General features: G+C 39.5%; 2 protein-coding genes across 2 annotated transcripts; both read left to right on the forward strand.

The window, feature by feature from the left end:
* The first annotated feature begins 1671 nt into the window (after positions 1–1671).
* On the forward strand, positions 1672–2733 carry TAAR1 (trace amine associated receptor 1). The gene has a single exon (XM_058802694.1). The coding sequence runs from the start codon at positions 1732–1734 to the stop codon at positions 2731–2733; it is 1002 nt and encodes a 333-aa protein (XP_058658677.1). The 5' UTR covers positions 1672–1731.
* A 15584-nt stretch (positions 2734–18317) lies between these two features.
* Positions 18318–49382, forward strand: STX7 (syntaxin 7). Its single transcript, XM_058801394.1, has 10 exons — positions 18318–18418; positions 24786–24926; positions 39017–39086; positions 40609–40699; positions 42327–42464; positions 43112–43164; positions 43832–43922; positions 44528–44600; positions 45352–45434; positions 47982–49382. Exons 2-10 carry the CDS (start codon positions 24845–24847, stop codon positions 48072–48074), a joined length of 774 nt encoding a protein of 257 aa, XP_058657377.1. The 5' UTR covers positions 18318–18418; positions 24786–24844; the 3' UTR covers positions 48075–49382.
* The last annotated feature ends 15198 nt before the right edge of the window (positions 49383–64580 follow it).

The raw sequence follows: 64580 nt of genomic DNA on the forward strand, positions 1-64580 counted from the left end.
TTACAATGATGCCCCGGAGATACAGTTAAATTGGTGTTTAATTCTTTCTACTGTGAAAATTGAAAATTTGAGTTCATAAATATTCATCTGGCCTTGGGTGTAAACATGCTGAAAGAAGGAATGACAGGCAGGAAAAGAAACATGAAGAGACTGACAAAAATGGAAGGAAAAGGTATATGAAGTGATAATTAAATTGAGGTGAAAAAGAGCAGAGATGATGTTGAATATTAGTAGGCAGAACAAAAGGGGAAATGAAAAGCACCCCAAACAGTACATAAATATACTCACACTCCATATGTTCCTCACTCCTGAGAGTGACTTTGAGTGAACCTTATCCCTGGCACTTGGGTGCCACTGCCTGGCTCTACTTGCAAAATCCCTCTGTATAACACAGGCTGTTTGCTAGCTGTAGGTGTCAAGTTCTTGCTAGCTATTGTTTTTTGCCTATGTTCATTCCATTTCCAGTGCCATGGTGTGCTTTTAATAACATTTAGTTTAATATGAGAAAGAATTTTTTTTTTATTATGCTCTATCCAGAATAACCAGCAGCAACTAAATCCCAAAGCAAGTGGTTAAAATCAGTACTGGCTGAATTGCCATGTCAGTATTTTTCTGACAGCCATTTTATACCATAATGATAGTGCTACTGAACAACATATGCTAATGATCTCTATTTTTCACAATAATGCTATCTTTCTATTATTTAAAAGAAATACAGATTTTTCAAAAATAAATATTGCTTGCCAGGTGTTTAAGTACTTTCATTAAAAGTTTTCACTAGAGGAGTGATTTGCAAAAGGGACATGCTACTGCCTACACAAGAGGACAGTGGTATTTGTGTCCTTAAATGCAAACTAAACCTGTGTTCTGAAAATGCTTCTCTCCATGTTTGTGCCTTAGCTAAAAAACAGATTAATATAATCAATAATCATAGTAGTGCTAAACTCCTAGCACTGAAAAAAACTAGAGCTCAACAGAAAAAAAACATTTGCTTATACAGCAGATAATGTTTTAGATTAGTCAGATTCTTCCATTTTATTTTGTCAGCAAAAGGGTATAAAAGTTTTTTTATTTTCTGAGATCTTTTCCTTGCATCTCTACTTACAGCTAGAGCCTGCAAGGATTTTCCAGTAAAACTTGATCTGTCCAGTCACCACTATCAGGGCAGGGCTGGAGGAGAGGTCATGCATGGACTCCTAATCTTCTGTTTTAGACTTGTAGGTTTTAGACTTCTGTATCCAAAAAGAAGTTGAGGGAGCTTCAGAATTTAAAATTACTGATCTTCAAGAGCAAAGGGGAGATACAGTACTCCAGCTAATATTGATGAAGAAGACTAGGACTGAAAACAGAAACAGGAAATATTGAAAAGGGCTTCTCATCTGCCCACTGGACAAGGCACTGCCCAGTGCAGGCCCCTCAGAGTCACTGCTGTCCTGGTGTGAGGACAAGCCATTATGCAGTTTATCTAAGGAGATTCCCATTTCCAGAGAAGCCAGATGATAAAAGTGTCATTGTGCTAAATGTAATTAGAAAATATTTTTATCCTTCATAACTAATGAAATGTGAATTTCCTACACATCCAACCAAATGAAGATGTTTACAATGCCCTTTTTTTTCCTCTCTGCAGTTCTTCCGATCTAGAAAGTAGAAAATCAGTTGTAAACGTACCTTAGAATTGGGAAAAACAGTACCTGTGCTACATAGCTACGTGGATTTGAGACCCCAGTAAGGATGCAATTGTGCTGTGAATCCATAAATGGCTCTTGCATAAGGAGCAGCTGGTCAAACAGCATCCGTATTTCCATGTACATCTTCATGGTTTGCATTATTCTGGCCACAGTGGTTGGGAATCTGACAGTTATCATCTCAATATCACATTTCAAGCAGCTCCACACGCCTACAAATTTCCTGATACTTTCAATGGCTACGGTAGACTTCCTGCTGGGATTCTTCGTCATGCCCTGCAGCATGGTGCGCTCTGTTGAGCACTGCTGGTATTTTGGGGAGTTCTTCTGCAAGATCCACTCGAGCATGGACATTATGCTGAGCACAGCTTCTATCTTCCATCTTTCCTTCATATCCATCGACCGTTACTATGCTGTGTGTGACCCTTTAAGATACAAATCAAAGATAAATACTTTTGTCATTGTGGCCATGGTGTGTATAAGCTGGATGGTCCCTGCTGCTTTTGCTTTTGGAATGATCTTTCTAGACCTAAACTTGAGAGGGGCAGAAAAGATTTATAATCATGTCCACTGTGCAGGAGGATGCTTTCTCCTTTTTAGTGAAACTTCAGGTATTGTGGCCTCCATAGTGTCTTTTTACATCCCTGGATTTGTTATGCTGTGCATCTATAGGAAAATATACTCTGTAGCCAAGAAGCAGGCAAGATCCATCAATGCAATTAACAGAAAAAAAATGCGATTTGAAATGAAGCACCACATTTCATTCTGCAGAGAAAGGAAAGCTGCTAAGACTTTAGGCATCATAATGGGAGTGTTTCTCATCTGCTGGACTCCATTCTTCTTCTTTACAGCTACCAATCCATTTATGAATTATGTGATTCCTCCTGTTCTCATTGATGCTTTGGTTTGGTTTGGCTATTTAAATTCTACACTTAACCCAGTTGTTTATGCATTTTTTTACTTGTGGTTTCGCAGGGCATTGAAGATTATTCTGTTAGGAAAAGTTTTTCAACAGGACTCTTCCAGGACTCATTTGTTCTCAGACTAATGTGTTTTAAATGGTTGGATTCATGGCTTTGAAGTTTTGCCTGGAGGCTGAACTCCCAGATGTAAGAGCTGTGAAGGAAGGAAATTCCTTCCAAAATTTGTTTGCCTATTTACCAAATATAGTTCAAGCAGATAAGCAACCATTGCGCTTTACATATTCTTTCATTACAGATTGGGTTTTTTTGGTGATGTTTTGATTATATCTATTTATTTGCAATGCACAGAAGAGCAAGAGTTCCATTTAAAAAAACTTACAGCAGTTTATATCCCTGACATTCATAATTTAAAAAATTGTCTGACACAACAGATTAATTTCTCGAATAAGGTATGTTTATATTATAATATTTGTGTTCATTTGTGTTCTTCTCTAGAAAGAGCAGAGAAACCTTTTCCTCTGGATTTCTTGGCATCTTTGGCTAATGACCCAAAGCTCCCTAAGTTTTGTCCTTCCCCTTCCATATGTGTGCAGAGCCCAAAACAGGTCAATAACCAGCCATACCCACACACTCCATGGAGGGAAGGTGAGACAGAGAAAGGCGCTGCTCTTTCTGTTTCCATTTCAACAAGTACTTGTCACTTATGAGTTTGCCACTTAAAGGCTTTGCTGCTTAATGAGATCAAAGTATGTTTAACAAGATCAAAGACAAGAAAAAATATGAAGTTTGAAGTGAAAAGCAATTGCAAAAACAGTTGCATTGCACCCAAGAATGCCAGAAAATGATGTCTATCTAGTGATTGTTTAGATGTAAAACATTATTTGCTATGTTGCATCGTAGAGACCTTTTTTTTAGCTTGGACATGTTATTTTGTCTCGTGGCAATGCTCTAAGAGCTTTCGAGGAAAGCATATAGAGAATTGTGAAGATTTCCTGTGGCTGAACTCAGCTGAATCATGAAGGAACAGCACTGGGAGTGGGCAGGAAATGATCAGTAGCTGAGAAGACACCATGGAGAGAAATTGATGACTGTACTAAAGTAAGAGCTATACTCAGCAGTATGTCCTCCATTCGTGTTCCTTGTAAAAGTGCATCATATCTGTATCTTGTCTTTGTTTTGTGGGCTTTATGGAGTACTGAAGCACTCTATGATGAAAAGATTAAAAGTTGATTGATGATACATTTCAGCAGAGCAAAGTATAAGGATCTGAAATTGTGTATATTACTGTTTCATTGCCATCTTGTAAAGTTCGCCCTCCTAAAAATGACATAAAAAAGAACAATGAAATGTACACCACATCAGCACTTCTACTATGGATCCTTACTAATGACAACATGACTACTTTAATACTTAATCTCACAAAAATAAATCAAGATAAAATTTTTAAAAATCTCTTTCTAATAAATAATGGGTAATTATTTTCTTCCTTCGTCTCCAGAGAGTCTGGCCCTGTTGTAGTTAACATTCTCATCCTCACAGCGTTACTTTCTGAAATAAAATGTGTGATCACTTGGACACTTTGATCTCTCTTGAAGTAACAATTTCAGAAGTGCTGCCAGGTGATACCTCCTTTTGTCTGGTCATAATTTAGATTGAAGGAAAGATAGATCCTCTATGACAAATGCAATCTAAGGCATTTTAAAGTATATTTAGTAAGATCAGCACAAGTTAATGCAGTCCCTTCAAGAAGTTAATGAAGCTGTTTCTTTCCCTTTCTTCCTTATAACCCTATCTCCCTGAAAATCTGGAAATATTACTGTGTTTCCAGACAATGCCAGCTGTACTAGAGCTCACAGTTGGTAATTTTCTTTTCATAACTTGTTGTGGTATCTCTCAGATATTATTTTCTGGTTGCAGGAGGAGTTTATGAATGAGTAGGATCCCAACTTGCTTGTAGGACACACTGTAGTTCAAATAGAGCATGTCCCTGCAGACAGTGCCTGGACCCTACTGCAAAGCTATTTCTTAATAAACCCATAGAAACCAGAGCCACATTCCTGAAGTGAGAAAAATTGCTGATAAAGACAGTCTAATAGGCAGAGAAAAAGCCATGCATGCAAGTAAAGCAAATTAAGGAATTTATCACTACTTCCCACCCACAAAGCAGATCTTCAGTCATTTCGAGGAAAGCAGAGCTCCACCTCATGTAATGGTTATTTGTGGAAAAAACTCTGTAACTCCCAACACCCCAGTTCCTCCTTCTTCCCCCAAGGTTTTTGTTGCTGAGCACATCATATGGTGTGGAGTATCTCTGTGGTCAGCTGGGGTTAGATGTCCCCTCCCAATCTGTTTTGCACCCCAAGGCTACTCACAGAGAAGGCTTTAATATTGTGTAAGCACTGCTCAGTCTTAGCTTAAATGAGGATTGTGTATGTATTATCAACACCACTTTCATTACAAATCACAACTGCTGTCATCACAACACCACACAAACTACTAAAAAGAAAATTAACCCTTTCTCAGCCAAAACCAGTAGAGAGGGCATCAAAACATTGTGGCTGCGTAAGACCACCGTAATCTATTTAGTGTAAGGGGAAATAGTAAAAGAAATTTTCAGTGTACAGATAAAAAACTCTCTGAGCAAGGCAGTCTAGCCAAGGTGTCACCATTATTAATTCTCTGCAGAAGAAGGTGTTTCCACATACAGATTGCTGGTATGCTTCACCTACCCCTAGAAGGGTGTCTTCTTTGTTCTTAATACACTAAAATATAAGCCAGCTTTGTGCATGGCCCAACTCACAAAATTTCAGAAATACCATTTTCCTGTGGTGTCCTCTTACCTAAAGGTGGCACTTTCCCAAAGAGCCTCCTTGCATTCTATTTACAGAGAGCCTTGTCTGGCACAGTGACTGTAATGAAGTCCCAAGCTGCTTTCTCTCATTAGCTCTAATCACAGACTGGGTAAGGCTATTTCCCAGCGGGAAGGTGATGTGCAAATTAGATGTGTTAATGAGGCCACAGGGACTCTATTTGAACCGAAAACATGAATAAATTAGGAAAGCATAAGAAAAATATCTGATGCTGTTGTCCAAATCAGATTATGAGTTAGGTCTGGTGAAGCAGAATACACCTTACTGCAATCTCAAAGAATCATAATGCAAATGAAGTGCAAAGGGTATTGTCAAATTCCCTATCAACACATTTAATTAGTGACCTTGTTAAACACTTTCTAGATAGCTACCTTTTGCAAAACAAATTATTCCCCTGTGGGTGATTTCAAATATTTTAACTTCCCCAAAAACTTGTGCAAAGCAATTATTCCAGAAAGGCTCTGTTTCACCAGTAAGCTTTCATCTGTTCCTTTTGTCACCAGTGAGGACCATTTGCAATGTCACCTTTTTTCCATGCTTTGTACAAAACTGACAGCAACTTTCAGAGTCCTGAACTGCTGCCTGAATCCTGCCTTAGTGCCTCAAGTTTTGATGTAGCAGCTCATGGATGGTGGTGCCTCCTGTGTCAAAGTCTTATGGTCCCTCAGATAACAGAGGCAGGAGGATGGGAAAGGAGGAGAAACACCAACTGTCCAAGCAGGATCCTTACAGAAACCTCAGAAAGGAAAGAGTCACTCCAAAATGGAGTATTTTAAACTCCTAGATAAAAAAATATGTTAGTGCAGTCTTCAAACAGAAAAAAATGAGCTGTCAAAATGTGTAAATATTGCTAAGTGTATGGCTTTTCTTAAATCATTAACTCATCTAGGCAGTGCACACTGTGCACTCTCTGTCCTCTACAATGCATTAATATCCATTCAACAAGGGAAAAAATACTGGATGCAGTCAAACATTAAACACAATATTCTATGAAATTCTATTTCTGCAGATTTTCTGATCATCTTCATTATCTGTGATGGTACTTCCACACATTGCACTTGAAGACTTAATTCAGAAAAAAACTATGTCTGCCTGCAAGCACTTTTTGACTAATCTGTTTTCATTAGACAAAGACTAAAGTTTATTAACTTCTATGATGAAATGACTGGTCTGGTAGATAAAGGAAGAGCTCTTGTTATTATCTAAAATTATTATCCCTTCTGTTAGTTGCATGGGCTACATAAATATTAGGTGTCTAAGTCTCTAAAAAAACTTTTAGGTACTTCTGAAAGCTCTTGTAAGTATTAAATGTCTAGCTGGTGACACACACTGCAATTGGAGACATTTAAGTAATGATAAAATTACTTCATTAAAATACAGCATAAATAATTCAGAGTCAACACAGTACATTACATTTCCTACAGTGACAACTTTTGTCCTAGACAGCACATCTTCAGGGAATAATATTGACCTGTCTGTGAGGTTTCAGTGTGTCATGTCCTTCTGTGTGTTCAGTGTATGCCTTTGGATGTTAAATGAGTATTAGCTAGTTTTGCTAAACTACTTGCAACCTGTCAGTAGGTCTTTAGTACTTCTTCTGGCCAAGGTCTCTTACAGATCTATCAGATGGTGTAATTTGGCTCTCGAGTGACTTTGTGGCATGCCATGCTGTTCTCCCTGCTGTTAAGCTTAATGCTGGTGCTAAACTTGCTGCTAAAAAATACCCCACTGCTTGGCACAAAACCTAGTGCATCAGAATAAAAGGGATTTTTTTCCCTGTGGACCACAACTGCTGGTACACAGGGGAACAAAAGTGTCTGTGTAATTTTTTTTGTTTTGTTTTAGTGGGTGTTTTAAGGGGGTGTGGGTTTTTTTTTTTTCCTTAAAAAACATTATCATACAATAATCCATTTTTCCACACTACACAGTGGACTGTTTCAGCATGAATTCTGGTCTACATCAAGTACAGACTGTTCTTACTCAGGGAATCAGCCAGAATGGTTATGATGTCTTGATTCCAGCAGGAGTTGATGTTGCCCTCAGAGGAAGGACAATTCTGGTTTCAGGAGGAAGTTCAAGCTTCCACATCCAGGCAAGGGCCTCAGTCTAGGAGCACTTCCATTGTCCTTTTCCTTGTTGGTACATCCAAGTTTGAACATACAGGACAGTTAGATGTGGTTAAGAGTATCCCACTCAGGAAACCCGCACTCATCCTCCCTGTTGCAATGCCTCAAACAGCTACATTCAGAGTTGTCTTCAAAGACAGTGATTTTTATTCAGAAAAGTGCTATATTTTTACCCTCAAATGATTTGCAGATCAGGAACTTGCAGGTATTTCTGCAGTGCCTGCTTGTGGTCAGAATAGTTAAACTCTATTTTGCTCTTTTAATCTTTTCTGTCACAGCCTAAACATTGAGGAAGGATTTCCTACCCTCTTGTGGAGTCCACAGGCAAAAACAGCTTTAACAAAAAGTGTCAGCAACACATTATATTAAGACATGGGTAAAAAAAAAAAAAAAAAACCAAAACCCAACAAAAAACCAGCAAAATCTTTGAGTTGCAAAAACATCATCTAAGAATTTAGAGAAATAGACTGGTTTCATTTTTGCAAATTCTATATTGATCTTTTAGCATAAAGTTTCAAAATGAATTCTTCAAGATTTAAATTAAAAATTTTGGTTTACAGGCATTAATTTTTCCACTCAAAACTAAAATATGCCAAAGAAGTCAGATAAGTTCAGGTAAATTAGTGCTTAATAGCATCCATTTTTCAGCTACAATGTTTTTTAACAAAAATGCCCTACAACATTTTAATTACCTTTAGTGAAAATTAGGTAAATGAAAGTAACTGTTCCAAGAAATTCCTGACAAAAGGCCATATACAGCTATAACAGTAATATATTACAGCTATAACAGTAATATATTACAGTAATTTATTTGTTGTTCTGTTTACAGAACCTAATCAAATTGTTTTCCTTCCGGATCAGTTATTTGTCAGCCTTAATGGCTGCAGCAGCAACAGAGCTGAAGCATTACAGCAAACACTGACATTAGAAAGGATGTGCAGTTTCCCAAAAGACAGCCTTGAATCTTTTTAGCTGTATATAAACCAAGAACTTCCCAGTTTTTCCTGTAAGAAAGGAGGAATATTTTCACTTTTATTTTAATTATTCATTTCCACCAAAATGCAGAATGGAGAAAAAAAGACTTAAAGAAAGGATTGTGTACTAAAGAACATCTTTTTCCCTAGAACACTTTCCCCAACAGATCTTTTTCTTCAATGTATAAGTATTTTTTTAAGCTGTTTTTTTTCCTCAGGACTGACTGTGTTGCAATACTTTGTTGAATATCTCAACTTGCCAAATCATGACTTCATCCAGGCTCTGGAGCTCACAGCTGGTGTAGTATTGGTCTGACTTTGTTAAGATTTCAGGCCTAGAAATGCAAAGTGTGGGCTTTGCCCTGCGCTACATGCATGTACAGGTGTGGAACCATCCTGTCCAAAACAGTGGGAAATATGTCTGTGAGTGCTTTCATCCATCATCTCTAGAAATTCACTCTCCCAGCAAGAGAGTGAATTCTGGTCTGTTCCATGGCCAAAACTGACATTTCCCCAGTGTCACACTGTGGCCCACAGCACACCAGCTCCATGAAATCATGCCAGTACCTTGGGGCTCCCTCCTACAAACCCTGCACATCTTGTGATGCAGTTATGTGTAGCACCTCACCTTCCTCTTGGATTTCTCACTCTTGACTCTAATTATACCATCTTCCACCCATTTCCATAGATCACCAAAATGACCATCCCTGTGAAAGAAGTAATTTTCTTAGATAGCTTTTCAATTTTATTCTTGTTAGCCTTCAGCTTGGTTTTCTCAGGGTTAAATACTAGCTGGTTTGTACAGTTCTGGATTGGCTTTCTTGCTGTTGTTGTTGGTTCAAAGGTTGTTTTTTGTTGTTGTTCTTGACTACCTTTCTTCAATAGTTGAATTATTTTTTTCAATAGTTGAAACTAGGTTCTCAGCACCTAAGGATTTGTGCAATGACACCTTGTGGATGGATTATTTTAGCTTTGCCTGCTGGTCTATAATTTATGCTTTATCATTTGATTTAAAAACACTTTGTAAATAGTCACTGCAGTTGCAATCCTCACACTACTATTTTCCGTGTGCTCTACTGCCTTCCTGTCCTGTCCTATTCTTTATAAATTAATTAGCAACTCCTGACATTCCTTTCAGAAATTTATCTAGATTCCTTTATCTTTTCAGTATTTGCGTTTACTGTCACATATAGCAACAGGTAACCTATGAGTGGACTTAGATCCAGCAAGACAATACAATAACCTAAGAAATGTTGTGCCAGATTCTGGGAAATGACCCAGCACACTGAAACATGTACAGGATACATTATCCAGCTTCTCTGCTGTGTGTACACTGTCACAAGTTACACAGCCAAGACCTGGAGAACCTTTGTATCCATGAGTCAGTGGAAGCACTCATGTTTAAATCACAGGAGGTAGTTATTTAGATATCATTGTCTGAAAATTACCACCCTAGTTACACCAATCTTTGCAAATGAGCTAGGGGATGAGAACAGAGCTAAAACTTTTTTCCAATTGAAAATACTCTCATAATTTTTACCTACTCATTTTTACCTACCTTACCTACTTCATGGTAAACCAATCTCAGCCTGATTTTATAAAAGTAATTTTTCATTCTGTAGCTGAAACATATTTTAAATGTGGGTTGATTTACGGTATGATGGCTTACTTCTGGAAACAGTGCCTACTTTTCATACTGCATTCTTTATGAAAATAAGTTATCATTTAGGAAGGTGGACACATTCCCTCAGGGAAATTAAAGGTTAGATTTTTCAAAAAGGGAATAAGTGAAATATAAATAAAAACCCTATAATATTTATCAAAGATTGCATGGGCAAAGCTTCAGCTATGTCTCCCCTGTGGTCACTGCACTGCACCCCTTTCCCACAGATAGGACACACAGGGATGGCTGGGTGCTGCTATGCAGCTATTTTAGTGTGTGAGTACAGATGGAAGATGACACTATTTGGTGATGCAAAACATTCTGGTATATCCGCCTTTTCTAATTTTATGGGCCAATAATTTTTTTTATCAGCCCATAATAATAGTGGCAGTGATTTTTATTTCTCACTGTGACAATTTAGCAGAAATCAGTATTTCATTCAAGCAACATGACTAGCTGTGCAAAATGCACACTCAGAAAGGAAGAAAATATGTTTCTACAGAGTTTGAAAATTATGTTTAAAGTCTATGGAGAAGTCCTGGACCAGAACATGACCTCTAATCCCACAGATTCACCACTGGACAAGCAAGGAAGGAATTGAAGGCAATTATATATTGGCCATTTCTGCTTCCTTTGGTGGAAATTGCAGGTAGTGAGTGGTACCTGCACAGCCTGGGACCAGCAGTCTGCCTGCAGGTCAGAGTGGGGCCTGGAACCAGCAGAATATGGGGGTTGTGGGGGTCTGCTTTGACCTGCCTGACTCTCTCCTACCCTTTGCCCAGGCCAGTTCAGCCACCTCATCCCTTTTTCTACCACTAATATATTGCTCAGTGTGAAAAGGCAGCTTTAGATGGGCCATATTCAGGTGGTTGGAGGCCATTTGGTGCTTTCCACAGGCTGGACTAATTGGTGACTTGTATTTCAGTATATTAATTCTTCATTTATTTTGTTCTGCCTGTGCTCTGAAGCACACCACCTTACCCTCCCCTCTCCCTTCCTTTTCTATCAGCTTAAAATAGCCTAAGTTTCTAATTTTTCTTCTGAAACGTGAATTAACAAGTCCTGGCAACACCTTGGTTGTTTTGGTTAGATTATTCCCAGATGACTTGTGCTTTGCTCACTGCAAACAACAGCAAAGGGAATTGGAAACTCTGGAGAAGGGCTATATTGGTTGTACCTGCAGAACTCTTGTGCAGTTTAGGGATTAGTTTTAACATCTGTTATTAATTAATTGTTCTGAGGGAACTGCAGTTCTTCTGCATTGACCCAAAGACTGTCACATTCAAGTATTCAGCTCTTTTCTATATATGAGTTGTTAACTTCAAAGATAAGAGACAAATATCTTCTTTTTATTGACTTTCTGAACTAAATTGTCCTTTTTAAAAATCCTTCTCTACAGCTGACTAATTTGGACAAAGATATTACAGTTGGAGAAAGCAGTGATTTCTTTTCTTTCCATATTCACTTTTAACATGGTTTAAGTTGCTTACAGAGGTACTACTTCTAAAGCTGATCATATAGGTGTGTCCTACATGAGCAGTTCAATAGATAGAAAACAGATCAATATAACTAAAAGCAGGAAAACATAAAAGCAGAAGTTACATAGAAATAGGAAGCAGCAAGTGGAGGAACTTATTGCAAGTGCTTTAGACCAGAATTTTCCAGCTGCAAAGCTTAAGGTCAAACCTTTATGTTTGTACAAGAAATATGAAATGACACACCATATCCTATGGAGACCCCCGGTCTGGGAGATGGGGTGTGCTACACCTAGCAGGATCTTAAAAGGAACTGAGGGAGTATTTACTCTACACACATTCCCACCACTCTGCATTAATGATAAAACACTCAACCAGCTTCTTCAGAGGTAGTCATTACTCACCACTAAGGGAGAGCAAAAGCCAGCACTATGGGCTGTAATACATGTGATGGATGATTTGATATATGAGTGTTCTAGCTCTGTGTAGGTCATTTTAGTAAGCCCATAGCTTCTCAAACTGTTATATTCAATTTAAAGATCCCAGATTGGCTCTTTTGGTAGGTCTAAGGAAAAATTTTCACAGCAAAGGGGCACCGATTATGGCCCTTTTAGAAAATCAATAATCCTCTGAAATTGTCTTCTTCTATTTTAAGAAACTGAGATTCAGATGTTACTTGGAGGTATTTAGATCTTAGAGGTTATGTGCAGCAGTTTCAATAAAAAAAGGCATTGGCTATGCATGACTTCATTGTAGATTGAGCCACATCAGAGAGCTCACTCATCCTATTTTTTGGGTTTTCCTGTGGATTGCTGGGCTGCATAGCACATTAAACAAAAGTTCAGTTTGAGACTGTACCCAGCAATTTTGTCTGAAGAAGGAATGATGGGCATTTTAAAATTTTGTGATAGCATTCTCAACATTGTAAATTGATGTGTGATAAAAAATCTCTACTTGTTCCAAATTAGAAAGAGTGAATTGTCATTATTTGACCCTTCTCTTCATTGTTAACTGGTCTCTTTTTCCATGATCAGATGAAAAGAGAGGGGGAAAAGTACAAACACTAGAAGAAAAAAACAACTGTAGGAAGTATGCAGCTAACAGCAAGAGACCAGCAGATACCTGACAGCCTGTTGAAAAGTGGTAAATTTTTCACAATTTTCAAAGCAGGCAATTGAATCAGGCCCTACATATGTAAGAACTAGAAAAAGGAATGGCACTGTAATTATTCTGTAGGACATCAGAGCAATATAGTGATTGTTGTAGCTGCTACATATTTTAATATGTGCAATAAAATAAATGGTAAAACTTTTTTCCCCCTGTTTTATCTAATCATTATTATTTTTTTAATGTCAAGAACAGTTTCCTTTCTTAGTTAGTTACAACTTTGAGATTATGTAATCTGTTCTGACATCTGTTTATTTCAAATCCTTTTTGGTATTGTCCATAAGGTTAGGACTCTGGTCAGATAAAAAATATTGGTATTCAAAGCATCTGAAATTAGAGCAAATATCTGGAGGAAGGAGACGAGAAAGAGGGCCTATGTGATATTTTTGGGATTTCCTGAATAGAGAGTAATAATAAAATTTTGGTGGTTTTAAACTGTGACTTATAGGAGGCCTTGTGCTTGGAGTTGGAGTGTAATTCAATCTTACTCCATTCTCCCACTGTCTGATGTCCCCCCATTTTACCAGATTAATATTCATTTTTTCTTGGAACAGGAGCCAAAGCTGCTTCTACTGTTCCTCTGTCTATTCATGCTGTAGCAGAACGTAAAAACCTGTCCCATACTGCCTGTAGTTTCAGATTTTCTATAAGGTTACCAAACTCACAGGATCAGGCTGAAGAGTGAAGGGCAGAATAGAATTCTTGTAAAAATTCTGGTGCCAAATTGCCACAGAAATACATAGGAAAGCTGTGGCACACACTGGAAGACCTAGACTGTGGGATGAGTTTTGAGACTAAGACTCTTAAATTTATAAGTAGGTGTTTATAATTCTGGTAAGTATCTAAGTCCTGATTATAGCTACAGTTGGAATGGCTGTTTAAATTCCAGTTCTAGTGGTCAGTGGCTATTCAGAAATTATGAATAATTTGCCAAATGTCACATAAGGTGTAGTAGGGAACCTGAGATGCCTACACAGTAGCTGAGAGCTAGGTGAGACATATCTGGGCATCTGAAATGGCACAAGATGCTTTTCTGAGGGGCATCAGGCTTAAGCAAGGCACATAACAGAAGTTTTGACATTTAGCTGTGCAGAAATCTGCAAGCCTCAAACTGAGTCATGTCCTGGGGGCAACTAAACAACATTGACACCTTTAATAACTTACACGGACATCTTTTGCTTTGAACTCACTGCAGCCAAGGCTATAGAGAAAGGCAGTGTTCACAAAGTTGCTAATCAGATATTTTCTACCAGTCCTTAACAGATTATAGAGCATATATGCCATGAATGCAGTCAATTAATCACTCTATTTTTATTTTTTTTTTAGTCTCTTTGCATAATCTGCTTTTATAGTTTTCTTCTGTGGAAGTGGACAAGATTTAGTCCCTTCGTGGGTGACCACCATCTATGCTGCTGTGTGAGAATTGTGCCATAATATCTTGTTATTGTGACTAGATCTCCTTTTTGGCTAAACTGCAGGCTGGAATGATGGAGAAGGGAAAAAGCAGGAGCCAGAGCACTGATGTGTACAGTAGCAACGGCAGAGCAGGTAAGTGAGGAGGAAATAGTGCTAAAATTCTAGCCAAGATTTCCTGATTTTCTGACACTACATTTTGGAAATATCATTAAACAACATTTTCCTTACCTTTATAGCTCTGCTCTGTGTACCCTTACCTTTGATATCTGTTTGGTTTACCTAAACAAATTCTGTCAGGATTCCTTTGTGTAAGTTTCTTCTTTTATTTTGCATGGTTCCTGAAAGCAATTAAGGTAATTATGAATTGAAAATGAAGAGGAGGACAAAGATGATGATGAGCTGTAAAATAATGAATATTGGTTGCTTAACAATGACCTCATTTTCCACATGAAGGCCTATCAGATTCTATCAGATGTAGTTGCTGAACTTGCAGTCAATAGATTCTTTCATTTTTAATATTTTTTTCTTCTGTAGGGTTGTATTTCTATATCTGAACAAAGCAATGCTGTTTCATTTTATGCCTTTTATAAATGTTAATTGTTTCAAAATGGTCTGTCTGAAGTTAGAGAAATTATGTATTTTCAAGTACTACTTAATTAAACATTGGGCTTTGAAATATTAATGTCAGCTCATTTCACTACTACAGATGAAAGTATAACATGTCTTTGGAAGTTAAACTGTTAGGCAAAGAAAGATTTGAAAATAAGTGGGTAGTGATTTTTTTCTTTTTTTTAAGAAAACATGATCAATATATGGGTATAGAATTCTCTGTTTATTTAAAACATATGCTATGTTAATTACTGTTGCTGGAGAGCAAGTGCCAGCCTAAATAACACGCAAATGGTGAATGAAATGGTCATTGCTTTTCTCTTTTTTTTTTTTTTTTTTTTAGTTAAGAGGTCTTACAGGTCATTCTACAGTATAATTAACCCATAAATCTGTTCAAGCTGGAAACCATCATCCATTGTAATTATGTACTGGCCTGGGTATAATAGGAACTTAATCTCATTTCAGGTTCTGGAGTGGATATTTTGATTAAATTAGCAGAGATGACAATGATAATAACAGGAATTCCTGCTGATGGTGGAATGCATCAGTAATAACTGTCTGGGAAGCTCTGCCAGACTCTTTGCCAAATACTGAAAACATTACTCTTCCTGTGTAAATCTAGAGGTGTGCAAGTGAGATGTGACAGCAGAGAATGAAATTGGCCCGTACAGTAAATTACGCACTGCTCAGGCACTGCTCCTGCCTTGGAAAGAGGACACTCATCAGGAACATGAGGCCAGGGCTGGGCTGCTCTCCTTCATTTCACCATGCATTGTGCCAGCCCTAGGAGCTGCATGGAAATGAGTGCCTCATCTCTGCATCACTGGTGGCCCTGGAGCTGGTGCCACCCACGCTGCCGGGCCTGTGTGCCTGCTCGTTAGGGCCAGGGCAGGAGCAGGAGGTGGGAGGCAGAAATACAGTCAGGAAGGTGGGTTCTGAGTTGGATACTGGGCTAGGAAGAAGGTGTGCTTTTTCCAAATCACACCATGGTGGTGTGGCTTAACTTCCATCTCTTTCAGACATTATACTGGGCATGGATCCCCAAACAGGACATCCTTTCATTTTCATTTTACACACATGACAAGAATATAAATAGCAAACACTCTGACCTTCAGTCAGTAAATATCCAGAGCATCTTCCATGGTATGCAGTGACTGTGCATAGCAGGGGGTCAACATTTCCCCATTTAATTCAGTCATTTGAAATCTGATTATGTTCCACAAGAAACAGGAAAGGTAGGTGGATGATGATTCCTAATTCAATCCCCAGGTAATGCTGGTGTGAGAGCCCTAGAGACAAGCCAGTGAAATGCATTTAGGGGCACAAATGCATCAGCATCTCTGATAACACTTAGGCATGACTTATTTACAGCCCTGTCTGTGCACCATTGCTAGAATAGGAAACTGAGGGAATCTTCTTGTTTTATTTAAAAGGGTGAAACAGGACATGTTCTCCCAGTCAATGGCTTTTCAATAGGAGTTAACAAAAATATTCAGAGGGCATACCATGCTCTTAGCAGTTCTGATCAATAAATATGATCAATAGTCTAGTACTGTATATTCATAATTATTTTATGATTCTATTGCAATTTAGGTATTTTTATATACAGACATTTCATTGAAAAGCTTATTTTATAATCTATTTTTTCCCTCTCAGGCTTTTATATTATTCTTCAACTGGTTATTTAAATAATAATGACTTTGAGATGTTTAGCAGCAAAATGTGGATGGTTATGATGGTTATGAGCTAACAGTAGGTGAGGAGCAGGACGTTCTTCATAAAGCACACAGCTTCACTAGGAAAGCATTTGGATACCTTGTTTCTGTAGCATGAGAATGAACATTGATCAGCAATGACTAGGTCTTACCTCTAAGCCTAAAAAAAAAGTATCCAAATGGTGACCTGCAGAAAAAGTATTCTCACCGATGAAGGGTCACATTTTAAGGGGAAATGCATTTTTGAAATCATAAAGATGTGCTATTTTCTGGAGGAAAACTGACAGTGATCTCTACTGAAGTTTTATAAAGCAGGAGTGACTGGGTCAATCAATGGAGTTTATATGACAGAAATAATAATCGAGGCAGGCCCTTAATTTGGAAGGAATGTTCATTATACTCTCATTAGTGCACCATCTAGTGGGATTTTGGGGGAAACACCTGCACATGTAGCAAAGCTAAAATCATCACTAATAAAATAGCCTGGTAAAAATAGATTGCCTATGTATATCGCATTCCTGCAGCAAAAAGACATATCAGAATGGCTTTTCTCCTTAGTAACTTCAATTCATGAAAGGGATAAAATGACACTTCCAACCATCAATTAACGTCAGAACTCTATATTGGCATGCAAGTCTCGGAGACTATGTTGTCTCTCAGCACGCTTTGAGACCCAGCAAGAACCAGCCATGTAAGGTAAAGGGTAGTCTTGCCTATTTCAGGCCTTTAACTTAATACTCCATTGTGTTTGCAGTTTATTAGACTTCTCTGTTATTATTGGGTTAGGATGCCTAGTATGCTTTCACTGCTTCAGCTACTTCTAAATCTTAGCAACGACCAAGTTCTATGATGAAGCAGAATTAAGCTTGCAGTTCCCAGTTCCTGCAGCTCTTCCTCAGGCGAGGCTGGGCTGTGTGGAGGAGGCGGCGTTCCCAGCAATCGGGTCTGCGGGCTGTTTGCTCTGTGCTATTTAACGCACACGGGGCTATCCTGCAGACGAAGCAGCTCAGCCCCGGGGCTCTGGGGAGCGTCTGGCCCTGTCACTGTCCCTTTGAAGAAGTGGGGAGGATGCAGAAATGCCTCCAATGCTGTGCAGGCAGCCTGGAGGCTCCTCTGTCACTTCCCAGGTGGCTGGGCCGGGAGGAGCCTTGGTGCTTGGCTATCGCATCCTCCTTGTCCTCCCGAGCCCGGTGCCGGCAGCCGTGTGAATGCATCCTTCATTTTTCCTGCTCTTGGCATCGCTTGCCTCCCATCCCAGCTGTATATTGTGTAACTCTGCATTCAAAGGCATCTTTAAAGAGACCTACAATTTACCACGCACTCTCTTTGAATTGTCCATTCCCCTTTAGAGAAGAAATAACCCAAGCGGAAGGCAGGGCGGGCAAAGCAGGCTATTAACAAAGTAACGTCGTATTTTTCACTATAATATTGTATCCTTGCCCATCTTTTCGCCTTGCTTCCTGATACAACAGCAACCATGCAACACCCTGAAAGACACTCTCTCCGCCCTTCACCCTTACTTTTTCCAATCGCATAGGGCTACGGCTGCCGGGACGGCCCCGTCCCCCTGGGCAGCCCCGGGGGGCCGTCAGCAGCAGGGTCCCCCCGCAGGCCCGGCCGGAGCCGCCCCTCTGGGACAGCCCGGCCCCGCTCTCAGCCTCCCGGGCGGGGCCGCGCCTCCTCCCGCCTTTCTCGTCACGGCGGGGCAGGCCGAGCCGGGGCCTGCACGCCCCTCCACGCCCTGCATCGCCACCGCCCCCAGCCGCACCCCTGGGAGCGGGCTCGCCGGAGCCGGGTAAGAGCCGCGGGAGCTCCTCTGGGGCGCTGGGGGTGCCGTCTGCTGCAGGCAGGGGGATCCGGGCGGCGTCCGGCCCGCCGGGAAGGGGCTGTCAGGCGCGGGGAGCCTGTCGGAAGGCGGCGGGAAGGGCCTCCTGGAGCCGGGGCCGCGCCCCCGTGCCCGGCCGTGGGGCGAGCGGGGCGGCTGTGGGCGAGGCGGGGGCGGCGGGGTCGGGGCTGCGAAGGGAGCGCGGTGTTGGAGCGCGGCCGGTCGTGTCAGCAGCAGCTTCTTTCCCCGCACCCTTCCCTGTGACACCCACGGTACCAGGGCTTTGGGCTTGGCGATGCTCTCGGGGGAGGGTCGGGGCCTACAGCGGGTGTTTTATAGCAGCTGGTGTGGAACTGTGGGGTGGGACGGGCACCCTCTCCTAGTGGAAATGCTCCCCTTGCTGTTCCAAGTCCGAGGTGAGCATGTCAGCGGGAGGAGGGGACATTATAAAAGTAGCCGGTGTAAATAGTGAGCCCGGGCCTGGCGCCCGGCGTTATCGCTGTTTTCCTGGTGAATCACTCGGCGCTGCATTGGAAACTCAGGCTTCTTCAAACTCAACAAGGCAGTGGAAGGTTTCACTCCGCTTTGCATGCACCGCAGGGCACTACACCTTAATTGAAAACGCCCGGTGTTAAAATCTCAGGATACTTGGTCAGAAGCAATGTGCTCCTGTGCTGTGATCCCCTCCACGAGCCATTCAAAGGCAGAGGGCTGTGCCAGCCGGGCGAGTGAAGCCCTCCTGACGGGTCATTATACAGGCTTGTGCTTTGCCGGCAGTGCAGCCCTTCTGCTTGGAGCCTGGGGATTGTGCAATTGCTCTTAATTGAAAAGAAGGAAAAGGGGACAAAAAAAAAGAGTTAAAATATGTCAAAATTAGAAGAAAATGCTACTCAGTGTTGGCATTGTTATAACCTGTGTCTGTGTTTGCTTCATGATGATGCCTTTCATAGTCTTTGGAAGAATATGAGGTAGCACTCTTTTTGGTGACTTACACTGAAGTGAAACTCTTGAGAGAGGAGAAGAAAAGAGACCATGAGCTCTATGTGGTCATTAGCACCCTGGTAGGCCTCAGAGAGACTTGGCATGCATTGCAATCAGATTTTGTGCAAAGGTAACTTATCCCTTGGTGTGCTTGATCTGTTCACTTAGTTGCCAACAAGCTACCATGAAGAATTGGGTGAGAACAAACAGCGCACCACATATATCAGGCTTCTCATCCATCTTCTTTTTCCTGCGAGATAACCAGCTGCAAAAGAAACTGGGCACTTTGAAATGGTCATCAGGTCCATTTTCAGACTTCTCATTCCCTCTCTTTCCCCATAGTTCCAGTCCCCAGTGTTCCTTTTCCTTGCTTCATCGTAAGGCCTTAAAATGCCTTGTGTGCTCCTAGGAATCATAATTCTCTTGCTTAAGGCATTTTGCCAAGCACTAATATGTTCTCTTAGGCTTGTGAAAGCTATGCACTTCCTTCACCTAGTTCATCATAAATATCAGTGTGGATGAATCAGACAATTGTAAGGGTGGTAATTTTTATCCATATATGCTTAGCGTTGGTGATGCGTTAGGCCTAGCAGAATTTCAGGCTTCTGTAATTTAGCTTTTCATGCTGAGCAGTTTAAATGTCGCTGCTTTAAATTGCATCTCTGTTCAACAGAATCATTTTTAGAAAAAAATGACTAAAAACACTGACCAGTGGCACAGTCTAGTAATTATTTCAAAAAACCCCAAACACAGAGCTGTTAGATGATGCGAGCTTGGTTTTGGTAGGTTTCAGCATCAGTAACATGGGAATTGTGCAGAGTAGGTAGGCAGTACCTTTTGACATCTCTTCTGTTAGTGTTGATGCAGTTTTAAATAAACTTTGCTTTTTTCTACCGTATATGGATTTAAGTTTGACTTCTACCTGAAAGTAGAGGATAAAAAAATAATCTGGAAACTTTTCTTTTAAGAAGGCAAGAAGAATTTAATTTCACTGCTACTTTGTTTGCTTATTTGTTATGCTCAGTGGTAGGTTTTGTATTATGGGGGCCTACAGCCTGCCTGTGGACCAGGATTTCAGCACAAGGAGCTGTAAAAGCAGAAAGTGGGAAATGTAATATCAGTCTCTAAATATTGAAGTATAAAGGAAAAAGAGACATCAGTCCAGGAAAAAATTAAACCTCCCTCATCCCTTAGCAAAATAATGACAGATTTAATGCTCACCTGTATCTGCTTAATTCTGTTGCTAAGAGTCTGTTATGAGAATCCCTCAGGTGCTGTAGCAGGAGGTCCTTATCTTTTCTGTAGCAAACATTGTGACTTGCTGAAATTTTTGCCCAAGTTTTTCAGCAGTTCATCACTTTTGACTGTGTTTTCACCCTGCTTGAAGAATTTTAACCTTTTTTATTTTTGGGAGGGGTAGGGGTAGTTCATAGAGGAAGCCACATATTGTTTAGAAGAAGCTTTGTTACTGTGACCTTTATTTAGGAAAAGAATATCCTGTAAGGAAAGCCCCATGACTTATTTCTGGATACTTAAATGCATAAAATCAGATCAGATGTAAATTTTCAAGTGTTCTATGGAATGCAGTGGGTACTTTTTGCTTTCTGAAAGTTAAGGGTCCATGTAAACATTCTAGGTCCTAATGCTATAATATTGCTCAAACAGTAAAACTATTGCTTAAGGGTTCTTATCCTAATGTATCTGAGCTAGACTTCTGGGAGAAGGAGAATTCTTCAAATATCTAAATGAGAAAATACAAAATAGATTAGGTGCTTATTAACTGTAGCTTACTGGAGTCTGCAGAATATTCGTGTTACTGCTGTGAAATCTGACATGTGCAGTGCTTGTCACATCACTTCCTTTTGTCCTGATGGAGCTTCAGGAATGACACTGGGGAGCTGCTCAGATGTGGAGACTTTCTGGTCTCTACATTCATAGTCGATGGAAAAGTGGATTTTTTCTTATGCCTGATAAACACCTGGCTAGAAGATATGTTGGTACTAAGGTTCATTTTTTGTTTTGGTATGAAGTGACCAAATGACGTAGGAACTAGTTAATGCAGAAATTATGGAAAACATCTTCAGTCCTTTGAGTTCTTTAAGCCTCAATGTACAGTGAGATCCTGCTTCAGTTAGTGTTAACAAAATGTTCTGATTTTTCATTTAATTTGTGCCTGTCAACTCAGTTCCTTGGAATTTCTACAGTAGCTTGAAAAGCCGAATTGGCACTTGGTGTACTCCCATTCAGAGGCAGTGATGTTGAGCAGAAGATAATAAAATGTACCATCAGAAACTCACACCTGACTGAAACTTTTAGAGGAACTGAAGACTACCACAAGTGCAGCTCGGTTCCAGTCTGAAGGCAAAGTGTACTTCCTGCAACTGCAGCAGGCCTTTAACTTCCCTGTTTTGTAAGTTGTGCAGCCAGTCATACCAAATACATCACAACAGAGTACTTAAATGCTGTGGAAGGGAAAAGGGGTAATTTCTGTGGAAATGCAGTGTCGTGATGAATGCTCCTATCACCCTGGATGGAAAGAAGTGCTTGGTGTATGCTTCTTTTTTTTCCTGGTGGTTGAAACCCTGACCTTGTCTAGGTCATCAGCAGTTGACTTTCCAAGGGCTCAGCTTATCTCTGTTTTCAAAGGAGCTTGAGTAACTCAGCACTCACAAGTGAAGGGGCTGGGAGTGCAAGAAGGGTGTTCATCAGGTTCAGAGGCCCTTGTTACTGTGAGAACTAGAGGGAGAAAATGTGGTGAAGATTGGGAGGTGATGACAGCCGATGGCTGTCCTCTTACCTCTCTTTCTGTCTGTTCCCCAGACAGTCACTTACTGTCACCTACCTGTATTATTGAAATACTCAGGAATAGCTCTGTTAGCAGAAGAATGTGCCTGGAGTAAACCAGCTGTGAATTTACATGGCTATCCTACAAATTTGCTATAAGTCTCAATTATTAAGTATGAGAGTTGATAAAAAGAATTGTGTCAACAATTAGAGAGATCTACAGGTGCAGATGAAAAGTTGAACTATATCTTGTGGACTTTGTACTCTGTCATCTGAACATCTTGCTATCTATTGTGTTTGGCTGTTGTAGAAAGTTGAAAAATTCTTGTCTTATGTATTGAACAATCTGTATGCTTGTTAGTGTAGTGGAGTGTAACTTCTTTAAAGATATTTACAGTTTGCTGTAGAAATTTGCAAGACAAAAAAAAAAAGCAGTAACTGCTTTTGTCAAGACTTGGATGAAATATTCAGTGCATATCTCTTATTGTAAAGGTATTCCTGAGAATAGTGCTACAGGCAGCTGTTAGGTGAATACCAATATGAAAGAAGAAAAACCAATCATGAAATGTTGTTTCAGTTAATTCTACACAAGGTGGCTTGGTCTTTTGCCATCTCTTCTCCTTAGCAGGGGCATTTTAACATTACCATTAAACATAAAAGTTAAACAACTTTTAACATTAACTGTAATATTTAACTAAAAAGTTTTTTAGTCAGTAGCATTGTAGTTAGCATGCTACTAGGGTATCTAGAAATAGTAATAACTTTTACAAAAACCTGTCAGCAGTTCTGAGAAATCTTTTTCAAATTTAGTTTTTAGGTGGTTTCTTTGGATTTTATGCCTATTATTGTATTTTTCACTGAATTGGTAGATTTCCTTACTTAGTCAATACACTAAGGTATAGAGCCATTTATTTGCTGTAAAGGTTGCGTGGGTTTGGTCTTGCAATACAAATTCAGTGCGATGTTGCCTGGAATCTCCAAAAAAAATTCAAAGGTTGTAATTCCAGCCTTGGCCCAGATAAGTGGGATTTAGGCTGGCTGGCTGACTGACTCCAGACTTTAGTCAAAATAACTTGAATCTGCATGTGGTACAGACAAAGGAAACGACACTGCAGACAATTGTCATGGCTCTGGCAATGGTGCAGCAAGAAGAAGAGTGCAAGTACGTTCCCTGTGGCCTCATCTGCAGTCAGGTTGTTCATTAGTAGGGCCTGATCACCCCAAGCAGGGCTTGGGATCATAGTGAAGCAGCCATTTTGAAATTAAGCCGAGTTTGTCTTCATGGTAGCAGCAGCTTTTTCATGGGGCACAGGTGATGTCACCTGCAGAGTGGCAGGGATGGGCCTGACCTCTGTATTTACATCTCTGGTGAAGTTTTGGTGAGTTGCACAATGTCAAGACCAGTACATGTCTTGGCTCTGCTAGAGATCATTTTATATGACAGAGATGTGAAACCAGTTGTGTTTTAAAGCAGCCAGGGTATTGCTGCCTGGATTAATACAGGCATTTCCAAGGTAGAAGGAAATATTTGGCAACAAGCACTGTTAATTGTTTGTATTTAAAAAAAAGGTTTTAAGGACTTGGGTTTGCAAATTGTAGTACAGCTGCTGTCATACTTGACAAATAGTTGGTATTTCATTTCCTTATTTTCACACAGTAAATTTGCTTTCTTTTTCTCTATACCTGAAATGGAGTTTTAGTGGTGTCTCTTAACCAGAAGCTCATGGGACAGAAGGAGAGGACATTGTTTGGAAGGCACATGGTTTGGGTTGAACAGTGGAAATGCGGGGAAGTGGTGAAGCTAAAATGTTCAACCTGTGAAGGTGATGTGCAGGATAGCACAGCCTGGATGAAATTGTGGGTTTGTGTTGGATGTGTTGCACTTGATTATTCTGCATTCTCACTGCAGAACAGATAAACCACCAATTTTGATTTGCACAGGTATTGTAATTTACGTCTTATTAATTTTGATTTAGGATATGTGCCTATGAGCTTGTGCTGAAATTTTATCTGTATGGATGGAAAAACACCCCTAAAAATGTGTTTGAATACCCAAGTTGTTGAAAAATGAATTAATATTGGCAAATACAGCAGCTGAAACAGGATAAAGTGCTGATTAGCATTCATAGAACTTAGGTGGCACTAGGTTAAACTAAAACTGAAGTTGATACAAATGATTGGTGTTTGGAGGAAACTGGTTGCTGCCTTTTTTTCTGAAGTTTTTTTTCCAGTGGTTACTTATGCTGGATTTTATTGTTGGGGTGGGTGATATATGGCATGTAAGTAACAATGTAATTGGTTTGGGATGTAATTCTTCAGAGGGTTTGGCAGTTTCAGATTAAACATTTTTTTACTGGAATGGTAAATACAATGAAAATGACATTCTTTGATTACAATGGGGAAAATATATAAGTAGTTTGACAAAAGATAAACTCTGTCTTTGAAGTACAGTGCGTTCAGGGAGGGTAAATATTAGGATATGGAGTTTTCTTTAATCTTCTCCCATGTATTGTTTAAGAAGATGAAGACCTTTATAAACCAATGACCAAAACATAACTATTGTTTTCTGTAGGTAGAGGCTGCCTGTCATTTTCCTGTTGTGGATGACTGTGACAGCAGATCTACTCAGCCATGTCGTACGGACCAGGTTTGGGGGATCCTAATCAACTAGCCCAACGCATAACTTCTAACATCCAGAAGATCACACAATGCTGTAAGTTACATTTGTGCATGTTTTGTGTAAAATTTTAGTAATGGTGGTGGCCCCACTCGAGGTGAGTGTCTCAGATTCATTCATGGGAGTTAACTCTGACTCTGCCTACTCATTTGGTAGGTTTGTGGCACCCCACACAGCGTGACCATTCCTTCCTTCATGTGTATTGTTAGCAGTGATCTGCCATGGCAAGTACAGATAGTATCACACTGTATTCACCAGTTTTGTCCTGGCAGTTAAAGGACACTTTAAGATGGTAGGTTGAGGTGTTTGCTGAGCAAGGATTGCATAAGTATTCACTGAAGCTTGAATTTTTTAACAGGGACAGAAGCTGTGGCCTTGCAGGTTCCCCTTGTTCCTTGTGTGTCTTAGATATGTAAATAAGATTCTACAAGTTTTAAAATACCAGTGCTTAGTTTCATGCTACTTAGTATTTTTTAGCCACCTAATTGGGGTATTCAAGCTAGAGGTTAATTAGGCTGCTGGGATTGTCAATCCTTTTTCCCTTTTCCATCATTTTCCATTTTTTTTTAATGTGTGTGTATACAAAGCAAATACAACTTGATTGACAAACTATGTTAAGCATATGGTTGATCAGAAGGGAAATAGTCATGAACAATATGTGGCTAGTTTTGGTACATGTGTTTTATGTTGTGCAGGATGCAGAGTGCATGCAGAAATGAGTATTTTAATGTTAAAACTTCAAATGAATTCTGGACAGTCACGTATGTCAGTTTTTATTAAAATTTTAATCTTTGTTTTGAAGACAAATTCTAGAAGTTGGTATTTGTAGTGCAGGTTAGTGGCACAGACTGGGTTTTTTCCCATTTTTTCAGTTATATTTTCTATTTTCTTTCAGAAAGAATTTCTTCAGATCTCAATAGACAAGAACAAAAATTGCAATTTTGCCTTATTGAAAAGTTTCTGTACTTCAGGGTGGTATTTCCACAACCTAAAGTTAACAAACCAACTCTGTAAAAGTCCTCATGCTTTATTTCCTAAAATCTACGCAGTGAACTCATTCAGTCTGATGGCTTCTAACTTGGTCTTCCAGAGGCAGCTGTCCACCTGTGACAGACACTGAGGCTCCAAGATGTAAAAAAGGGTTTTCTGTCAGATGAAAACATAAAGTCAGCGATTGAAACTAGAGTATTATGAAAGTTGCTGAACATAATTAACTGTCTTGTGCTGGACTCACTGATTCCTTAATCTCATCTTTCCTCTTCCGTCCCTGCTCTTCCTTCTTCTGTCTCCTCCCCAAGGCACGCTAACAGCAAGCTGCCCATGCATAGATAGGAGATGTGCCAGAAGAGTTATCTGCAGTCCTACTGTCTTTTGTATCTTGAAATTTAGATGGCTGAAGTCTGAGCAATAAATAGGTGCTACTGCCATGCCAAGATCCAAGTTCAAATGTCTCTAAGCCCCACTGCTGCATGGCTTCAGAAACAGGAGCTTTGCTCTGAAAAGCAGCAGCCAAACACTTTTCTAGTCCTGGTAGGGACACAGCTGGATTCCATCCCTTGCTCTTGTGTAGATCTGACTGAATTGCAACCACTCAGTTACTCTTGCATAGATTTTTATGAGGGTCTGGATCCTATGTGTTTCCTGAACTGAGGTCTTTAGAGACTTAAGGACTTTTCTAGCATTTTTTCCCACTGTGTGTAATACCCTTGCAGCTTTCTATTGGAGTGTGGGAGCTGCAGGAACTTCCAGGTCAGATGGAAGAAACCTGCAAGCTTAGGCACCTATAGTGCTAGTGAGATGCTGAACATGTCTCTTAGACTGCAGTTTTTCATCTTGGTTAGGAAGGAAGGGGGAGAGACAAGAATCTCAACCATAAATGCATGGATTTCCATCTAAGCAGTTGCCTTGGTTTTGCAATTCTGCCTGGAGATGCTAAGCATTTGTGAGAGGCGTCAACACATTTGAATTCTTCTTGGTTAACCTGGAGGTGTGTAGATACTCTGGTTTTCAGTGTGAGATTAATAGAGGAAATGAATTTCATTTCAGATCACCAGGCTATTTCAGGAGGTACCTCAAAACTAGTTTACACTTCTTGCAAGCAAGGTGGGAATACTACTATAGAGATGGAGATGAGATACAGATTAGTCAAAAAGAAACTGGCCCTTAGAGCTACAAGCCGGCCCTTTAACTTGTTGGGGAAATACAGAACTTCCTATATTAGATAACATTGTGCAGCCAAGATTTAGTAATACACCAGAGTTTATAGGAAGTAGCATGGGTGAGAACAACAATCTTTAACATTTCTTCAAGGTTGAATTACTACATCCTCACCTTCCAAGTAATAAAACTGATCTGTTTCAAGATAAAATACATATGTTAAGTACCTCACTCATAATGCATGGGCAGGATGCTGATGTTGTATTCTCACTGCTTTCCTAGCTCATCTAGCCCACTGTTACTGATTGGCTAGGAAAGCTCTTCTCTATGCTGGTTTAACACACTGCTTCAGTAATTGTATCAGTTGCAAGATACTATTCTTTTTGGTCTGGGTTAATGGAAGGACATACACTTGTGTTTGGTAACATCTTGGTTAGCCTTTTAACTTTAAAGGACAGATTTTTTTATCTGTTGATGCAATCATGCCGTTGATTGTTTTGTTGAAGGTGTGTTAAGAGCTATAAATTGCTTGTGCCTTGTACAAACCTTTGTTCAGCTACTGCAGTAAATGCTATCTGTACTGGACTTTTTGAGTTTCTTTGGAGGAGAGGGTGTTGGTGAGTCCTTCTTAGGACCTTGAAAATTGAAATTGGGCTAGCTAATGGGAAGCAGCATATGCTGCTGTGTGTACTGTGAGTTCTCTTACACCTGCCTGTGTTTGAGATCCCCAACCCCAGAGCATTCTGTGTGTAAAACTTCTCTCAGCTGTTCCGTAGAGAAGGATGTGCTTTTTTTCACTTTTGCAGCATTTCTGCAGAAATAAATGTGTATAACATCACTTAACAACATCTAGAGAACAGTTGCTTTGCTCAGCCTGAAACTCAGTGACATCTCTGAGCTGAGATTTAGGGAACTAGTCAGTGGGGTATTTCTCTATTACTTTTGTCACAACTGTTTCACTGAGAAGCTGGAGTTGCAAAACTTAAGGCTGCTCTTGACATCCAGAGAAAGTGGTGGGCCTCAGGCAGGAGAGAGAGAGAGGCTCTTAGACCCACTGCTGGAGTTTGAGTATCCATGTGACTCTGAGCAGTGCTCTGAAGTCTGGGGAGTCTGAATCACATGTGCTCAAATGAGCTGCAGTGTTGTGTGCTGAACCTCAGTGAGGGCAGCTATGCCTGCAAGCCATGTCTCACTGGTTTGGTTTCGGGTCTGTATTAACAGTGATGAGAAGCAGATCTGCAAACAGCTAAGGGAATTTCAGATTCAAATAATGAAACCAAAGAAGTGTATAATGAGCTAGACTTGGATAGTTGCTAAATTTCTGTCTTACTAGAACACAACTGGTAGTTAAGGTTTGACAGTCTGTCTGGATCCTAGTCTAAAGTAACTGTAATTCTCATTTCAGGCCTATATTATATCTGTTTATAAAATCTAGGTGACCTATATTTCATGCTTTAAAAGTCCAGTGCAGTTTAAAGGTGGCTGAGGTTTGTCCCTAGCTTTCTGAATACGAAGAACAAGAATATGGAGGAGAGAATATGTGGAAGAATATATGTGGGATGTAAAGCTCCAACCTGTCTGGCCTTTGCAGACAGAGAACCTATTATCAAGGTGGTTTAATCAGTTTACTGAAGGAGCAGTTGTTCTAGAACTGGATTTCACAGGTAGCACTCTCACCTATTTGTCAGCTTAATGGCAGTGCTATTAACTTGAGACAAATCTAAATGCTTCCCTTCAATATTTCCTTGAAATATTTCCTCTTGTCTACAGCAACAGGATAGACAAGGAATGAGTGTGATGCACAGATACAAGATGAGCTATCAAAACATATATCTCTGTAACAAAACAAATTCTGCCTGCTTACAAAGCTGTATTTCTAGTCATGTTCATTTACCTTACTGGGATATGCCTGGGAGGATGAACACATGTGATTGTTTTTTTCCTTTTTTTTTCCTTTTTTTCCCCCCCTCCCTCTCTTTTGGAAGGGCATACAATTGTATAAATCTGATCTTCCAACAAGTGGACAGATGAAAGTAGATTAAGTGAAACAAACAAAAAGCCTAATTTAAAGACTTTAAAATATGTAATTTTCAGATTTCTCACAACTGAAGATGAGGGGGAGCAGTTCTTTGAAATCTGACCATTTTCTGTGTTTTAAAGAACTGATTCTCTTTGTGTGGCTAAAAGAGGGAAAGCATTTTATTTAAAAAGATGTTCCCGAGAGGGAGAAAAATGGGAGTTGCATTCCTCTACAGGAACAACTTCACAGTTATAAATGTAGGAAGGATGCAGTTAGAGGAGTTGGAGGAGTAGGTGACTCTTCTGCTCAGCTGGAAAGATTTGACTCATGTCTCTGACAGGAACACTGCAAGAAGTAGACAGCTATGCTTTTTCCTCCCCCCACATACAATAACTCTGCCATGTGTGGGGCACTGAGGAAGAAGCAGACTAGTGTGCTTTTGTTTTACTTTGTAATTAATATTTTATTTGTAGCTACAAAATAAATGCTCCAGGGACCTGGAGCAGTCCCTGAAGAAAAGCAAGAATGGTGCAGGCTAGATTTCTAACTATCAAGTCTCCACTGGCATCTTGAGCTGGGCTTTGGAGCTGCCCATTTAGAAGCAGTTTAGAATGCTGTCTTTTGCTTGGAAACACAGAACAAAGCCTGATATTGGTAAAATATACCCCATCTTTGGGTTTTAAAACACTTCTTTTAAAGCACTTTTTTTTTTTTGTTTGCAAACAGTAATCAAGCTAGAGAACCTACATTAACTGTAGTAATGGATTCATATTCCTTCCCTACCAAACCCTTCCTTCACTTCCCAACTGCTCCAGGTACTGTCAGCATTTTGCACAGAGTTGGTTGAGATGCCAGTAAGAATGGCATAATCTAGCCTTGCTCAGTATTGGCATGGTAGGTCACTAATAAAGTATTTGACTTGTTCATTCACACTGGAGATCAGCCCAGCTCAACAAACACATTCTCTGCATGCTGCAAGGTAATAAAAATAAAATAAAAATAAATAAATTTCAGTAGCCACAATCCACATATGGTTGGAGGCGGTCTGGCTGACTTTGAGAGATACTTTCGCATAGGGACTTCTACTTTCTGCTGGTGTCCTTTGCTGCTTGTTAATGCAGCACAAGTATCAATTCATATAGAGCACATTCCTGGAAGGTCAGCTTAAACCAGCAGAGATCCCTCTGCCATGTGATACCTGTCCTGTGACAACAATTTGATTCAATTTCTCTTGCATCTCAAGTTTTGTAGAAGCTACTATCCTCACTGAATATCATTAAGATGGGAGTTAAATCAATCATATGACTTCGCCTGTGACTTTATCTGACTGTAGAAAATAATAAATGTAAATTAAACCCTGAAAAATATTAACACTTTCAATGGATGCCTTTATGTTGTGGTTTAAGCCTAGTAGGTAGTTAAAATGTTCAGCTAAAAACATTCACGAAAATCTGTATCTGTCACTATGTTTGAAACACCAGCAGGTTTGCATGATTACTCTTGGCTATAGAAGAACACAGATGGGCACATGAAAAGTAAATGAGATCACTGAGGTGTTGAAATCACAGCCTGTATGAAAAGAAAATTCTGTTTTGTCTATATATAAAAAGTGTGGTTTTGTACAGGTGTGGTTCTAAAGAAAACAGCCTCCCAGTAGAGCTTGTTGAGGCTTCTAAAAGTGGTATTGTCAGAAATTTCCAATTAGCTGCAGTTAACCAGATTAAACTTTGTGGGAACTTAGCAGCTGAAACAATTTTTATATTATTATTGTTGTTGTTGTCCAGAAGGTTTCTTGGATAGAGAGTGAAGTTGCTATAAAACCTGGAAAAGGCTGGTTATTTAGGGATTTTAAGAACCATTATATCCTTACACATTTCATTTTGTGGACTTCTTCCAAGGCTGAGGAATTGCGGAGAAAGTTAGCTAATTTGAGTCTTTCTAAATGCTTGTCTTTGCAATGAGGTGAAGTTATGAAGCTCATAGTTCTTGTAGAAATAAATTATTTCTCAAAATAGAAATCTTCAACCTGAATCATTTCCATGCAGTTCTTAAAGGTTTTTTTTCTATGTAAAATACATAGCATATACATTTAAGAAAGCATGCCTCACAGATTTGTCTCTGAATCTGGGAAGTTTTTTCAATATTTTTGTGTTTCGTCTTGTCTTTGTCTTATTTGGCTGATATTGCACAGGAGGGGCAGGGATTTATTTATGCTAGCACCAGAATAGATTGAAAAAAATGAGTCTTCCATGTATGCCCCAGCACAGTTTGTGTCAATATATGCAGAAAAGGGAGAGTTTTTTCCTTGACTGTCAATGTATTGCATTACAATTATAAAGGAGCAAGCTGGCCAGTGAAGACATCCACAATTTTACTGGAACTGTTGCTTTTGTTGATGGAGCAAGTATAAATGGACTCACCTTAGCAAGATAACTTTTTCAAAACAGCCTGCACTTGCAGCAGAGGAGAAGGGATGTGGCCAGAGTCCTCATGCTTCTTCCTGTCTCTAGAGAATTGTATTTCAGATCCCTCTAAGGTACTTAAAATGCCTGTTGCAGCTCAGTTTTGTTGGATTTATCTCCTTATGGACAGGAGATTGCATAGCAGCTTGATTATACAGGGAGCTCTCTATCAAATCTGCTGTAAAGCTGCTGTGCTGGGCTGGACACCTGTTAGGGCTTAGAACAAGTCCAGGTCAGTGATTCATTGTGATTGTGAGTGACCCTGCAGTAGCAGCTACTTGCTTGTGTTGACTGGTCTGTGGTGTGTTGTGTCTCTTTCCATGTCAGCTCCTGAGGTGGCTGCAGTAATGACCTGGCCTCTTAAAAACCAGACTTCCTTCATGGAAGTGGGTTGGGTTATGGTGTTTGTGCAGTTACTGTTTACTGTGGAACTATGCTTCATTTTCAGCATTTAAAAAGCTACTGGTGTTCTTTAGAGAAATGCTCAAACTTCTGGGTTTCAGGAAGTTACCAGGGATACTTTAGGATTAGAATATAAAGGGATTGATTTAATGACTTCACCTTGGCTGAGCTGTAATAATTGATTGCATGATCAGTTATTGTGCACTTTAACAATGTGTGTTTAGTGTGTTCTACGCCCACATTTGAAGAACAGCCAATACTTCAATCCCCCCGCTTCAGTCTATCCTTGAAAGACCATTATAAATGGGAGTACACTGGAATGAAATAATTACAACAGCACTGAAAAAAATGAGGGCAGATCCTGAACTTCAGGCATTGTTGCTGGTGTTCCTGGTCACTCTGGGGCATGATTCTATTTAGAAATGCCAGAAGTTGTAACAAAATACAAAGAAAAGGTTACAAGACTGGATGTTTTCCCACTAGTCCAAGTATACTGTCTTTGGTCCTTAGAGCTCAGGGGACAATCTTTAGGCCTATCCTCATTTCATTTTCTCCTTCCCACACATGCATCATTTACTGTTTTTCTGTGCTGACGCACTCTCTTGTTTTAGAATAATCAGTATTGCATACTGAGTTAGATAGAATAAAGCAAATTAAACCTTAAACCAAATTACTGAAGTTTTTGGATATTTGATTTCAATTAGGTGAGTTCCTGGGGATGCTTTTTGGTGTAAACTGGTCTCTTTTGACTGGTGTCCTGGATTTGATTCCTTTGAGAAACTGTCACTCTTGTTTAAAGTAGGGCTAGCAAGACAGCACTGTGGCATTTATGTAAAATTTGAGGGAGTGAACTGGATTAATAGCTTTAAAGAGTGTCTTACACAGAACACTTATATCTAATGAAGATATTGCAACTAAGTCAGAATCACTGGGTCCATATAAAGGTTTGGGTTGGAAGGGACCTTATAGATCATCTAGTTTCAACTCCCAGCCATGTGCAGGGATGCTACCCACTATATCATATTGCTCAAAGCCCCATTCAGCCTGATTGTGAAGGTTTCCAGAGATGGTGCATCCATAGCTTCTCTGGGCAACCTTTCAGCGCCTCATCACCCTCACAGTAGAGAGTTTTTTTCCTAAACCTATTCTCTTTCAGACTGAAGCCAATCTTCCTTGTCCAACCACTAGGTGCCCTTGTAAAATGTGTCTCTCTTAATTTTCCTTGATCTAGGAATGTTTTCTGCAGCATCTCTTCATCTTTAGTCAAGTACCCTCAGCTGAAGTGCAGAAAGAAAACACATTGAATTGGATTTGAATAAATTTAGGAAGTTTGTTGTCCCCAGGCAAAAGCAGTTTGAACTGGTGTAATTTTAACAAATAATTCTTTTGTTCCAATAACCTGCTCTGAAGGGACTCTGAAGTTTATTAGATTCCACACAAATTAATCTGTAACTGGATGTGCTGTTTGTTGACTCTCTTGCTCAGCTGGAAAGAAATAGGAAATTTCTTCATAGTTACCCAGCCGGTCGCAGCGCATGTGAGGTATTTGACAAAGCATTTCTGCAAGGTGACTGTGCTGGTGCTGTAGCCACTGCTTATTTGCCTTATGAAGACTTAGCTGGAGCATAAGGCTCACATGGAGCAAATCAAATGTTGCATTAGGTGTACACAAAGAAACACTTTGCTGATTCTGTTTCTTCTCCTTGGGCACAGGAATAAGGAAAATGAGTGAAAAGCAATCTTTAAATATCTGTTGTTGTTTTAGCCCTGTGAACCTCAGTTACTAAAACCCTGTCTGTCACTTTTTAAGTATAGGATGGTGACATAGGTGGGACCATTACAATTAACATTCAGGAGGAGCTGTTCTGCTCCTTCTTCCTATGAGGTCCCAGTCCTTGCTGTTTTGTAAGGCAGGTTTCATTGTTCTTGCTCTTCCTGTTTGTCTGGTTCTTGTCCTCTGCAGTGCCTCAGTGTTTGTTGCTTGTGTTGCTGTTGGTGTTTCTTCCATGCACACCCAGTGAGTGCCACATTTTGCTGTGGAAGTATTAGACCATAGCTTTATGAAACTGGGCAGTGTGGTGGATCTGGCTGAAGGAAGCTGAAGGAAAAAAACAGCTGCTGGATGGCTATAAAGCAGTTTTGTGTGATCCAAGTAAGAAGTGAAGTTACTGCAGTGCGGTAATAAGCAGCACTAATTAAACATATTTGCCCTCAGTTTCATACTTCTATATTGAGGTATATTTTTTAGAACTCTCAGGATTATGTTGTTGATACATGTCATTCTCCAACTTATAAAGCTGCAACAAGCTTGGTCATGGTCACTTGGGGTTTTAAAGTTTGGTTTTCTCAATGTAAAGTAGAACAGAGTTTAAGGTAGGAAGATAGCTGATTGTGGGTACTTGAGAAAGCTTCTCTCCTGTAGCTGGAGTTGCTGTAAACATTGCAAAGTAAGACCATCCTCAGTGTCCTTTGTCTAATGCTGTAGTTGAACATCAGTAACAGTCTTGGACACTTCTCAGCTCTGCCAGAGAAGGTAAGTGACCTCCACTCTGTTCTTCATTTCCATTCTCTTAGTTGATCCATTGCCTTTCAAACATTAGGATTTTACTGAAGGATTTGGGTGGGGATTATTTTTGCCTTTTCTACTGCAGCAATGCTGTGGTGTTACACCTTCTACAGTAATTACTGATACAAGGAAGCTTTCTTCTTTGCTTGCCAGCCTAAAGCAAGGGTAGTTGTGTGATCCAATATGTGAAACATGGTTTTATTTATGAAAAAAAAGTATGTATTACAGATCAGTCAGGAACATGTTTCTCAAGTACTCCTACCTTTTAAACATTGTAAATATTTCCACTCCAACTATCTCTACTTACATGACTCTTGTAGAGAAAAGGAGGTCTTTTATATCAGACTACTACTTTCCTTTTTATGTTCTCCTTAACTAGAGGAAGAGCCTTCCACTGACTAGAAATGGAACCACTGTTTGTCTTAGTAAAAATAAACATGAGCTGACTCTTGAATAATTTTCTCTGTAGGAATTCAGGTTAGGTCTTAATTGTTTCTCTGGCTCATCATTAACCATGTCTGACCTGTTTCTGAGCATGTGATCAGCTGATCAGCCTTAGAGAAGCTGAGTAGCTTTTATCAGCTAATAGTTGTGTATTGTGACATCTAGATCAGGAATGCTGCAAAGACAAATGAAAAGTCTTCTTAATGTTATGGTACTGCTTCTTTCTAAGACATGACTAATTTTCAGGTGAAAAAAATGGGATTCCTTTGCACGCAGTTTCTTGGGAAAAATGCATTTTACTTGCATGCTGTACTGTGCTTCCTGCTCTGCTCAGTTTCCAAAGTGGACTTGCTTTCTTATTTGCCAGCCCACAGCTGGCAAGGTGCTGTTCCTGCCAGTGCAGTGTGAGCCCTGCCAGAGCTGTTGATTTCCATTCTATGCAAACATCTCCCCTGATGTGCAGTGTGAAGTGGCTGCAGGAGTTTGCAGGCTGTTGCCATGCGCCGGTGACTTTGGTAAAGAACGCCTGCATGCACACGTGGTGTGTGCCCTTGTGCAGCTCCTGGGCAAAGTCCAGCAGCCACCTATGCATGCCAAGGAGCCTAAGTGCTCACGTGAGCCAGTGTCTGACTTTGCACTGAAATGAATTCAAATCATGCACAAGATTCAGTCAGTGTCTGTGGCAGGATTGGTAATGTCCAGGACAGGAGGGACCTTAGGTTATTCCTGTCTTTTGGAACTCCTTGGGATGTCTGAAGAATTGGGAAACTGGGGAAGGGAAGACCATAACGAGCCTAGGAACTTGTCAAAGCTGTGCTGTGATCTTGGGTCCCTGACTGTTACCAGTATGCTTGCAGTGCAGTGCTATGGCTGTGTGAGCTAGGCCTAAGCCTTTGGCTCTCTGGGACACTTGAGTGTTACTGATGGACTGAGGGCACCAGAGCAGATGCTGTGTGCTGTGATCTGCCAGCCTGAACTCCCTACACAGGCCTGAAATGCTGGCTAAATGAAGGAAGGAGGCAGTACCCTTATAAATACAACCATCAGCAGTGAAATCAGGAATTTAGGAACTTCTGTCTTCCAAAGAGTAATCACAGTTTTTCAGCAGTTTTGCTCTCAATTGCCTGCTTGGTCCTTCTCCCTGCTTGTTTCACACATGGAGCCATGGAAGGAGCAAGCAGAGGTATTTCTGCAGTCTAACCTTTAGCAGGAGATGCTAAGGCTACCTGCTTTTCCCTTGAGGAAAGGAAGGGATATTGTCCTGTGATCTAAGGAGTTGCAAAGCTAGGTCTTGCTTTTAATCAGATTCTGTGAGACCTGTGTGTGCATGTGAGGGAAGAAGACCCTTTCCCTCTGTGATCCCCATGGTAATATCTTTAAACCTGTTGAAAATTTTTGTTCATGAAACTATCGCTATAAACCTAACGTCTATATTTTAGGTGGCTTTGTGATTATATCTATAATATTAGATCAAATATTTGAATGAGGAGTAGCTACAGTGAGAAATCAGTAAAAACAAGCCAAACCAAAAGAGTTAGAAGACTATAAAAAATGTATTTTTAGTCTGTATACATGCCAGCATATTTATATTAATACAAAGGAGTACAAAGACTGGATTTCTTTAACTCATCAACCTGTAGGCATACACTGTAATTCAAGATTTCAGGAAAGTCAGCTTCTCCACTTCCTTTGTTATGCTGGTCCTACTAACTTGTTTTTGGCTTTTTTATGAAGCATCTTCCAGAGTGCTGCTGAAGGCTATTGCCCAAAATTTACTTTTTCTGCTCTTTTTTTCTATTTATTTGCTCAAATAAGCATTTTCATTTTCTTATGTAAATATTTTTTGCTATACTTCATATAAACAATAATTTTTTTCAGTAATACCCATTATTGAGAAAGGTTAAGGTGGAAAATACTGAATTATAGGAAGCATAGAAAATGATATTATTTCAGTCCTTAGAAATGATATTATTTCAGTCCTTCAGTTTTTTTCCTCAAACTTTTCCCCTTGTGATTTGAAGTCCTAATAGAAATTTACTATTTTTATGCATACTTACAGACTTCATGATAAAATGTGTTTGAATTTTATGCTAAATTTTTGAATCACAAGACTTGAACTGCCATAAACTCTGCCTTTGGAATTGTACATCTGACCAATTTTGCAGTACTGCTTTTTAATTTTCTCTCAATTATCTACTTGTGTTCAGCTTTAGAAGTCGGATAAATGTGCAGTTAGCTTGGAATGCAAATATTTTAAGTATAGGCCATGTTTCGGGGAATTCTTATTTAAAACACAAACCTGTATTTTCTTCACTTGCAGTTAAATAATACACCTCTAGGTGGGGCTAGGACACACCGAGACTTCTTTCGGTCTGTTTTGGTTTTCTTTTTACTTTCCCTTTTCAAAGTGCATACGAGTAACCGAGCTCCTCGGCTCTGCAGTCAGAAGGCATAGTGCCTTCGAACAAATACAGAATAATTAGTGTTCAGTTTTATAGATATTAAAACTCCATATTCTTGAAGATAACACTAGCCAGTTATCATTTTGCTTATTTTAAAACAATGCATTGCACTGTCCATAAAAAAGAAGCTTAATTTCCCCGAGCTCGTGTTAATCAGTGTTTGCGAGCAGCTGCAGCTGCCCAGAAGTGCGGGCAGACGGGCACTGCCGTGGCTAGCAGGTAGGGGGCAGGGAAGGGCTGCTCCTTAGTAGCCAAAATCAAAAATCTTCACTCATGTTTTGCTGTTTTTCAGCTCAGTTAAAATACAAGTTGCATGAAACCCATCTGACAGCGCTATTCCACACAGAAATTTTCTGTTAGTAGTTTATGCCATTTAGTTATCTCAAAAACACTTGCCTGAAGTATTTGATTTTTTTACCTCATAGAAATCTAACTTTACTGTTTTGATGTATTCATTATGTGGGTGTGCACATGAAGTATTTGCTATAGCAGTTGGGATGTTTTGTAAAACAGTGCAGATTATCCAGTATCAGCTATACAACATTCACTGGAGGTTTGTTATGAAGCAAAGATCAGAATTAATATTATTAATAAAAATGCTTTAAGGAATTGCAGTTTTAACTAACTAGTTAACATAACTCAGCTTATTTGCTTACCTGTAGTTCTGTTTGCTACAGATCACTTCTATAGTGCATAGAAAAGTACTCTCTTTTTTTAATATGTTTTTCTTCCTTATGTAAGGTTGTCACTTACTGCATTTTTAACTTAGTTTAGGGAAAAAAATAGATAGTGAGCTAAGGAAGTGAGGATCCCACATAATATCGTACCATATCTGTCTGTGTGGTAACCAGTCTGCTGGGGAGGGGCACATAAATACAGGGAAACTTTAAATTTTGCAGTGTGAAAAATTACCTATCCTTTAAGTTTCTGTCCATTTTTTTCCTTGCTTTCTCATAAGTCAGTAAAATATATTAGGCTGAAAATAAGGCTCAGACAATATGTCATTTCTTGCAATTCAAAACTAATGTGTTTCATGAAATACAGTTTAAAATCACTGGCAGTTTGTATCCCAGACTTAAAAACATAAGGTTCTCAAAATTGCAATTTAAACCTGGACACAAATTTTCTTTCCTTTTTAATGTACTGTTAACCTATGAATGCTTTATTGCTGTCTCTTCATTGATGCATGGATTCTGAAATGTTTGTGTAAGATGTTATAGAAGTCTTCCATATGGTTTTCCAAAATGACATATATAAAATAAACCAGAATAAGAATGGTGCTGTTTATTTTAAAAAATATAATAAAGCCCCTGATTTAGACTTACTATAATGAAATAATTGACTAATCTTTAAATTGCCTGTTTCTACCTAAAGATTTTAATACATTCCTATCCTTCATAAGAAACCTCAGGTTTTGTCTTTGACATGGCAAAAATCACTCAATAGTTGTTTTGGCACTTACAAATGGAATCTTTGTAGTAGGTTGAAAAACTCCTGCATATCCATTTCTGTCAATTTATTTATATGGCTTTAGAATTGTCAAGCAAAAATGCATTAAACTGAATAGCAATTGTTTCTGCCCCATTCAAATTTTTCTTCCTCTTCACAAACAGCTGCTGAAATACAAAGAATACTCCATCAGCTTGGAACACCACAGGACACGCCTGAATTGAGGCAACAGCTGTGAGTACTTCACATCATAACACTTCATTTCGTTGCATTGTAAACAATCTCCTCTTAGGTGATGAGGTGGGTTTCTGTTAGGCAGTGCTTGATTTCCCTGAGAAAGGTGAGCATAGAGAAAGATTTGAAACTGAGATGTTGAGATGTGCTTTATAAAGTAGGGTAGACTCAAATGTGCTGATTTGCCCATGCACATTGCCTGCAGTATCAGTGCATCTATAAAACCTGTGCTGTTTGTTAGCAAAGTGGCACAAACAGAAAGCAGTATCACTGCTCAAAAACATACCACCACACCCCTCCACTCCAGTCAATGCTTCCAATCTGCTTGTAGAAGTGTCACAATGTAATGAATATATTGGGATGGGCTTTTTGTGAGGTGGAATACTGGGAGAGGAAGGGGAATATAATTTTTAGTGATGAAAGCTACAGTAAGGGGTGACATTACAGAATAAATACCTACCAGAAATAGTAACATAACAGAAGTGAAATCAGACTCCAAGGCAGATGCTCTGCTGGAGTTCAGTCACCTAAAGGTGGACTTTCTCTAACATGCCTCTAGGAGAGACTGCAGCTGCTCTCTGCTTTTCTGCATGGTTTAATGAACCAGTATGATGTTTTCATTAAACTTCTTTACCACATTAATCACAGCATCACAAATGCATGTAAGCAACATGTGTTCATCCTGGCATTTTTTGTGTGTTTCATGCTTTGCTGTGGCGATTGACTAGTAGGAGGAGGTGTGTGTTGGACCAAAGTTGTGATGTTCATTTTGGTGAACAGCCAAATTTCTTCATAACAGCCCACGTTTAGGGCCCATAACATTAGCCAGGTACAATCCACAGGGGATATTCTACTGGAGACTGAGAATAGGTGAAGAGCAACATACATACACAGTTGATGCAATAACCCAACAAGATCTAAGCATAAATTGACACCTAAACGGTGCAGAAACTGTTGTTGTTGTTATTCCAGACCCTTATTGGAATAATTTATGTATATATGTAACCTTGCTTGAGTTTTTATTTTATCTTTCACTTGTCTGAATACTTGGCCTTTCCAAGAGTTATTTGATTATGATGCAGATGGCTTGATAATGACTTTCCAGATAAAACCTTTTTATATAGACTGGGTGGGGAAGATACCAAAGCAGGTAAAGAATTTGAGTTGCTTCAGAACAAAATAAAGGTGAATATTGATAAAGGATTGTGTGATAAAATCGGAAGTATATTTATGTATTCATAATGACTACAAATGTATTACTGCACATGAATAAAATAGAGGAAACCTAAGGGCAAAAAAAAGGTGAGTAATTATTAATTATGTTGTCACACTGCAGAATACACCTTCTTCAACACCTGTCTTGCCTGGAATCCATGATTTCATGCCTTTACAGCAAACAACAGAATAAAGATGGCCTTGTGGGCTTCAGAGAAGCTTTTAGTACTGATGGTTTTTTTGAGAATCAGTGAAATTCAGCAAAGATACCTGGTGGTCTCTAACAAAAATTTGCATTTGGTTGTAGGCAACAGAAGCAGCAATACACCAACCAACTTGCCAAAGAAACTGACAAATACATTAAAGAGTTTGGATCTTTGCCTGCAACGAGTGAACAGGTATAAAACCAAAAAGCATGGCTTGTTTGACTATGTTGGCTCATGTAAAGTATTTGAGCCACTTCATTTCTTTATTCCTATTTTCAAAGCACTGTTTAGTTAGTTAGTCAACACATTTGCACAATGCGGGAATACACTAAAATGTAAGAATATTTTGTTGCCGTCCAGACTTGTCCCAAACTTGTTGTTATGTATCAGGAATGAAGTTATGTGACAGAAGTAGTGGGAATCAAGGCAATGTTTTGTGCCTTTCTGATTTTTCAGGTAGCTGGACACTTTGTAATCGATTGTAGTGATGCTGTATCTGACTCTGCCAGCACTCTGACTGCTTCCAGAGTCAAGGAATTGTGTGCCTAAACACTGTTCACTCACTGTCTGAATAATTTGATTATCACAGTATGTCTGTTCTGCATCATTCTGATCAGCATATGCTATGTCTTGTCATAGGCTTTTCCTTTCTCAAGAGGACTAGACAGGAGCTGTTACTAAATCAATCTTCTTTCTGAAGTGTGTGTAAAATCTTTCAGTCAGAAACATGTGAAGTGGCTGTTGTGGTTAGCACACTCCTGTCTGCCCTCCTGTGGTTTCTAATCCTAGCAAAATCTGTTACTTAAATAAGGGAAGAACAACAGGATTCTAGAAAACATGGATTCAGGTTATTGTCACTTAAACAACTAGCCTGGTCTGCAGGTAGTTAGTAAGGAGCCTTTGGAAAAGTGAATGGTCTTGAAACAAGGAGTACAAATGGCAGGCCATGATCCGTGTGTGCTCATCCTGTCAAGCTGTAAACTTCTAACAGCAGTGTTAGAACTTGATCTTGGTATATAATCTCTAGTTCAGCCAAAGTATCTTTAGTTTGTTGGGGTTTTTTCTGTTTGCTTATCTGGAGTTGAAAAGTTCACAGTGAAATGTTTTACAGGTTAATTTTACCCTTTTATCAAAGCTATTTCTTAATGAAATACATAAATAACAGATTCATGAATGGCAAATGACAACCTTTCATAAAATTGTAAGGGTTGATGAATGCATATATTTAGGAAAATATGGTGGAGGCTCTCCTGGGTGCCCAATATTCCCCTTCCCCTCACTACATCTTGAAAAAAAACAAACCTGAGAGGATAGAACAAGTATTTCTGGATCTGTTTTAAAGGATTTAAAGGAGTATGTGAACCCACTGCTGGATTCAGTTCAATATGTATTTCCAGCATTTATGTAAAATATATATTAAGTGCTCTGCACTTTTCTGCATCCTTTCTCCCCTCTATATTCAGTCACCTCTGCATATTTAGCATTCCTGGTGTCAAATTATTTCACAACAAAGCAGAACATTTTACAATCAGTGGATAATAAGGAAGGTAGAAGCTTTCTTATCACTGCTCATTTCCAGTTGTTAAATGAAAATAAATACATTGATTTCTTCTTTAAATGCCTTAATTTGTGTGGTTATGTTATCCTAGAAGGAAAGAAGGCTTGTCCATGAAATTGCGAATGGTTTTGTTGACAGCCTTACTTTACACCAATTCAGAAGAAAAAGGAATATATATGCCTTGGTATTTAGCAGACTGGAAATAGTAAAGCCTTGAAAAGCCTGAGCTCATTTGACTTGGTAAAATTTTTTCTCCAACAGCGTCAAAGGAAAATACAGAAAGACCGTCTTGTGGGAGAGTTCACCACAGCACTAACAAACTTCCAAAGACTCCAAAGGCAAGCTGCTGAGAAGGAAAAAGACTTTGTAGCCAGAGTAAGAGCCAGCTCAAGGGTGTCTGTAAGTATCAGAAAATGTGCCACTATATTCTTTACATTGATGTTAGTGGTGTTCTGTGTCTCCACAGAACAGATTTGCCTCCACAGTGCCACTTAGCTTATAGCTGAGTCTACATGCTGCAGAACATGTGCTATATGATTTTATAATAAAGGATGCATTAAGTTGTAATAACCTCCCTGGACAACTGTTACTTTTTCCTTTCCTTTGTCACAAAAAGGAATGAACTGCCCCTGTTTCATGCTGTAATCTTGCAAAAGCTTCTAGTAGATTTTGTAATGCTTTTGCTCTACCTGTACATATCAACAGATTTTTTCCTTTGGGGAAGAATGAATTGCCAGATTTCAGAGGAGTATTAAGGTGGAGAAGTGCTGAATAGCTTCAGATTTTCCTTGTCAGTATATCAATTTTGCTCTATGCCAATACACATTCTATACTTGTAAGTTGTAGCAGGCAGTTACTGAGCTGAATGCTTTTGCTCATATTTCAGCCTTATGCATGCATAAAGCAAAATCAGACAGAACGTGTTGAATCATGTTTCAGTTTGACTTACCAGAAACCTCCCAGTATTGACTCCTTATAGAAATGCTGCCAGTGCTCTTTTCAGGGGTATAATGTTTTATTTATATTTTTAAACACTGATCATGTAGGGTGGGGCTCCAGAAGATAACTACAAAGAAGGAACACTTGTCTCTTGGGACAGGTAGGTTGAATCACTTAATATGCCTTATCCTAGCTCAGAATAATGAATGGCCTGCAGGGAAGCAAGCTGGCCATGATTTTTTTTGGTGTTTAGCCTAAAGAAGATACTTTGATGGCATACATGGGGAGAAAAAGAAGCAGTTCACATAATGTCCCTCCTTTTTACCTGATGCTTCAGCTGCAGACAGGTCCTTAAGCTCCCCTAAGCTGCATTTGGGTTTTCTGGGACCCAAACTGAGGAACAAGACTCCAAATTGAATAAAGTAAAACTTTTGTGATAAGGGCCCAGTGTTTACTGGGAACTCCCATTACTTTCATATTCTTTAAGAACTGTTTCTTAGACTCAGATTCTTTTTTGTTGCTCAGATAGATGTAAACTCTGCAGTTGATAATTCAGAGGGAACTTTGACCTTGTATTCATACTTAGAATTTCCAGTCAGTCCCCTGCTCTGTGCAGCACTGCTCCAGCAGCTCTGCTACACCATCAGCTCTGATGGTTATACCATTTCTGTTAGCCAGGCACAGACAAAGGTAAAACCAGACATTTTATTGACTGATAATGTAAAATGTGCTATGTATTTAACTGTAGTTTTATCCTTCTGAATAATTTCTCACTGTGTTTGTTCAATTCTGCATGGGTTTTGGTTTTGGTTTTTTTTGTGTGATAGTCAACCACAAGCACAAGTGCAAGATGAAGAAATTACAGAAGATGACCTCCGTCTTATCGAGGAGAGGGAATCTTCCATTAGGCAGCTTGAAGTAAGTACAAGTGGTTTTACAGCAGAACATGTTTTTGATGTTCCAAAGAAATAGCATTTTTAAGGGAGCATGAGCATTGATTGGTGGCATGAATCTTGAGTAGTTTGGATTTATCTGTGGGTGTGGTTTTTTCCTTCAAAACTGCAAATATTACCTTAGGATGTGAAATGTACATTTGAAATCTACTGTATGAAAGCCATGTTTTGATATACTGTGTCTAACTTCAGTGGTTCTGCTGTGGAATAAGAGTGCTTATGTGATTGCAAGAAAAGATACATACAATTTTTTTCCAATATGGTCATAATATAGAACTATTTTAAACAGTGAACATAAATGTAGCAAAATTATACCTCTTGTCACACATCTTCCCAATGTATTCATCATGTTCATTTTTAAGTGGACTTTTTTGAAAGGGCTTCATAAACTCGGTCTTGAAGTACGAGAAAAGCTTTTAAAATAAGCACATTAAGGTTTTTTTGTTTTTTCATCCTGTAGTATAAGGAGTCATGGATGCACATCCTGGAGGAGAAAGAACAGTATTTCTATCTAAATAATGCACATAGATGCTTAAATGTGTGATGTGCATTAATGATTTCATTTTGCAGGCTGATATTATGGACATCAATGAAATTTTCAAAGATCTAGGAATGATGATTCATGAACAAGGTGATGTAATAGGTAAGTCCAATTAAAATATTACCTGAAATTTTTTTATTCACTTTCTCTGGTGAGCTGCAGTGTAGAACTTCCCTTTGCTCGAAAAATTCCTTTAATGACACTATCAATGCTAAAGCAAATCAGATAGAACCTAATAATGGGTAGACTGGCTGAGATGACTGGGAATACAGTAAGAGTGCTTAAAATCCAGTTTAAAACATGTAATTTTTCTGGTGTGTAAAATGTCTCTAAAGTAGTTTTTAGAACTGTTGGTACATAAAATTGGAAAAAATACACTCTGTGTCAATATGATAGAACACCAAACTAGAATCATGCCTCTTGGGTATTGTGTAGTCCATTGCCTCTGTTTCATAAACCTTAGGACTTCTTTTAATCTGAGCAGAGAGTAGTCGGTAGCAAGTTGGAGGACAAGTAAAAGGTAATTTAAAAATGAAAAAAAAAAAAAAAAAGTAGAAGTACTGAAAAACTTCTGCCTTGGTTGGTATTGAAGTTTTAGCCTTGCATGCAGAACAGGAGAGCTGTTACCTGACATAAATTCAGCCAATTATTGCCTGGGCAGTTCTGGAATGAGCTCAGGCATAAGTGTAGGATGGATCAATCTTTCATAATACAAGGTACGCTGATGAATACTGATGAAGACAACAGCATTTTGGGGCAGCTGTTTATATGCTCTCAAGTGTATTTCAGCATTCCAAACCTTTGTCTGGGTTATGACTTATCAAAATTTGCAATCTTTCTTTTCAAAACAAAGACAGCATAGAAGCCAATGTGGAAAGTGCAGATGTACATGTGCAGCAAGCAAACCAGCAGCTGTCAAGAGCAGCAAACTACCAGGTAATGCCAGTTGTGTGAAACTGTCCTCCAGTAGTCCTGACTTACACTTTCTTATGCACTTCAGATTTTGCCTAGCAAGTTGCCTTAAGTTTGGAGACTTAAAAGTTTGTTAGACTACAGTGGTATTTCTAGGTCAATATGAAATAAGTCAGTGACTTCTGAAAGCATTGGGCTTCCTGTGAGGCTGCTTCCAGCCAGACTGTTTCAGTATCTTCTGAGATTCTATGAGAGTACCGGGAGTTACACCTTTACTTAAAACAAACAAACAAAAATCCCCAAACCAACAAAAAAGCCTTACACAAACAGACTCCTACTTTTATAATTCAAAAAGTTTAAGGTTCCTGTATATGGGAGAGCAAGCCTTTGGAGATCACTGGAGGAGTAGAGAAGATAGGCAGGAAAATCTTCTGAAAATGTGGCCAGTTATTACCAATTTTTGCTGTCTGAAATCTTCCTGAAGCTGTATATATCCAGCTTTTTTATTTCCTACTTCGATGCTAAAAACATATTTTAAACTGTCAAACTTCTTTGAAAAGACCTTCAATAACTTTAAATGCCATTTCTTTATAACATTTTTGGAACTTATTAGAAATAATCGTATTAGTAATTAATCTTCCCTTTTAAGTTAGAGTTAGTCCTTAGACTTTTTTTTTTAAAAATCCTCTTATGTGTGTTAGTAGTAGCTAGGGCAGTAAATGAGTGACAGAATGTCTGAAAGACTGCCTGCTGATTTCAGAAGTAGGAGAGGGTGCATCCTTGAACTGTATTCTCAGTGGGACTAATTGTCACATTAAGTGTGTTTGATGACTCCTATTTTGATACTTTAAAAATTCAGGAAAAAAATAATAGCAGCCAAAAATTTCAGTGGAAGGTATAAGGTTCCACTTATATTGGTTGAAATTTAAAATGAAAAGCTTCATGATTTATTTTGAGGAGGAAAGGATCTTCTGATCTCAAAGGAAGGTTATCAAGACTTGACAAGCTTCTGTTCAGTGGGTCTTGCAAGAGGCACCAAACACTGTAGAGTTGCTCTGTGTTTGGATGAAAGGACTGTGTAGTTTGCTTTGGATTTGCTTTCCTTTCCTTGAAAACTTATCCTTGTTCCAAGGTGCTGAAAAATTTCAGCAACTACTGTATCTGGCCTGACCCTCTCAAGGAAGTGTTAGAGGCCCAGGTATGCTGGGAGGGACAAGGCTGTTGATACTCCTACAGCTCCTGTTTGTGCTTGGGTGAGCTCTGTATCACTCTTCTGCTGTGAGGAGTGCATTCACACAGCAGAGCAATATGGGCAAAGCCAGGCTGCTTCAGCACTTGTGGGAAGGATGATCAGTTGTATGTTGAAATTAAGTTTGCCATGCCTTGCTAAGTATCACAGGGGAAATGTTTGACTTCAGTGAATTTCTGGTAAGAGGGGTGTCAGCAGGATGCAGAAGGAAGGGATTGTGAGTGTAAGGAGATGATAATGGACAGAAGAGGAAGGTACTCCAGCAAGCTGATTGAGTTCTAGCAAATAAAACAATGAAATGAAGAAATCTTAGCCTGATTGTGGGAGAAGTGGCAGTGAGACAATAAAACTAGAAGAAGAGAATTGTTATGAAATGTGGTGGTCTGGCTGTTACTCATCAGAGAACTGACAGCTTCTATGAAGAACTGACACAGATGTTGTTCTTCAGAGAGAAAAAATTAAAAAAACCCAAAACATCAAAACCACCCAGGCACCAGGCAGAAGAACTTTTGCCAAATTCAGCACAGACTGTCTTTACTTCTGGGACTATGGCCTAGAATCCCAAGATCAGAGTTGTTATTCCTTGGCTATTAGCAAGAGCCTGAGAAACCCATTTGGTAATTTTCTTCCATCCTCTGAAGGAAACCTTTAGATTCTATACCCTTCAGGTAAAGGATTAAAGACTGCTACTGCTCTTGAGTGCTTTGGTATCTCAAGTTATAGACCTGTATGGAAAATGTGAAAGTTCTCAACATGCTCATAGCTTGGACTTTATTGTAATGACATCTATTTAAGTGGTTCTCTAGTCATGTCTCTTTCATTTGTGTTTTTTTGTTTGTTTGTTTTCTTTAAGAGCAAGTTCTACCTAAGAAACTTGGCAAAAACACCTTTAAAATAACTGTGAATGGATACACAGGAGCCCAAAATTTTAGTGTGTTGTTCCCTTCTGTATATACACTAATAGTCTTTTTTTTTTTCTAGCAGACCATTTCTACTTTCTCTGTTATGCAACTGATTGTCCATTTTCCTCTCTATGCTGTCACCTCATGTTACTTCCCCTGGAGTTCTGATTACATCCATTCATTGCATTACTGTGTTTTCTTTAATTCATTTATTATGTGTACCAGAAAATACCACTGAAATCATTCTGTTGAATAATATAGCCATAAAGTAATGTAGATAGGTTTTTTTTCCTTAAACATCTTTAGCTGTCTTGATCATCTTTATATGTAAGGGCGCAAGTAGTAGGACCATAAAAGCATCTGAATAGTTTTCTGATGTGGTACAGTTTTAAATCAACTTTGTTTTTTCTCTTTTGCCAGCAAAGATCTCGAAAGAAGATGTGCATACTCATTATTATACTTACTATTGGAGCATTGCTTCTTGGAGTCATCATATGGTTAATTGCAAGATAAGTCTCTGGAGAAAGCTTTGTAATTTGTATTTAAATTAGGAAATTCATAGTCATGGTTTGCTCATTGTGAAGCTGAGTAAAATAGTGGTTCTGTACTTCATCACACTTTTTTTATAAGACTTTTTGTTTTAACCTGAGAAATAATGTTCTCAGTACTGCCATCAGTATAGCTGCCTGGCCTCTCAGATGTGGGTGCTGTCTTACCAGGAAAATAACAGTCAAGATCATAAACTGTTCCGTTAACTTAAACATGAAGCATCTTAAGGTTTAGGGGGCTAATCAAAGTAATGATAACTTGTGTTGACAGGGTGGGTAATTATCTTTTGGGATATTGCTAAATGTTGCTGCCAAAACAAACTCCTGAATTGTTGCTTGAGGCAACGAATTCACATCTCAGAATTTATTTTTAAGTTAGAAATATTTCTTCTCTCTTTCCCTTCCATCACATTCACCTACCCATTTGATATGGGTGGTTCAAACATAAAACATAGATTGCTGAAGTTGATGTGATCTCTCTGTTATACCTGAAGCCTGTGAATTAAGCCTTCAGTTTGCTTGAAATCTTTTAAATGTTCCATTTATCTCTATATCTGGCATCAAGTATGGTTATGTCTGGAAGCCTCCTAGAAAGATAGGGAGGTTGAATGATGTAGGTATGTGAATTTTTTGTTCCAGTCCTTGCATTAAGAAATACTGTGCTTTATTGCACACATCTGGTATCTTTGCATCTGAAGTGTGCATGAGTGAATTTGGTTATATGAAAATATGCTCTAGTCTGTGACTTCATAGACTTACTGGGAAGAATAGAAATTCCCAACTTCCTAGCTGCACTTGAATGTCAGTGTTCTGAAACTGCTGTGATTTAGTTTCCATGAACAGGTGCAAAGTTGTATGTGATGTCTATCACACAGCTTAAGAAAAGAAGATTACAAGTTCAATTCCAAGGTCAACACTGGTATTTGAAATTAAGTTAAATCAGTTGAACTGACTGAAAACATTTTAAAAGTTTGATGCTTATAGCCTTTAAAATTACCTTTTTTCCTTTTGTGCCATTTTGTACTAATATATTAAAAATGTAAAACCACTTTTTTGCCAATTAATCTATTTGCCTTTTTACTTAATCTTGATTAACTAATCTGAAAAGTGTACAGATAAAAAAGTCACTTAATCTGTATTTTATAAAGTTCTTCCATAACAGAATGATAGAGAATACACTGTGTACATGGTGAGCTATGAAATATTATTTGGAAAGAATCTAACTGTAAGCATAAATGAATTGTAACCATGCAACCAAAATAAAGGTCTTTTAAAGGGTGCACTTTTCTTGTAGTTGCCTTTTTTTTCCAGAATCCATCTTTAAAAGTACAGCTGTTGTCTTTGCCTTTATGTGAATGATTGAAACTTCTCTGAAGAGCTCCAGAGAATTTCAGCTCAGCTGGTGAGGTGGCCCCAGGAAATCTCTCTTCCTGTACTGTACTTCACATTGTTAATGAAAATACTTCTGGATCTTGCATTCCCAGCTAGTGATGCTAATGCTCTGGGATTTTTGGTTTCAGACTACACTAGTCTAAACTAGAACAGCAGTCAACATTTAGCTGGGTAGCTTTCTTACCAATGAACTGTCTAAAACTGACTTTGGAAATTTCCTGGCTTTACTGTTTAACAAACTCTTTGTGCTACTGCAAACAGGCACAGAAGAATGACCTAATCCTATTTGCCCAGGAGAATCTTTTCCCTGTTGCAATACCTCATATCTGTCTCTGTCAGTGACTGATTTCATTGACATGCTGAGGAATGAAAAGAGCTCTTTGGCAGCAGAACTTCACATCTGACTCCTGACGGATCAGAAATTCTGTCTATGGTTGATACTCATTACATTGCATTTGTTCTTGTTTGGTTTTCTATTAGGAGGATTCTCTACTAAAATGCATACCACCTTGAATAATATTGTTCTTAGAAAGAGATGGCATATTTACCATCTTGTTTGATTGTTTACCTTGTGAAGGGGTGAATACCCTCTTCACTGAGGTTGTCCAGTAGTGACTGCATGGTGGGATAGCCAGTACATAAAAGCTTCCACTATGAGGAGCTGGTGAGAATCAAGCTGGGGCAACAACACCAAATAACTTGGAAATTCTGCAAGTTTCACAACATTGCATTTCCCAAACCCCTGCTGCAACCTGCGGTCACTGCTCTTCTGTGTCTGATTTGTGTGCATGTCTTTATTTCCCACATGGAATTGTCTCTTTATTTTCAGAGTCATGTGCCTGTTCAGCTGCTCTCTGGTGTTAGTGGTTGGGGCACTCAGGGAGAAGAATACTGCTGAGAGTGCCCGTGGGTGCCTTGCTTTCTTTCATTCATGATTTATTGAAATAAAACTCTGTTTGTGGTGTGGGGGTGCCTCCCCAACATGCTCTCAGATGAAAGAATTCTTCCTTGAATCCTGTGGAGGTGTGGGGTACTGGAGCTCTTTACCTCTGGATGAGACAATGGGCCAGTTCTCAGAAGTCACAGGGATGTTGTGGCAGATATGGTGGTGGCTGCTGTGACCCCAGGGGCTGGTGGGGAGGTCAATGCTGGAGTGTTTACACACAAGCTCGTGTACCTGTTGGAGAGACCAGCCTGCAAGGCCCTAATTGCACATTAAGGATCTTGGTGCTGTTCATTTTCAAACTTGATTAGGCAGAAACAAAGTGCTGGGAAGGGTTGTGTTTAGAGTGTCCATGTTGGGGGGCATAAATACTCCTTTCTAAGCTGCTCTTAATGGAGCTTCTCTCTATCATTTCCCTCCCCTACATGCATACACTCTTAAATGTATGAAATGCAACTTTCAAGTTTTTAAAGGAAGTTTTGAAATCTATTAAGAATCCAATAAAACATCTGGGTGTAATATGTATGAGTCAATGTTTTTAGAACAAAGATTTTGGCTGTTCTGAATTATCCATCAATATCTGTCAGATTAGGAAGGCCAAAAAATGCAATCAAAGCACCCTTCATTTTACCGAAGGAACCTGCTAAGAATAGTTCCTTTGTAGTTATCTTAACCACACACCAGGGGTGTTTTTCTGTTCTTTCTTACTTTTCAAAGGGCTGAAAATCACAGGGGCACACAGCTTTTTAAAGGTTTTTCTTTTATTTTTCCCTCCACCCTTTTAAATTGTTCTGGTAATCAGCAGGGTATGCAATACTAATACCAAGCTCACTTCGTACCTAGGAGCTTTCTTAAGTCACCCACCCGCACATTGTGTGTGTATTGTCAGCAAATATGTTTGGTGTCAGAGGGGTGGGCTAGATTTTGGATATCAGTAGCTTGAAACCATGAAAAAAAGGAGTAAGGGGTCTAAAGGTGGGGGGAGGGAGGGAGAGAATGACGTGATCTGTTAGTGAAATTGAACCAATACCCTCATAGTTTATCACTGGCCTAGGATGTTTCAAGCACTGTGTTGTTGAGTATCACATGTGAAATAATATACTTGCTTGGCTTTTGTTTAATTCTGATTGAACCTCGTTGATGATTTAGAGAGCACCAGTGAGAGAGGAAAGTACAGAGATCTCCTTGCTGCTGGGTATCAACAGCTGATGACTTTCTGTTTCTTAGGGTACCTGGGGTGCAAAGTGGTGCTTAAGTGGGTACCACACAGCTTTCCCTTTCAGTTTGCAATTAAGTCCAGAGCTCTCACCCAAAGCTGATGTGGAGTGAGGACTAATTATGCTCTGATGAGGTGCCCACCTGCAGAGCCATTCTAGATGCCATTGCAATATAAGTGTTGCAAGAATAAATATCTGAAAGCAATCAGCTACCAGGCATCTTTGTCCATGTAGGAGTCTCTGAGGGGGCCCCTGATGCTACAGGGGTTTCTGTAGTTCAAGAATGCAGATAACAAAGCATTTACTCAGCTTTCTGTATCCTGATACATGATATCCTTCTATGATAAAGGGAGTTGTGTTTGCATAATAATAAAGAACTCCACAAATCCAGGAATAACCAGAAAAGTTAGCAAAATCTTCACCTTTTAGAGGCAGAGAACAACAAATGATGCTGTAACTTGCTTCTTAACTCATTCTCAACTTCTCCTGTTGGCTGTATTGAATGTCTAGTGTTGAGCACAGCTGTAGTGATTTGGTTTGCTCCTATCCCAAGTATATCACTATTTCAAATACCAGAAAAGTACTCAAGAAGGGGAATGCATCCCACTTGTGGGTGTGGTGCAGAGGAGGGCCACAAAATGGCTGGAGCGCCTTCTTTCTGAGGTCTGAGAGAGCTGAGTTTGTTCAGCCTGGAGAAGAGTTCAGGGAAACCTAATTGTGGCTTTCCTGTACTTGAAGTCCTCCAAGAGACCTGGAGAGAGACTTTTTACAAGGGTGTGTAGTGATAGGACAAGGGGGAATGGTTTTGAACTGCAAAGTGGGTAGGTTTAGATTAGATATAAGGAAGAAATTATTTACAATAAGGGTGGTGAAATGCTGGCATAGGTTGCCCAGAACGGTGGTGGATGACCTAGCTCTGGAAGCATTCAAGACCAGGATGAACTGGGCTCTAATTACTGAGTAACCTAGTCTAGTTGAAGATGTCACTGCACATCTCAGGAGGGCTGGACTAGTTTACTTTTAAAGGATCCTTCCAATCCAAACTATTCTATGATTCTGCATTTGCAAGAATATCCTAAGAAGAAATACTCAGTATAAATGTCTGCTCTTTAATAGTTATATCTCTGTATATGAACACAGCACTTCTTTGCTACTGCTGCTAAAATATATTTTTTTATTTAAGACAAAAATAACCTAGATTAAAATGCTTGTTAGCACAATAAAAATAATAATTTTGAAGCTTTTTCTTTTTATTGCTGTCACATCTCAAAATGTGTCTTGCATATTTTGAAAAACTGTAAAAGCGGAAAATTAAAAATAAACACAAAGAAAATTGGAAGTCACTAGCAGCCCATTTCACCCCTCCTTCCTCCTTCAAGATTCATCCTGGACTGAGTTGTAATTGTGTTTTTCCTTTATTTAATATTTATGCAGAAAATGTTTGGTCTTTGGCAGTACAGTTGGAAGTCTGAAGAGATAATAAGGGTGGGAAGGAGTAAGCACATTGCATAATCCAGGCAGTATAAATGATAATCTGCCTTCCCACCTTTACTCATAAAAGCTGCTGGAACTCACTGTAGCTGCCAAGTTTGATCTTAGAAGGAAGGACTCCAAGACCCACAGGGACCCACAGCAACAGCTTCAGCTGTTCCCAAGTCCTGCAGGCTGGATGGACCTTTATCTAAAGGAGGTAAGCAGGGACAAGGAGAGGATCTTTTCCCCTCCACAGGAGAACATCAGCCAGCAAACTGGGGAGGGGGTAGATAAATACACTCCTTGCTATCTGCACCATGTTTGCTCCCTTCCCACCCACCTCCTCTCCCCCCTCCTCTCTCCCCTCTCATAGACACAGATGTTCTCAATGCAGAGGAAACTGGAACCCCAAAATCGGGTCCTTCATATCTTGTCTTCAAGAACTTCTCTGCCACAGTATTACTGAAATAGGGAGATGCCTCATTGCCTAATATGCTGTTCTCCAACAGCTTTTCTTCAACTAGAAATAGAATAACTATTGTCTTGGAGATTAGCCACTGTGTTGTCAGGGAGAACTAGGCTAAAGAAGTTTGGGGGATCAGAAATGCTTATTAAAAAGTAGATTTGTACTGTCTTTGTAAGATGAGAAAAACAAATTGAGGCTTTCTTATTGTGTATCAGCCATAGTTTTGATGTCTTCAGCAAATCATTATTTAAAATAATCTGAGAACTACAAATAGAAAAGCGAAGTAGACCATTTGTCTCTGATTTGTATTGTTTCTGTTAGTTTACAAAGTAGTCTGTAAATTCCCAAGCAGGGACTGCAAGGCTTGAAGCTCTAGGGTAGGGGAGATGTCTGCAGCAGTGAGCCACTACTGTTCATCTGCCCCACAGCGGCATTCCTGGAAAAAGGGCAATCGGGCACCTGAGTGGCCACACAACAGAACAGGGCATCATTAATTTCAATTATCTCAGGTCCAAGGAGAAGTAAACAAAGCTGGGGGAGAAGAATGTATCCACAAGGAAAGTCAATTCAGCAGCTGTCCTGAAAATCAGCTCTGTCTGTTTGGGGCAGGGGGAGGCCATAGCCCACAGACTCATTTGCTAAGGCCAGGTATACTCACTCTCCTGCTAGCTGAGGGGGAGGAGAGGTTTGGAGTGTTTGGGGAGTTTTGGCTCAGTTGTAAAGGAGGCAGCTCTCATGTCTTAGAAGGGGTCATAAATCATCAAAGACCCTCAGACTCATTCCTGAGGCCTTCCACCAGAGGTCTGTTAACTGCTGGGGAGGAGGTGTTTGGGCATTCCTGCATACACCTGAACATATAATAATCCACTGAACTCCATGTTTCCTGGAGCCCCCACTGGGAGCAGGGTGAAGAGTGGCAACAGAATGCCACTGGATCCATGGGGGTGGGGTCTCTCTTCCTACTTAATCTGTTTCTCACTCTCTCTTCTCCTCTATTTCTCTGTCTCTCTCCACCTGATATTTACTGTTAAATAAAATCCGTACTATTGACTTTGGCACATGGTCTCACCTGCACTTTGGTTTGGGCAGAGGAATCTCTCTAATAAGCATAATCATATCTTAACATTGTGTCAATTCACCCAAACAGGAAGTAATTTTTTAAAATAACAACACTGCATGACTTTTCCTGATCTTGCCTTTTGTACTGGCAACTTTTCCTCTGCTCCCCTGGCAGCCTGTACAGGCAGAACCAACTCTGCTTTAAGGCAGTGCTCACCCCACTGTGACGACTCTCTGCAAATAAGGTCAGTTAGGTTGGCTACATGATTGCTGTAGAAGTCAGTAGTTCTAGGCTGGGAACAAACATTTTATTCACTCAGTGTCAAAGGCATTCAGTGATGAAGCAATTTGACATCATCAATTCAGAAACTTCCATGAACTTCTCAACCAGTTATAGCCTTGATCTTATCACTCTCCTCCCAGTAAAGATAAAAATTCAGATTGTTTATTCTAGCAGATACTGGAGTGAGATTTTTTTGTTATTTAATCCCTGCAGTCCTAATTTTATGATGGAGCTGCACCTGAAAAAAGGCAAGTGTCCAGTGAGCCAAGCATTTCCTTGCAATACAACCCTCCTGTCATCTCCTCTCCCCACCCACAGTCCCAAATTTACTTCTGAACATTGCCAGGACCATAGAAGTTTGACTTTAAGTTTCTTTCCCCTTGGACATAAGATATCCATAAACACTCTAGTTAAACTTCAACTCCTCTGCATTTTAGGTAGAAATTATTTCTCAAAAAAAAAAAAAAAAAGAAAAAGAAAATTATGAGGTTTATGATTCATCCATTTGCAAACACAGCTCTACCAGAAAAAAGAAAAAAAGGCTAAAGGGATATTTTGTAAGTTGTGCACATAGACTAGAAGAGTTCTGAAAACCCAGAAACGTTACAAAAAGACCACAAGACTAAATGAAAGTAAGAAAAATATTTGAGAGGAGAGGACAGGATGAGGAGGGGAGACAGAAAAGGATCTTTCTATAGCTTGTGCTACAGAGAAGGGCAGAAACAAATGTAACAACTGTAGGTCTGAGAAACTGGAGGTGACTGTGTACTGAATAACACTATGCAACATTGCTCTGGGCAATAAATGGTGGCTGACTGTACAGATGTCTCAAATTTTGGAAATGACTCTTCTATGAATAGTCTTCTGAAGCTGGCCTTCTCTACAGCCAGAAAAACCATCTTTGCTGTTGTTGTTTTATGGCTTTGGGAGGGGAAAAACAGAAGCTGTTCTGCATGTTGTATTTCATTTGAATCCTGAGAATTCAGTAGTTTGGTGGAGACATTTTGGCTATGACTCTAGGGAAGTGGTCAATTCCTTGAACTTTTATTGACTTGCCAGTTGTTTTCTTGTTTTCTGGGAGGGCTGCATTTGGATGCAAAAAGGGCTGAAGCACTACAGGACATGTTAGGAAGGGTTGCAAAAGGATTAAGAAGACCAAAGTAGTGGCATTACAGTAATATAAAGAAATTGAGATATAGAGCCATAATTCAGTTTGGCTATGCATGAATTGTTATGAGACAAATGTATGTCAGTCTCAAAATCTTAGACACTTTACAAGTCAGATATTTTATTAAATCATATTTAAAATTTCAAGAAGGCATAAATATTTTTGCCTTGGTAACATCCTTGAGGTTGCAAAGTCAGAGGGTGTTGTATTTTAATTACTTTTTGTTCGTCATTACTTTTATGTCTCATCTCTTCTGCCAGGAAGGTGCTGTTGAAATATGAGATGTTCTCTATGAAAGTTTGTTCATTTGTGCTTTTCAACATGATTCCTTTGCACCAAAATCATATCTCCAATACTCCTGTTCCATTCTGTTGGGATGTTTCTAACAAGAACTCTGCCCCAAGCTGTGTTCTCTGCTTGTATGCAACAATTCCAATCCCCAAAGGAATGCAGGGACATGACTCTTCAAGACTGATATAATTTGAAAGGTGTGTACAAAATACCATGGCTGGTATGGAAGAGGTAGTAAAATCTTATGCTAATCTAACTTACTGCTCTTTGATGCTAAGGACACCTTGAATATTTTCATCAGGCAACTGAACACCCTTTTCTCTTTTCTTTTCTTTTCTTTTCTTTTCTTTTCTTTTCTTTTCTTTTCTTTTCTTTTCTTTTCTTTTCTTTTCTTTTCTTTTCTTTTCTTTTCTTTTCTTTTCTTTTCTTTTCTTTTCTTTTCTTTTCTTTTCTTTTTCTTGACACAAATTTGAGGTGGTCTTCTGAAATTGTTTTGAGAGGGAGAAGGGAGGAGGTTCCTCAGCTACCTGCTGTATCTTTCCTCATTAAGTTTTGCCATGTAGGTACACAGAGGATCCTTTGATGAGGTCCTTAACAAAATCAGACCAAAAGCTTTTAAGGAAGGCAAAAAGTACAACATTATCAAATGCTTTACCAGGAAAACATTTGTCTGATAAAACTTCCTTTATCTGACTGATGAAGAAAAAAAGACTTATGGGGATTGTAAATCAAAATGAGAAAGGAGAATGCAAATTGTTTAAAAATTGTTTAACCCAGTTCTAACACAAGCTCCTTTTAGGAGTTGCTTGTTTTGTTTTTTCTACTTATGCAAAATTTTCCATGGATACTCATTACAGGATACTTCCCACTGTGCTGAGTGGTGCCTAATGACCATTAGTCATTATGGTGCTAATAGTACTGATTTGCTTTTAATGGGTGCCAAGGTAACTTGAGTGTTTATTCTGTGAAAGATGCAGGATGGCACAGGACTGGGGCTAGTCTGGGCTGCTGCATGGGAGTCATCTTGGATGAGAACACGTATGTGACAACTGCACCTCTGAACTGTGCTGCTTCTGAGGTAGTGATGGGGAAATCATTATTTTAAAAATCCAACAAGCCAACAAGGCAAATCAACAAACCCAGAGTGTCAGCCTGAAACTCACGCAACAGCCTAGCAGTAGAGTCTGAGATGCTGTGGCATTCCTACTTATGCTGTCTTCTCCCTCAAAGAAGATCATATCAATCTGGACAAGCTCCACACTAATCACTCTATTGACAGCTTTATTTTCCACCAGATGTAAGAGCAAGGTTTGGTGACACACAGTGCAGGATCTGCCCAAGACCAGCAGATGTAACCTGGAAAACCCTAAAGACTTTTGTTTTAAATTATTAGTCCAGATGCAGGTTTTCTGGAAGAATAAACAGGTGACTGTGGATATCCCTTGAGCTAGCAGCGACATACTTCACAGAGAAAACCCTGACAAGAGGCTGTGAGCAGTAAACTAGTAATTTGCAGGGAAGTCTGGGTTTGGACTGAAACCTCACATCCTACCCAGGGATAACAAGAGTATGGTGCTAAAATAACACAGATGCTCCTGAAAATGCTGAGGAGTCAGACTCTGGTCTATACTTAGCACTATGAAATTGCAGTACAGCACCCACAAACTAAAATCCATCACACGTGGACCTTCTATTTAATTGAAAACTGAGATTTTGGCTATTGCAATGTCAAGCTTGTAAGAATAGAGAGAGATTAATGAAGCTAAACAAAAAACTAAACAATTTTGATTTAAAGTCTGTGAAATGGCACTACATACTGAAAATGACACATTGTGTATCTAGGTTGGAAAGAGGTCAACAACAGCATTGGTATCAAATGAACCTTCTGAGGTTGTGACCACAGATGGATGTGTACTGTGACTGCCTTCTCCAGCTTCTAGAGGGTCTGGGAAAGATGCTGAATTCACTTTTTCCTTGAGGAGCTCTAAAGCACTAAAACTGCTTGAGGAGTTTCTAAAGCAGAACCACTGTGGGTCCAGATATGTGACCTCCAGAGTGTTATGCTGCCAGGAGAAAATGTTGATCTCACTAGGGTGATGTTTTTCTCCTGCTGATTGAAGAAAAAGGGAAAAAAAAAAAAAAGAAGAAAAAGAAAAAAGCTTATTTTCCTGATAGAGTAGTGTATAAAAACATCACTTGTCTTCAAAATGGTGTATCATAAAGAAATCATGGACTGGGGAAGAACTTTCTATTTACAAGGTGCTTATAAATCAAGCAAGGACCCCAAACTGGTATCACCTGAAGAATGTGTTGACTACAGCTCCTTCCAGAAGTCCCCACAAATAGTCTGTGGTTATTGAGTTCAGCTGGTACAGCCACATGTCCAAAGGTTGCTTATATAGGTCTGAGTTTCAGGCTACACTCTCATGGGTATAGTAACAAACCTGTCATCACCAAAAACCGAAATCACATGTATTCATTCATTGGATTCATATTGTGTGCTCCAAGCAAAGATTTGTTTAGTTATGTTTGGAATACTCCAACTTTGGTGAAGTGAGCCCTAATTTGAAAAAGTTGGTGCCTAGGAATGTCAGGCAGCTGCAAATCTTTACTGCAGTGCTCATATGGGAGCATCAGACAACTGCTTTTCTCCTGATGTTTAGAAGAAAAATCTGCAGTAGTCTGGAGTTCAACTTTCTCAAAAATTCTAGAAATCTGTCCATCATATCAACTGTTTTTTTGCAGGACTTGCATAGTGTCTTTGAAAAAATGTCAGTGATTTGTAAAATAATATGTATTGGTAACACTGTATCCTCAACATAGCTTTTTTTATAAAAGCCTAAGAACACAAATGTATAAACAATTCTGTTAAAGTAACTCTCAAATAACCAGACTGAGCATCAACCTGCCTTTTCAATGTGTGGATCCTGGCAGAGGGGACACAGCACAGCAATGCTCGTCTTCTTCCCTGGTGGCCGAGCCAGTTCTACTTTGTCTCGTTGTTTCACACTGGAAGTTCCTGCTCAGTAGATTTTGTATCAAAACTTAATACCAAGGGTCAGTCTCTTTCAGCATCACAGCCTTCAGGCTACTTTTTCTATCATATACCTGTGCCTTCATTTTTTTAACACTTGATCTTCTGGTTCTGCATTTTTTTATTCCTTCTCAAGGAATATCCCTGGATGTTATTGAACCAATGTCAATAGGTGATATTTTAGGGATTTTAATTTAATTGCTTTTTGACATATTCCTTTCACTTTCATAATAAGAGTGCTTGTCATTCTAGGTTGTAAACTTGACAAAAACATCCATGACCATGACAAGCAACTCAAAAAATTCAGGAGAAATGTCCAGACACTTTCATGATGGCCATTTCCATGGCCATTGGATGGAAAATTCCATTTCCATGGCAATTTCCAAGATTTCTCTTGGAAATCTTACTTTAGACTCACTATCAAATCAGCAGGCAGGAATCTCATCCCTCAGCCTATGTACACTTTATATGCACACATTCATTTATAAGCTCCACATTTCAACAGAATTTTCTTTGCTTTAATACAAGCCGTCTTATGTGTGTGTAAGTGCCTGGGGGCGGGGATGGGAGTGTTTTATATGCAGGAACAAAATGTACTGCATCAGTTCAAAGTAAAAAAAGCTCATCAAAATGCTTAAAAGTTTTAGAGATGGGTAATTTTTTTTCCACCAAAAAACATCCTCCTTCTCAAAAGAAAGGTTACTTCTCCTGTTTGCTTTAGAAACTTACCACTGACTTCAGTGAAAACAGGTTTGGGTTCTATATTTTGCTGCGTCGAAAAATTCTGGAGACATTTTCCTTAGATGGAGTAACTGCGAGCTAATCTTAATTTGTGGGAAAGACAGATGTTTCTGTGGCTGTCCAGAAGATGCAGAGATTTGGCACCCTCTTACTGATACATTTTTGGGTTTTGTGTGCATTTATAGGCTTGACTGGCTAAGGAGGCTGTTTGCACAGGGGGTAGAGCATGGGGATGCTCTCCCTTTCTGCAGAGCAACACATGCCCCCAAAGGCCCCAAGTTCCTCCTCCTGCTCGCCTTCTGTTTTGTGTTTGTTCTGCTAATTTTAACATTATAAACAAGAGGGGGAAACTAAACCCAAAGGCCAATTATGCTCTCTGAATCCATCTGTCCAATTGGGAAAAAAAATGTAGAGACTGTTCATCTAGATTTAGAATACTGGACCCCTATTGAGCTTTGTGAAGGCTGCACAGGATGGATGCTCTTCATTTTCTTGCAAAAATCACACAGGCTGAAAACCTGTATCCACCAGCTGCTTTCTGAACTAGATCAAGACAGAAAACAAGGCAGTGAGAGGTAGGGGCCAGGAAGTGCCTTCCTCCCCTCCAAAAGCAGCCGTGTTGGCTCCCACACAGTCAAATAAATACATAAGGTGCGGAACAGCAGACATGGGCCTAAACTGCTGCTTCCAAGATCAGCCTAACAAAGCCTTCTAACAGGAGGAATGATGATGGATCAGAGTTAATTCTACCCAAAGGGAGAAGGAGAAAGGTGAAGAGAAAAAAAGAATTGCACTGATAAACATCATAATTGGAAGGCTAGACAGACACCTCTCAGGTCTGACACAGGAAAAAGGTGATCCTGCCCATGAGTCAGGGTTTGGCTTAGGTGGTCTCAGAAAGTTACTTGCTACCTGGGAAGTGCATTACTCAGATAAAAATTTTTAATGAGTTCTGGAAATATGAAATGCACTTAGCTTCCTGGTTTTACCTTAGTGAGAGTGCTCCCAGATATTGGTAAAAGCTGAGGAGCAAACAGCAATGATCGCAGATCCATAGAATGGTTTGGTTGGAGGGGACCTTAAAGATCATCTAGTTTCAACACCTCTGTCATGGCCAGGGATGCCTGCCACTAGATCAGTTTGCTTAAAGCCCCATCTAAACTGGCCTTGAACACTTCCAGGGATGGGACATCCACCATGTCTCTGAACAACCCGTTCCAGTGCTTCAACACGCTCACAATAAAGAATTTTTTTCCTAATATGTAAATATTAGATCTCTGTATCTAATATGTAATGCTAAAAAGCATTTAAATTGTCTATGTCCTGTGTGGCAGATGGATAGACAACTAGAATTGTAAATAACAAAGATATATATGAAGCATAAGCAACCATTTTAAAATGGTACTTTATCCTTAAAAGTACATATGTTAAAAGCTATTCCACCTCATAGAACATCAGCATCAGAGCAGATACACTCAGTGAAAAGTAAAAAACCTGAAATTAGGTTTAATTCAAATGAAAGGGAATTAATTCTTCCCCACACCTGAGGAGACCTGTATAGAAATGCCATTGCTGAGGTATCCACTTGTGGGAGCTGCTATGAATCAGAGCCCAGGATTACACTGCACCTAAGTGCCTCCTCTTGCAGAGGTGCTCGTAAAAGAGGGGAAAAGACAGCAACCACAACCAAGGGAAATGAGAAATTCTTTGCTATGAAGGCTTCTGGCTTTTCCAACTGGTCTAATAAAACTCTTGCCCTCCAGTTTTCTCTCCCAGGAGAAGTAAGAAGTTTTTTATGAACCTGAGTCAAGGTATTTGGAAATTTGGCAACGTCTGCAGAAACCAGCCTGCTGATGAGGAAAAGAAAGCTAAATCAGTCTGCTTTTGCCCCAAGCAGAGGGCTGGATAAATAGTATTTTTCTAACAATGATTTTATTTTTGTCTCCTCAGGCAATTAATTTAAAACATCAACAGACATGAGTCCAAACTCATCATAAGAATAGCTGAAAGCAAACTAGTCTTTATTTGTACTAGTTTGAGATTAACAGACATTTTAAAATGCAGATTGTAGGTAGCACAGCAAAGATCCAAAACTATCCTAACCTGAGCCAAAGTCAGGCTGAATCAAGAAAGAAAGGTAGAAATGGTTCACCTCTGTACTCACTGGTCTCAAACTTTGCTTCCAGCTCTGGTGATTAATGTATATCCCTTCATAAGAAGAATTTGCATCTCCTCAGTATGTGTAACTGAAAGCAAAGCCAACTGTGTCTTCTTCTCTAGTGCTCCCTGCAAAAGAAAAGAAAAATTCAAAACAAGGACATAAAATGCATAGAATGAGAACTAAAAATTTCTAAAAACCTTCATACAATTACTCTGTTTACAGTGATCACTTAAATTGTAGGCATTTTCCACTTTAAAATGTAAAAACAATTTTCAGGTATTTGGGAAATGGAGCAGCAGAAGGCTAAGGTTGGAATAAAGCTTAAAAAACCAATTCACAATTCCTGCTACATTTACATGGCTATATTGCTATTCTCCCCAGCACATCTTTAATCAACATTAATAAAATAAGCATGGTGCTTTGTCCTTTCACCTTAGTTTAAGAGGTTAAGACAACAAACAAAATTTGAAGGTTTTTTTCTTTAAGATATATACTTTAAAACATGTTTGAGAGCAGCCAGGTTATCATGTGTGCCTGAGGAAATGTATGATGCTGACAGAGGCATGGGTGGAATGTGTCCACCTTGCTCTTCGTGAAGCACTGGACTTGGATCAAGACAGAAAAGTTTTCTAACCCCTTCTACCTGTGCTGGCAGTAAAGTTCCCTAGGAACCCATCCTGCTGGCTCAGCATTCCAAAGACAACATCCAGTTCAACCCAAAACCTTTCCTGCTCCAAGTTCCCTGTCCACATTGAACACAAACTGGATTGCCAGTGAAGCTGGTTTTATTCTGCATAGGCATTACCTCAATGTAAAAAGCTTCCAGCTGGATCTGCAAGATGCTTCTCTAACCCTTTTGCATTGCATTGATGTCAAAATCTGGGTTAATGGAGATCAATCCAATGATAAAAATCATTACATTAAAAAAGGTAAGTAAAAGGTGATTAATTTACATTTCATAGGTGAGAGCAGAATTCTTGTTGCCCTCTATTAGAAAGATGATGTAGCTACTGGCTATCTATTTTACAAAAATTTTTATAAGACTTTACATTCATTATTAGTATCAAATCAATGTTCAATATTCATGAATTTCCTGCATGGAGGCTAAATTTTGTAAGAGAAAAGCCAGCAGGAACTAAGCATGCCACATAGTACAGGGTACCTTAGAAATAGGCTGAAAACAAACCTTTTTTTGCCTTTGAGAAATCCTGCTGCCTGCAAATGGGACAGGACACACAGCTCTTGCTGGACTGGTCTCTAGCAAGAACATCTCAGTGCCAGGATCCACCAGTAGGGATAAACCAGGTGATAGTAACTACCCATGATCAGGCCAAATCTTCATAATTAATTGACTCATTAAGGAACAGTAGAGAAGCACACACTTGAAAAACAGGATGTCATCCAGAGGGATCTGGGCAAGTTTAAGTGTGCTCAAGGGAATCTCATGTGGTTTAACAATTCCAGGCACAGGATGCTGTATCTGGCTCGAGGCAGCACCGGGTATCAACAGAGTTTGGGGGATTGGAACAGACTGATGGGCTGCCCTGTCCAGAAGGACTTGGGTATGCTGGTGGGTGAGAGGCTGGACATGACCCAGCAATGTGCACTTACAGCCCAGAAATCCAGTTGTATCCTGGGCTGCAGCCAAAGCAGCGTGGCCAGCAGGGTCAGGGAGGGGATTCCTTCCTTCTATCTGCTCTGGTGAGACCCCACCTGGAGAGCTGCATCCAGCTCTGGGGTCCTCAGCACAAAAAGGACATCAGTCTGTTTGGGCAAGTCCAGAGCAGGCCACCAAGCTGATCCAAGAGAGGGAGAACCTCTTCTATGAGAAAAAAGCTGAGAGAACTGGGATTGTTCAGCCTAGAGAAGAGGCATCTTAGAGATAACCTAATTTTGGCCTTCCAGTATCTCAAGGGAGCCTTCAAGGAAGAAGAGGAGAGACCTCTTACAAGGATATGAAGTGACAGGACAAGGGAGAATGGCTTCAATCTGAAGGAATAGGTTTAGATTAAGTATTGGGGGAAAATTCTTCCCTGTGAGGGTGGTGAGGCACTGGAACAGATTGCCCAGAGAAGCTGTTGGATGCACCATCTTTGGATGTGTTCAAGGCCAGGCTGGATGGGGCTTTGAGCAACCTGGTCTAGTGGAAGGTGCCCCTGCCCATGGCAGGGGAGTTGGAACTAGCCAGTCTTTAACACAGACCATTCTATGATTCTGTGACTTTTTAATCAGTACTTCAGTAT

Source organism: Ammospiza caudacuta, chromosome 3 (assembly GCF_027887145.1).
Source record: "Ammospiza caudacuta isolate bAmmCau1 chromosome 3, bAmmCau1.pri, whole genome shotgun sequence".
Classification (NCBI taxonomy): Eukaryota; Metazoa; Chordata; class Aves; order Passeriformes; family Passerellidae; genus Ammospiza; species Ammospiza caudacuta.

What these genes read in the sequence shown, in the direction of transcription:
- TAAR1 (XM_058802694.1), top strand. Translation starts at nt 1,732, where the DNA reads ATGCAATTGTGCTGTGAATCCATAAATGGCTCTTGCATAAGGAGCAGC.
- STX7 (XM_058801394.1), top strand. Translation starts at nt 24,845, where the DNA reads ATGTCGTACGGACCAGGTTTGGGGGATCCTAATCAACTAGCCCAACGC. An exon ending in ACACTTGTCTCTTGGGACAG is followed by an intron (nt 43,165 to 43,831) that starts GTAGGTTGAATC and finishes TTTGTGTGATAG; the next exon opens with TCAACCACAAGCACAAGTGC. An exon ending in CTTCCATTAGGCAGCTTGAA is followed by an intron (nt 43,923 to 44,527) that starts GTAAGTACAAGT and finishes TTCATTTTGCAG; the next exon opens with GCTGATATTATGGACATCAA.